Source organism: Physcomitrium patens, chromosome 8, assembly GCF_059467195.1.
Source record: "Physcomitrium patens ecotype Gransden chromosome 8, ASM5946719v1, whole genome shotgun sequence".
In the NCBI taxonomy this organism is placed as follows: domain Eukaryota; kingdom Viridiplantae; phylum Streptophyta; class Bryopsida; order Funariales; family Funariaceae; genus Physcomitrium; species Physcomitrium patens.
In genome coordinates, this window is record NC_143417.1 from 10,497,436 (window position 1) to 10,569,524 (window position 72,089).

Consider the following 72,089-nt stretch of genomic DNA (forward strand, 5'->3'; position numbering starts at 1 on the left):
GAGTTAAAAAAATGGATACTAGATTGCAAAGGTATGAGGTACAATGTCCCACAAGATTATAGGGTTGTAATACAAGATCACATGTTATACAATTTATTGTAAGTAAGGCAAGTTATACATCAATAAATTACTAAGTAAGAGCTTATCAATATAGAAAATGCATAGTTGTTGGAGCTTGTCAAGAATCATAGCAAAAATGACAAGAGGTGAAGCAACATTACAAATTGAATATTTATACATGATATAATAGAAATAGATGACAAGTGCAGCTTGTGTTTGGAGATTTTTAATTTTTAATTTTATTTTATCATCTACTAAGCTAAGTACCACTTGCAATTTGAGGTAAGAATGATACAAGGTTGTGCTTACTTTGATTTTTATTAAAACTTGCTTTGTACATGTAAATTATTATATAAACATTGAGCAAATTAAATTACATGGTCTAAGAATTTGTACGATGATAGGACAAGTATGATAATGAGCTTTTGTAGGATTATAGACATCCCTAGTTAAGAAGCCATCAATTACAAGATCATTCAGTTATAAGACTATCATGACAGATTCTATAGTCATAGAATTAATATGGCCATAGATCCATTGTGTAATTATAGGATATTAAAAAATAAATTAAAAATAAAAATATTATCTAAAATTCTAAAGTATCAAGTTTGAAAGTTCACTCTAAGTATATATGAAGTCCAAATTTGATTATTTTTTAATCAATTTTATATAAAAGAAGCCTAACGAGTTCATTAACATATTTAATTTTTGAAGTAAAGATCATTTAGAACATTAAATTGGCATTTAATAAATAATTATTACTTTTTAAGTGAATTTTTTATTCTTTTTTCTTCTCCATATTTTATTTTATTATAATTATTTTTTATTATCACATATTCTATAATTTGTGACCACCAATTGCAAGCAGGTGATAATTGCTTTGATTTACTTTTAATTTTTGCTTATATATTTTTGAAAATAAAGATCTAATGTAGATTTTTGGATTTTATTTTGAATACCATTTTTTACTTATAGATATTATTCTTGGAGGTTTTTTTATAGTTATTCCATTTTATATTTGTATTATTTTGTATTGATATGTATATTGTAGAAATAATGTTAGATTATTGGCTAGCAAGTTTTTTTGTTTATAGATATATTAGACCTATAGTAATCCGAAGATCATTGTCAATGAATTACAAAGTTTGGTACTATTTGCAAACATAAGTTTTTCTTTTAGTCTTTAGATAGTTGTAAATACTTAAGTAATTCCTTTTATAGTATATATTACGAATCAATATTATTGATCTCCTTCACCAGACTACTTGGATAGTGACCACACTAAAGATTTTGGGCTAAAGTGGATACTAATGAGGCTTTTTAGTCTATTTCAACATTAGATACTACTTAGAAGCTTTAGATCTTAAGAGTAGACATATTTTACAAGATGGAAGATGATCTTTACAATATAATAAAGGATAGATTATTAAAAAGAATTGAGGGTATTTCTTTGCTAGATTGAAGATTCAAATTTCAAAAATACATGATGGAGAAGCATAAAAAGTATTTTTCTTTCAATGATTGACATATCTTCAAACTCTTATAACAACACTAGAAGCACATAAAATTCCAAACCTATAGAAAATGGAATAAAGAGCATTTACTTGAGTTATAGAAAGTCGAGCATTATTAGAAGGTATGTATAAAACTTATTTCAATTCTTAAAGAGGATGTTATCTCAAGCTTAATGCCTATAGTTAAGGAAGAAGATCCAATCCAAGGAGAAGTTGATACATCTTTGGAAGATACCAAAGAAAAAAAAAGTAACTATTTCCTTAGCCAACACTCTACCTATTTTGTCTTGCATAACTTAAGTAATGAAGGTAGTTGTAGCTTCAATCGAAGAACCACTAATATTTGAGCATCTTCAAATATTTATTAAGTATTTAAAATTAAATATAGAAATTTTAGATGTAGTCAAATGTAATGTATTTAAGAATTTTATCATGAAAAAGAAAATATTCCATATATCATATATATTTTTTTGATAAGTGACTCTTAGATTTAACTATATCATAAATTATTCTCAATTATGATAACAAGGCAATATTCCCACAAGCATTGGTAAAGTTGAGAAATGCATATGCCATCATTACATAGAGCTTACATTATACTCTATAACAAAGCCTTTATTTCAACTTCAACATAAGATGAAGATATTAGTATTAAAAACATAATATATACTTTGGCTTATAAAGTATTGAATATACCTATATTTTTTAGTGTTGACTTGTTGGCTTCAAAATTTAAATCAATGAGGATCTTTTAGTTGATTGATAATGTGTTGAAAAGAAAAATACATATGCCATCATTACATAGGGCTTATATGATCATAAAGCCTTCAATAGATAAAAATTTAGCTAAGTTTCAAGCAAAGATTGCAACTTAAGTTATTGTTATATTTGATGAAAGTCACTTGATAACAATAAATATAACTCCTTCAAGTGAGGTATCATTGGCTACAAAAATAATATTTTAAATTAATATTGTAATTAGACTTATTCAAAAATATCAAAATTTATACTTAGAAGTTATACAATTAATTAATAACAATAATGTGTTTGTTTTTAGTTATAATAGTGGCAATATCTCTTGTGTTATATCTATCAAAGACGAGGATTCAAGTGAGATATGTAAATAAGTGAGAAATGAATCAAAAAATGATGATAAAATATAAATAAGAAAATAAATATATTTAATAAGAAATTAAAATGGCTATTACCAAAGACTAAGAAGTTAGATACTCTTAAAACTAGATTAGAAGCAAGAAAAGAGTTGATAAGAGTAAAGAAGGCTTCACTCTTACTTCTATATATACTATCTACTTACAAATTATGTGGCAATGTTGTATAGGACTTTCAATATATGTCCAATTTGCAAGACACATGTCTAACTTATAAAAAAAGTTTTCTATATGTATACCATGTAAATAGCATATTTTATATGCTATTAACACATGTAAGATGTAACTAATTTTTTGGCCAATTTTTTAACCTACAAATCACTTATAGACAGATATAAAGGTGAAAATATATCTATGAAGCTTTTAAGAGGCTAGTCTATAAGATATTATCAAACTAATATATTTTTATTTACTTCTATCTATTCATATTATCTAGATAACTATTAAAGTAAATATGTATATGAAAACACCTTTGCACATTATGCTGGATTTTGAAACTCAACCAATTATGATTGATGAGTTGTTTATTCAAGAATTATGTCTTATTCCTATAGACTTAGAATTTGTCTTTTTACTATTATCACTTCAATAGCAAGTATAGAATAAGCTATCAACTATACTAAATAATCTTTGTAATTAATATTTTATATTAGATCTCAACCTCTTTATTCATACTTGTTTTTAAAGTGTGTAGTGATTAGTACCACCAACTATGATATTTTAGTATATCAAGGTCTTTTATCTATTTGATTTTGGCCTAAATAATTGGATTAAAGAAGCATAGATTTGATCAAAATGGTGTACTAATGATGAAAAGAAAGAATTCATATTAGTCACATTTGTAATAATTACTATGATTATGTTGGTAGAAATCATATTTTATTTGTAATACATTGGCATCTAACTTATCTTACAAAGTGGTTCTATTAATAGAAATATTAATATTAATATTTTATTTTTTAAGACCAAATAATTTATCATCTTTAGAAATTTATACACAATAATATAAAGATCTATTTCTTCCTTAAAAAATATGTATAGAACGTTTCTATCAATGTAAAGAGATTGTATCTTCATTAAATATATTGAAGATATTAAATTCTTTTTTTTACCTATCATTGTTCAATCTATTCATTGGCATCCATCAAATGATGATATTATCTTTATAGAGCTCTTTGTACGTATTGGTACAAGTTTGATAGTAATATTAGAGGCTAAGATTTTTGTTAGATGATACATTTGTGTGGATATTAAAATTGCACCTAATCAATCAACTTGGTATTATTTCTAAAGAGTATTGATCATGTATCCTAAATAATTATAAGCTATTGCCATTCTTGGTTGTTTTAGCCAAATTCTTTATAATATCACCCTCATAAATTATGAAAATTTAAGAAGATTAAGAAACATTAACTTATTGATTGCTAAATGGCTTTGTTAAGATCATTCACATGTTGGAGCAGGTCAAAGATTAGATGATCTTTGATCCAGTTTATTTATAAATTTGATGCAATTTACACAATAATAGTTTATGCATCAAATCATACTACTTAGGTACATTTTTAAAAATTTACCACTATTAGATGACATTCAAATACAAGTATTAAAGTCTTATCAATATATTAACTAAATCTTTAATCCTCCAACCTTTATAGATGCTGTGGCTTTGAATTCCTATGTCTATTGACCTTGTTTGATTTTGATCAATTTGGCATTATTTCATGTGCTTAAAAATTTATTTTTTAAAGTTAAACAATTTTTTAGTTGCCATGTTGATAATATCTTGGATGAAAATCAAATTTCTTTGATTATTAATAAGGCTAATGAACCTCCTCTTGCCTTAGTTCATAAGATGGAGGCATCTTATGGCACATTTTCTATACTTGTAATTTCTTTAGCATCATTTGTATTTTGAGCATATAGATTTGGCATGGTTTGGAATGTCAATTCATAAACCTATGAAGAACCTAATGCCAATAAAAAGAAGTATGGCATGGACTTTAACTAGCACTATAATTACTTATGATTTCATTAATAAACAATGTCATTTTTTCTTGTGTTAGGCTATGGACCTCAATACTTTACAATAGATTTTTGGCATATGTCTTATTATTTGAAAATATTTTTATGACTATATTAGTACTTTGAGGTCAAAGAATAATATTCAAGAAGCAATAGATCTCAAACTTACTAAGATTGAAAAATTTGAGTTATTTTTTTGCTTATAAAGACATGAAATTGATGAACTACAAGCTTAATGTATCTTTGCAATTTTAGCCAAAGACTTAGAAAAACACATGATCAAGAGATTCTTTCATGAGATTTTTTTTTATAAGACACTCTACGTTCTATTAATATTTTTAATTTACACAAATATTTTGGTAATAAAGTCTCTTATTTGGTTAAAAATAAAGATATTAAGGACATAGGAGTTATTTTTTTTTATAGATTAGCATTTAAAGATCATGTTGGTATGTAATAGTGCTTTATTAATGAAGAAAGAGATGACAAAGTTTTTTGATTAGCCATTAGAAGTAGAGCCACATCTTACTAATGCCAAATCATAAACAATATGGGTTTTTATCTATTTGTATTGCAATTATTTTGTCTTTAGCCTTGAAGATCTTAAAGGTTATAAAGGCAAATCTATTCACATTCAATTGTAAGATAATCATCCAATATTTTAACAACTTTGTAAGCTTAGTGCGTGAAAAAAACATTGATGTTTAAGCTTGTTGCCAAAGGTTATTGACTAGAAGCTTGATTGAGCTTTCTAATCTTGAGTATACTTTCTAATTGTGAGTATACTTGTGCCATAGTCATACTTTCAAAAAAGGATGTTTGTGGCAATTGGACAAAAAATTAGATGTATAGAAATTATTATATAATTAATTGTAAGACTAAGGCTAATCAATATCTAATGCCAATCCCAGAAAAAATATTTGATGTAATAAAATTCTCTTTAGTATTTAGCACTATGGATTTAAGATCTAATTATTACCAATTACTATTACTTATTGAAGATTGGATAAAGACAACATTTTGGAGAACTAATCAAAATGACAAAGATCAATTCTATTACTAAAAGTTCTTTGTATTTGGTTTTAAGAATATAGTACTTAAGTTACAATGGATAATAGACTAAGCTTTATTTGACTTGTCATTTTTTAGATACAAAATTGATGATGTTATTATTTTTAATAGCATTTAAAAGATCATATGAGATATTTTAAAATAATATTTGAATAACTATGGCAAAAAAAATTATGCTTGGATAATAAAAAGTATAAATTATTTCATAAATAATTACGAGAATTAGGTTAGATGATTATTCTAAGAAGTCTTCATGTATAATAAGCAAAAGTAGATGCCTTGCAAAAAATTCCAATACTAAATGATGTTTTATAATTTTGGGCTTTTTTAGAATTAGCAAATTAATATCAATGATTTTTTTTAAAACTTTAGCATTATTTCTAAGCCTTTAATTATTTTTTTATATAAAAATCAACCATAGACTTGAGATTATGAACAATAATATGCATTCGATACATTGAAGCAAAAATTAGATTCAATTCTACTGCTTCTATATCTAGATGTAAATAGACCTTTCCAACTATATATGGATTAGAATGTAATAGGATTGAAAGTAATTTTGATACAAAAGAATGATATAGGATGAAAATATGCTATTATATTTGCTTCTAAAAGTAATAATAATATAAAGTTAAATTATTCATCTTATGAAAGAAAAGCTTTAGTATTAGTTTGGAACATTACTCAATTTTGACCTTACTTATATGGTCAACACTTTATATTGGTAATTAACTATCAATCTTTGAAGTAGCTTATAGAGCCAAATAAGCTTACTAGCAAACTTATAAGATGGACTTTGTTGCTTCAAGAATACAACTTTGAGGTCATGATAAGTTGAAGATGTTGCCTATCATAGATTTGTATTGTTATAGGTCTTTGGACTTTTTAGACTATTTATTATTATCTTAGATGGAATTAAATATGTGTTGGTGATGATAGATTATTTTAGCAAGTGGATTGATCTTATGGCTTTATTGCAAAATTCTTCAAATTGCAACTATGGCTTTTTTTGATCTAATATTGATATATTTTGAGATACCTTCTAAAATCTTAATAGATAAAAGAAAAAAAATTGAGATATTTAAAGCTTTGATAGATCATTGTATTATGTTTAGAAATCATCTTGAAGCAGATGGCTTAATTGAGTGGATTTTTTAGATTATTAAATGTGATTTATAAAAGTATAGATTACTTTAAAGCAACCATTGTGATTGGAACTTGATGTTTTTATGGAAAGCAATGGATTATTGCTTCAATATATAAACATCTTTGACATCTTATAATGCTTATTAGTTGTTGTATGAATGAAAGTCAATTCTATCCAACTCAGTATGTATCAAGGACATGAATCTTAAATAAAAAAAATCTTGAATACACTCTTGTGTTACTGAAAAGAATTAAAAAATCACTCAAAGATGTTATAATATCAAACTAAAATAGCTATTGCCAAAAACAAAGAGATTAGAAAGTTTTGAAATAAGACTAAAGACTAAAAAAGTATTGACAAGAATAAAGAAGGCTTCACTTTTTTTTCTATATATACTCTTAATTAGGAGTTATATAGAGATGTCCTATAAGACCTCGAAAATGTGTTGACTTTGCAAGACATATATTTTAACTTGCAAGGCAAGTTTTTTATATGTGTACCACATAGTTAGCTTGTTCCACAAGCTATCAATACATGATTAACTTATTGACCAAGTTTCCAATCTAACAATCAATTATAAACACATATAAAATCAAAGCATCATCTATGAAGCTTCTAAAAAGGTTCTTTAGAAGGTATTATGAAATTAATCTATTTTTATTTATTTTTATTTACTTCTACCTAATTATATAGGTATTTACTAGATTATCTATGTATATCCATGACATTACCTCCTCTTCTAAGGATGAGTTCTATGAAGAACAATCATCATGTGTTGATGAAATCTTAGATATGACAAATTATATTTACTTCATATTCTAATCTTTGTTCTCTTTAAATATGGTTGATAAATCTTTTTAGCCATTAATAGTATTTCATACTAGGATAAGAAGATCACCCTGTTATTTGATTGTCATTGAGGCCTTTGTAACTTTCTTCAAATAAAATATTTGAAATATTGTCAAGAATTGTTCCTACTTCTAATAAAATCACAAAACATTAAGAATTTCTTCTTAGGTCATGTTACCAAATATATTATATCTTGCCATCTACTTGAGGAAAGACATATCATTCTTGAAGATCTTCATTTCAATTATATCATCTTGAAGGTTGTGACAATTACAATATCTCATTTGATAAGTTAGTAAATAAAAGCTCTTGAGTTGAATTTGTTGGTTGTTGGTTCTCCATCTCTTTAGCATCATAAATATACAAAAGCTGTAAAAAATGATAGAAGGTAGAATGTTATCTTTTTTTTATTGTATTTCTTTTATTGAAAAGATTTGATATTCTTCATTTTAGTTTTGATAGATGTTGTCAATGAAAAGTTTCAACTCTCTTTTTTACATTTGCAAGATTCTTTGTTGGCTCCCATGTACATTCACTAATATTATATTTGTGCCAATAAACAAGATATTCTAACCCATTTTGGCATCACCTTAAATGTAAGACTTCTTTTATTTTGAACTCTTGATTATTATCTACTTTTATAGAAAGAAGTGACATTTGTCTTCTTCCCAAGATATTCACTATCTTATATGGCTCAAAAAGAGATATATAAAATATGGGGTGGATCTTCATAAAATCTAGTAGATGTAATCAATAAGCAATAGAATTGACTTATTTATTAATAAAAAAAGGTTCAAGTCTATAGTAATCCAACTTCTTACAAAAACAAATAGTCTTTATATTGTGACAAAGTAACCATACCTTGTCACTTACATTGAATTGTAATTGTTCCTTGTAATAGACATTTGCATAATCTTTTGTCATTTTTGAGCTTCTTTTAACTATGTCTTCATTATTGCATATATTTTTAATAAATAATTTATCAAATCTTTTACCATAAGATTATTAATTTTTGAAAAGTCAAAAGTATCAAGTTGGAAAAGAAAGGTATTTTTTGAGTGGATGATTGTATCAAATTATTGTATGCAAACTATGTCAATGGTAAGAGAGTTGTTCAATCATCTTCATAATACATGATGGTATATCTCAAGTATTGTTGTCATACTGTAATTACTTATAATATGTAAAAATTAGTTAGAACATATAATATATTCATAAGTTTTGGTGAATGATAGAATGGTTAATAGATTAATTTAAAGAGAGTGGATTTATAAAAAAAACTTTATTTTGAATTTTATCTATTTTGATTTTAGTATTTAAAAAGATTATAGGACCTAAATATTTAATATGAAACCTTGAGAGGAGATTAGAGCCTAAAGAAGAAATTCTTAACTAGTAGGAGGCTTATTGGGAGGGAAGAAAGAAAGGCATGGTTAGATAAAGGCAAGGAATGGGGATCTTCATTCCTATTGGTCGAAGGCAATATCCAATGGGCTTCAAGGAAGCTGCCCAAGGCCTTATTAGGCATTAGGGTTTTTTTTTGAAGTCATTTGAGCTTTGGAGGCTAGGATCAGCAAGTTTAGGTTTTTAAGTACAAATTGGATGCAAATTTTATGTGATTTGTAGTTTTTATGAAGGAGTTATTGGCGCTCAAAGTTAAGGTATCAATTTCATACCTACTGTCACTCTTTGGGGCATAACATACGTTTATGGAGAGAAAAAAAAAGTTTGGTGATTGGGATTGAAGAGAACACTTTTTTAACTATACTTTTCATATATTTTTTAATGAATTTGGAGTTTGGATGAAGAAGTTATAGAGGATTGAAGTCAGCACATCCAAATCAAAGGCAGTAAGTAAGTGATTTTATTCATAGTAATGGTTTGAGCCATAACTTAAGTTTCTAGATGAATTTTTAGCTAAAACTTTTTATAGAAGATAAATTATTGTGTTAAAAAGCTATACATATAAATTTTGTGGCATTAGAGTGCTTTATTTTTTGATATATGAAGAAAATTGCATGTGAATGTATAAAAACTAGGATTTGAAGCTATTATTAGGATTTTGGTGATATCTTAAGATCCGCATTGAACTTGTAGTTGAAAATTATTGTGGTAGTTTTTAGAATTATATCAATAATTCATGTAAAATTTGAGTGTGTTTGAGCAGTCCAATTGGAAGATATGACTTGTTGAGGTTTAAAAATAATACCCCATAAGGATATATAAAGATTTAGAGTTTTTTTTTATCATATTTTGGATGTTTTTGGAAACTTAAGGCTTATGTATTTGATGTGATTGCTCCAAAAAGGCAAATTTTATATATAAACTTAGGACTTCTCTTATTTTGAAGCTTCATTGAATAATTAGTGACAGCTAGGAGCCCAGAGCTTTCTTGACACAAACTCTTTCTACCCCAATACTCCTCCAAAACTTGATTCACTTGTTCCATTTGTCCATCAGTTTGAGGATGAAAAACCAAAGAGATCTTTATATCTATCTTTAAAATCTTAAAAAGAGTTCTAAAAAATCTTGATATAAATTGAGTCCTTCTATCTAATATAATATTTTTATATAATCCATGATAGCAATAGATGTTATTAAGAAAAACTTAGATGTTTCTTTACTTATGATAGATTTTTTATATGATAAAATATATACCATCTTACTAAAATGATCTACTATCTCATTGTAAAATCATATAAACTTAAGACTAGAAGGTCCATCATAAAATCAATAGAAACAGAAGACTATGATTGTTCTTGAATAGATAATAGTTGTAGAACTCCATAAGATCAATGGTCAGGAGCTTTCGATCTTGAAAAAATATCACATGATTGTACAAAGTCTTTGACTGCCTTCTATATTTGAGGCTACTAGAAATCTTTTGATATAAGCTCCAAAGTCTTCTTGTATCAAAAATGTCTCACTGCTACAAAGTCATGACAAGTTTGAAGAACGTGTAATCATCTCTCATCTTTTGGAATATATAATTTTTCATTCAAATAGAATAGGTTATTCTTGAACTTGAACTTAGAAGTATCATGATACTTAAGAGAATTATTCTTAATATCATGGACAAGAACATTAGAGGATATACTTGATTGAATTTGCTTGACAAAGGTTGAATCAACAATCAATGTTGATTTTATTACTCAAAGATGAAAATGCTCCAACTTCAAGAAAATTATTCTTTGTTGATCAAAAGATGCATCTTCTTTTTTTTGATATGAAATAAAAATATTTAAGAGAGACGTCTGACAAACCTTGTCTTTTTTTGAGTTGATAAGTAATCTTAATAAAGACATGTTCCAACAAGCTTAGCAACGATTCAAAATATGTATTGACATGAAAAACTCAAGATTTTTGTGATTTGTATATACTATGACTAGACTCAAGGCACTTTTTAAATAATGATGTCGTTTTTGAAATGAATCCATAATTTCAAGGAGCTCTTTATTATAGATCTCATGATTAATTTTGGTTGCTGAAATGTTTTTGGAATAAAAAGCTATTAGATGGAATTTGTCATCTGCTCTTATTTATAATAATACTGTACTTAAAGCAAAGTTTGATGTATTTTTTTCTATGAAAAATGCCTTAAAAAAGTTAATATGATATAAAATTGGTGCAAAAATAAATTTCTTTTTTAAAGCATCAAATGATATTTTGGCTTCTTTACTCCACTCAAGTTTATTTTTACAAGTCAATTGTGTAAGTGGAATTGCAACTTCAAAAAATTCTTAAAAAAGGTACAATAAAAATTGGCGAAGGTCAAAAAGTATTGTACATCTCTTACTGTTCTTCGAATCTTTTAATCCATGATAGTAAGGACCTTCTTCAAATCTATCATTAGCCCTTTGTTGAAAATGATATATCCTAGGAAGTCAACTTCAATAGTATAGAATATACTTTTTTTCTAACTTGGCATATAATCTTGCATCTCTAAGTTTTTGTAACACATGACAAACATAAACTTCATATTTTTTTCTATTCTTAGAATAGATTAAGATATTATTCAAATAAGAGATAATAAAATCATTAAAAAACTCATCAAAGACATCATTCATTAAATGTTAAAAAGTAGCTAGTATATTTGTGAGTCCAAAAGGCATGATATTATATTCAAAATATCCATACTTGGTTCAAAATATAATTTTTCATTCATCTCTTTCTTTAATGCATACTAGATTATATGCTCTTTGTAGATCTATTTTTGTATGAATCTTTGTTTGATTCAATTGATCAAAAAGTCTTTAAATTAAAAATAGAGGATACTTATTTTTGATGGTGATTTTCTTGAATCCTTAATAGTCTACACACATCTACAAAGATCCATCTTTTTTCTTCACAAATAAGATAGGAGATTTAGAATGATGTATGAAATTTTTAATCAAATTTTCATCAATGTACTCTTTAAGTACATCCAACTTGTAATAGGCTATAGATTGGTCCAAATAGTGGTTGAATTCCTTCATGAAGATTGATAGAACAATCATAAAGACGATTCTTTAGAAGAATATTTATATTTTTTTTTCAAAAACGTTGTAGAAATCTTGATATTGACTAGAAATACTACTTGATGTCTTTTTACCATGAAAAATGGGCGTGGCATATAAAGCAAAAGACAAATCTTTTTTTTTATATATACATAAAAGTTCTTATACCTATCAATAAGGATTTGGATATACTAGAATTATGTATTTTTACTTGATTAATAGGATTTTGGATTAGGCTATAAAAAAAAATTAAGGTTATAAGAAATCCAATCTATTTAAGAATTATACTTTTTTAACCAAAATAATCTTATGATAATTAGAGTGAAAAAAGATCTTATTATATTAAATATTACTATATAATTATGATTTTTAATTGCTACATCTAAATAAACAATTTTATGCATGGCATCTCTAAAAAATAGTGAACAACCATCTATGACTTCTACATGTAAGGATTTAGTTTTTTTAACTAATAATATCTCTTGTTTTTTGACAAAATCTTTGTCTATAAAACATGCTAAGGCTCTTTAATTTAACAAAGTTAAGACTTTGTGATTTATTGGTCTTAAATAAATATTTATTATAAAATAAGATGAGAGATCTAAAGAAAGAATAGGACCTTTATTATGAGTTAGACAAGATTCTAGTTGCACATTGTCATGTTGTGGTTTGGCTACTATGTGAAAATATTGCGTTTATACTTTTGATACATAATTTACTAAGTAACATAATAAGAGCTATATTAGTGGATTTTAATTGATTATAGAATATAATTAGATTACTAATTTAAAATGAAGTTATTTAAAAAAACTACTATTAGAATTTATACAACTTTTATTTTCTTTTGATAGTGGCTTTTAAAATTAATTTTGATTGATAGTAAATTTTACATATTTAAAATCACCTTAGTTAGACATTAGTGATTTTAAAATCTTATTTTTTTCTTTTATTTTATGTTTAGGACATATATTATATAAATCTTTTTTTTTTCTTTTATTTGATGTTTAGGGCATATATTATATAAATCTTATTTAAAAAAATAATTGGCAAGAAATCTTGGTAGCAAAAAGAGAAGTTAGGGCATCCATTAGGTATGGATGATGAAAATCTCTATTCCTATTGGCCAAAAATTATACCCAATGGACTTCAATGAGGTTGTCTAAGGCCTTATTAGGAATTAGGATTACTCTTTTGAGGCCATTCAAACTTTAGAGGCTAAGATCGGCAAGTTTAGATTTTTGGCTATGATTTTGGTATAAATTTTGTGTAATTTGGAGTTAATTTGAAAGAGATATGGCTACTCAAAGTTAAGGTAATGATTTTATATTTAGGCAATATTGATTTTTCTTTATAAGTCTAAATCATAATCAATAAGCTTTAGTAAGTTGTAGCTCATAATTTAACTACCTACTTAGAGAAAAATTTTGCACACAAATACTAATATAAGTCTTCTATGTAATCAAAAAGAATTCACTCTAATCCAACTTATAGATTGTGAAAAAAATGCCCAAAAACCACACGAATGTTACTTAGTTGCCAACTTAAAAGTTGATGTAAATGTGTCAATAGTGATTTCTTCTTCTTTAATTGTTAAATTCAATTCAAAATTGGTATGTAGCTTAATCTTTAAGTCTTTTAGTACCATGTCAAATTTTACTTTGATCCAACTAGTAAATCTTTAGATATCAAAGAAATCCTATTCAACTTCAAACTACCAATTTTTGATACCTTCTTGTATCAAAACCCAGATATCTCCTGATTATATTTTTAGATTATTACAAAATTTGACCTACACTTAGTACACCCAATTAACTAAGTACTTTCAAATTTTAAACTATAGATGTGATTCCAATTTCACAAACTAGCTAAGAGTGCTAGTCCTAATTGTAATGCATAAATTCCAAGTTACCAATACAAACCTTGATTTTGAACAACAATTTCAAAGTCAAATCGAATCCTACAATAACAAGCCTTACGCTTTTAAAATAAGCTCCAAGCTAGCTCTCCAACCTTAATTGCTGATCTTTGAATGTCTTCTTATTTTACCCTAGTTCGTCATTTTAGTGGCTAGAGGTCTAATTTCAACTCTATCTTACAAATGGTCAACACCCACATATCAATCTAATCTATCATAGGAATTTTTTAGTCCAATTCTATCCTCAGCTTAATCCTAGTATCAACTATGCTAATTATTTACCTCTTCTAATTTGATTTTATTAATTTATGGTCATTCTAAGGGAGTAAAAGAGTCTCTAAAGTCTAGAGGGTAAAATTACTAACTAACCTTTAACCTACTAACTATTAAGACAAGAAAATAAACTAAGAAGCTTTTATAAAAGCCATGTTTAAATATCTTGAATTATTATTGAATCAAGATAATTAAATATCAATTAGAAATTTATTTTTGATTATATTTTCAACATATAGTTGTATTACAATACGACAATACATAAAAAAAATAATAAAGGATTGGCAACTAGAGTTGAAGAGAGCACTTTTTGGACTATATTTTTTACATACTGCTTGATGAATTCTAAGTTGGAATAAAAGAGATATTGGAAGTTGAAGTCAATGCTTGCAATCAAAGGGCATTAAGTGACATAATTTACTAATAGTTGTATTTTGAGCTATATCTTGAGCAATTTGATAAGATTTTGGCTAAATTTTTTCAAGAATGTGTATAATCATGTTAGTAAATTTTGTGGCATTTGAATTTTGGTTTTTTGGGATATGAAGAAAATAGTTCTCAGGTGTTTATAAATTAGGATTTAGAGTACCTGCTAGGATTTTTAAGATGTCAAAAGATCGATAGCAAATTTATAGTTTATTATTTTTGTAGTAAATCTTAAGGATAATAGTAATATTATATAAAAATTTGAGAGAAACTAAATAATTAAATCAAGAAATATGAATTTCTAAAATTCATGAAAAAAAAATCCTTTGTAAGATAAAATATATTATGAAGGATTTTTCTACAATTTGGACATTTTATATAAAATAAAGAAGTTTTGGAAGCCAATACTTTTTATGTAAGTTAAAAGTGGAATAAATCACTTATTGAAGCTTAGCCAATAAATTAAAACTAAACTCTCTATAGGTAGATACCTCATGTATTCTTAGATTACAAATCATGCCACACAACAATGGTCTCTATTTTAATTGGAAAAACTCGTTTTTTGACACATCATCTTTTTTAGTAACCATGCTTTTCATTTTGTAGTTGTATTGTTTATTAAAACAATGTTAAGAAATGTATTTAGCTTCTCCACAATATAAGCATGAGCCTTCTTAACATTGTCAAGTCTTTTCTTACTCCGTAAAAAATTTAAAAGGTATTATATCAATTTGCATTGATTCCGGCCTTAATGAATGTGTTTCTAAAAACTTGGGAGGTGTCATCATTATTTGATTTATTCTTCTCTAGCCAAGTCTTTATTCTTAATATCTTTTAAATAATCGATTGTTGCATATAATGGCTTGAGTATTACATTATCCTAAAGATTTTATCTTTTGTATTGTCAATAATAAATTTTTAAGGTTATCTTTCAATCCATATTAAAATTGATTGATAACGGCTTTGTCACTTTTCTTCACATTTCAAGCGAGATTTTGGAATTTAATAATATACATGGTAGTTGACCATGATCCTTACTGCAAAGATAAGTGCTTGATCTTTGCTACTCTTTCTTAATCATTTTCTCCAAATGTAGATGTAAACACTTCTAGAAATGAATTCAAATTATAAAAGATTTACAAATCTTTTTCCATTAAAGGTGCAAATTAAGATAGAATACTTTTAGATAGAAGTGTGCTTATGAATCTGACATGAGTAAATCCATTGAGATATTGGAAGGAATACAACCTTAGATAGAGCTTGACTTGTTGTAGAAATCTTTGAAATTTTGATCTTATTCCATTAAACTTCTTAAGCATATTAATCTATATCCCCCTCATACTTATAGAAACAAAACTTCCTAAATTTGTTTGTGAGGTCAATTTACTTGCTTCCTTCAATTATACAATTTCTTGTTGTAAATTCTAAACTTCTTTCATAGGTGTAGACATAATATCTCTATAATTCATATTAGAAATATGTGAGATTTCTACTCTTAAAGTATTGACAAGCTCATAAAGATCTGCAATAGTTACAAATCTATTCTTACTTTTGTTGAAAGTAGCATCCATAATCTTTCTTTGTATAGACAACTCAAATAAATTCAAAAAAATAAATTAGAAGAATATAATCTATAATCGCTAATATCAAATGATAGTTTTTATAAAGAATGATAATTCACTCTCTTTAAAGAAAAGTTTGGTGTTAAAAAATAAGATTTTTTATTTAAAAATAGATAGTCTGTAATCTTCAAAAAAAATAAATAATAGAAGTGTGATAATCCTTGAAAATAAATTTGCAACTATTGCAATTCTTCATAAGCTTATCAACACTTTAAGAGTAGAAATCTCATGTATTTCTAACATGAATCATGGAAGTACTATGTCTACACCTTTTTAGTCCTTAGTCTTATTTGAAGACTTTATAGTCTTTTTGTTTTTGGCAATAGCCATTGTAGTTTAATATTATATCATCTTTAAGTAACTTTCTACTTTCTTTCAGTGACACAAGAGTGTATTGAGGATTTTCTTTCTTCAAGATTCATGTCCTTAACAATATTGTAAATTAGCAAATATCGAATTGTGTCAATATCGAATTCGAATTAGTATGTGGTGAGAAGAAAGTAGCTACTATCATGTTTTTGTGTGATCAATGCCAACGTGGGTGACATATGACATGTTTAATACCACCTCTTTTGACTCTCCGTTTAAGTGATTAGATTAATTGTTATTGTAAGAAGACTTTTAGCCATGCCTCATTTATTGATAAGGATTGAAGATTTTTTCTATAATGTTTGTCACACACTTCAATGGTTTAGTTGCTACAATACTAATTTGGAGGAGTATATTTTGGCAACAATATCATTGTGGTGTTCATCTTCAATGATGTGTGTTTTATAGCCCTAGTTGACTAGAGAGGCTCTTAATCAACTAAGGGAGGGCACTTAAGAGTATGTTGGGTGTGTATTTGTATATGATTTAGATTACATACTTTGTACTTGGTTTGTAAAACTTAATGTGTTGTATGTAACAATCTTTGTTTATACAATAATTAGCTTCATTAAAGACTTGTAGCCTTGAATGAACTTGCAGTTGCTAGTGCCATAATTCTTAATTGGAATCCATGAAAGATAATGGCAAACACTATTGATGCCAACTATAATCAAAGAAATCAACTGTTTAGGCTCAAAGCCCTACTATATAAAATAAACCTATATAATATCTTATTCCTAAGTAATATTTTGAAGAAAAACTTAAGTAAATGAATTTTTAAAATATTTTATTAAAATATAATAATACGATTATACAATATTTTATACAATATTTTAAATTTTTTCTTAAAATTTTTTTCCGATCTATATTTATTTTCTTGTACAAAGAAAATGATCAATGATGAATCTTTAATTATAAAATATACATATTTGAGAAAAAATCAATGAATAAAATTTTCTAAGTTGCAAAAATTCTTCGTGGATACAAAAGTATCATGTACATGTATGAGTGCCGTTGTTTATGGCAACAAAAAAATGTTTTTTGAAGCATGAGTGATAGTTGAAAATTGGGATTGAGAAGCATCCTCTGAACAAACATCAGCACCCATGTGAATATGGACCACTGCGGGCCTAATGTGTAACGGGTTCTGAGTTCCCAACCTGCCCGCCCTCCAACCTGCCCGCCCCACTGGTTCCCTCCCATCCCCCCCCCCTCCGTTCCCAATAAATCCTGTAACGGCTACGATTCAATCTAGAAATGTGACGGCCGAGATGTCTCGAGCCGGTCGATTGAATAAATAGGTTATTGCGACACGACTCCAGGAGGACCCACCAATCTTGGCTGGCTGGCTGGCAGGCTGGGTTTGGCCCCGTGTTGTTGTTGTTGTTGTTTTTTTTTTTTTTTTTTTTTTTTTTTTTCCCCTCCCAAGTTCCGTCCACCAGCCATTCAGACTGTGTGCTTGTGTGTATGTGTGTTTGTGTGTGTATTGTCTGTCTGTGTGCGAGTGAGTGAGTGAGTGTGAGTGAGGGAGTCTCTCTTTCATTCCATTCCATTCTATTCCACTTCATTTCATCTCCCATTCCATGCTTCCATTCCCTTTTCCCTTTTCCCTTCACTTGCTCTCTTTGCAGCCTGGCTCCATGGATCTTCTTCTTCACTGCCCCATTTGGTTTCTCTCCCCTTCTACTTCCCTTCTTCGTCACTAGCCAGCCAGCCAGTTGGTCTGCACCTTTGTTTGTTCTATTCCCACCCCGACTGGGAGGCCTTTCACTCTCTCTGTGTAATCCGCTGTATGCTGAGATGGTCAAAGCCCAAGTGTCCTGCATTCCATTCCTGTCTTCCTCCTGGAGGGCTTGGTCAACAGCCAATTCTTCTTCTTCTTCTTCTTCTTTGCCCTTGGCCTGCCATGTCAAATCCTGCACTTAGCTGCGTGCACGAGGGATAGGTCGATGGTCGGCTGTGTGTCGTGGTCCATGATTTGATGATTAGCAAGCAGTGATTAGTGTCGAGAGGCTTAGGAGGGGAGAGGGAGGGGATTGAGGATTTTTTTCCCTTTCTGTTTTGGTTTTTGCCTTTATTTTTTTTTTGTGGAGTGATTGTATAGGCGTTGGCTTGCAGTCCAACCTGGTGATGGCAGCATGAATGTGGAAGAAGTGAAGAGCAGAAGAGGTATGGGATGATGAGGGGTTGGTGATTACCATTGTCTTGGTTCGCGAGGTTTGGTACATGGTGCAGATTTGATGTTGGGTTCTTGGTTTTTTGTGTGTTAGATTATGGAGGTGTCATATCGTGGCGTGGGTGTGTATGTGCTTTGCTTCTTGTCAGTGGTGGGGTAATTTTGTGGGTTTGTCGGGAATGGGGTGATGGAGTTGTGGGATAGCTTGAGGTGGTTGGGGAGTAAGCTTGTGGGAAATTGTGCATTGATCCAGTTCAGGGCGGAGCTTTCTTTGTGCAATTTCCATAGGGCATGCTGATGAAAGCACATCTGGGGTTCTTAGGGTTTGTTTGTTTTTGGAGAGTTGCACTCTTGTGGTGAAACATCTCTGGAATTGATAGATTTCTGCTGAGTTGTAGACAAATTGTCCCTTTGTGGCTGTCACTGGTAATTGCCAAAAAGGCTATGCAAAACAGTCACAAGGCAGGATTCTCCAATCCACTCTGCTGTGGTTGTTTTACTCTTTTCTGGGCATCTCTTTCTGCATCCCCCACCTGCCGGCCAGGATGTGAAAGCACTGATTGTCTTGCCAGGGTTTGAAAACACTGATTATCTTGCATCACTGATTATTCTTGTAGTGTTCCATTAGCTGCTTCTTCCATTGAATTGAGAAATATGGAGTCTGAAGACGAAATGCTGGACGCCTGGGCTGGAACATCAGATGGCGAGTTTCAAAATAAAGAGGAGGAGGAGGAATTAGACGCTTTAGCCAGTGACGACGAAAATGACGGATCAGATTATGGTTTTGATTATTCTAATATTGATGATATTCAGCCTAGTTCCCGGCTTCCCCAGGTATTCGTCGAATTCTATTCTACTTCTGGGTTTTACATTGGCAGGTTTTGGAATGAAGTTTTTGCAGTGAAGAGGGCTATTGTCATGACAATGGAAGATGAAGTACTCAGAATTGTTCTGCTTCTGATCTCTTAGTCAACCTTAGCGGACGCACATGCGTTCATCGAGTTATGGATTCGATGAATGATCAACCAAAGGCGCTTCGTTGTGGTTCCTTCTTGTTCTGAATGTCTGTGGGAGAAATGAAGGGTATTCAAACCCATCAGATTCATACCAGAGCAAATGTGGAGAATTCAGAATAGATCTGAAATTTATCGTTTTGACGTTTTATTGCAGACTAATTTCACCGTGCTTAGTGAGAAAGATATACGACATCGCCAAGCTGAGGCTATAGCAACTATCACCAACTTTTTGTCCATATCACCTGTGGATGCCGGGGTGCTGCTTCGGTATTTCAAGTGGTAATGCTTGTTCTTTTTTCTCGTTTTTGATACGTGGTAGATTGAGACATTGATACTAAAGTTGAATCAATGACCTAATTTGGTTGTCTGTACAGTCGGAAACCACCTTGAGTTGCTCTCTTGGTTCTCCTATGTGCAACATCGGCAACACGTTAGATGTAAATCTGAACACGATTTGTGTATGTATTGCACTGGGTGTGGTAGTAGATCTCCTTATTTTGCAATCGTTAAAAAGTGACGAAGTCGTGTTGCAATGTGACACTTGTTATGAGCAGGAGTATTAGTAAAGTCAACGATGAGTGGTTCGCCGACGAGGAACGCGTTCGCGCCAACGTTGGTTTGCTGGAAAAGCCGGCGACTAGCAAAAGGAAAATTGATAAAGAGGTATTACTGGATAGTTACCGTGTAGTTCGTCTGCCATCCTCTGCATTTTTCTAAAATCTCTTCCACCCCTTCTCTGCCTGCTTCATTGAAATGTTAATTAATTATGGGTGCACAATTGAATCGGTTCAGTAATTGATCTGGTTTAAATGTGCGTACCTTTGACAAGATATTTTGTATAGTGGCATTTTTTGTTCCCCATAGGTACTTGTTTTCAATAAATAGAATAGACCCAATGCGAAACTCAGTCTCTTTGTGATTTTCCCTAATGTTTAGAAAATGCCTGGTTGGGATTTGATGTATTTGGCAGATGACGTGTGGGATATGTTTTGAGGGTCATCCTTTTGAGAAGATGACGGCACCTAGATGCGGTCACTATTTTTGTGAGACCTGCTGGACAGGTCAGGTATTGTCGCGCCATTATATAGTAGCATTTAGGCATAGAACATCTGTGCAAAAATGGTGGATAGTCTAGTTGTTCTTTTGCAGGGTAGGTTCTCGTGTGTGCTGCTAGAGTTACGGTCTATACTTACTGTGAATTTAGCAGTGAGAAAGAGAAGTTTCTTGTTTAGTATCCCACGTTATTTGTGTTCATGAGTTCGTTACTCATATAGTGTTAGCTTGCAATATCGTTTGTACATAGTTGTGCTGTTTTTTAGTTTTTTTCTGCCAACCTTGAACTTTTATTGAAGGAATCGGAGGGGTTTGATGGTTTTGGTTGCTGTGGAGCGCTTTAATCTGATATAGGATGGTGATTTCTCATCGGATTGTGTTCAGGTTACATACACACTGCAATTAATGACGGACCAGGATGTTTGACTTTGCGGTGTGCGGATCCATCTTGTGGCGCAGCCGTTGGTGAAGACATGGTGTTGGGTTTAGTTTCTAACGAGGATCAACAAAAGTACACGCGGTATCTTTTAAGGTCTTACGTTGAGGACAATCGAAAGGTAAATTTTCTGCCTCATTTTATATCTCATCTTCTACGTGCATGAGTCTGTAGTACTTGGATTTGTGTATTTCGACAAAGAGGTTATGCAATGGTGATACCGTGTAGTTTTGAAACATGTTTGTTTGATGTAATCTTTTCCCAGATGATCATTTGCGTGATATAACGACTTAAACACCTTTACGTCATGTCCTTTAAGCCTTGTTTCTTATATGCAGAAAAGTTCCGCCGCTGCAGTATATTTGTGTTGCAAGTTTTTGCTTAATTCACACTAGATGAGTTTTTGAACGGAAGCCTCATATGGAAGTGTGTCGTTTAGCAGGTGAAGTGGTGCCCAGCACCTGGATGTGAATATGCAGTGGAATATCAACCTGGGGTTGGTTCTTATGACCTCGTTTGCAAGTGTGGGCTTAATTTCTGCTGGAATGTACGTGTTTGATTCTTCTTCTTCCTCTTCGTCTTCGTCTTCGTCTTTCTTTTTCTTTCTTCGCATCTGCTTTTAATTTATTAAATGCAGCACACGAATTCCACACGTTTACATATAACTCATTGTGATTTTTCTTGTTCCAGTGTCGGGAGGAAGCACATCGGCCTGTGGATTGTGAAACCGTCAACAAGTGGATATTGAAGAATTGCGCAGAATCAGAGAACATGAATTGGTGTGTATTGAACATATTTATGCTTTCCGACCTGTGGTTTATTATATTTTTCAGGAATTCCTTAGTTTGCGCGTATATTGCAATTACGTCTCCCTGACTTTAGATACAAATTTCTTTCTCAGTTGCCTAGAGCTTTGAGTCGATGGACCAAACCAACTCTTAAGTCATAGATTTAGGACAATGTGATGAAGTTCCTTGCCTTTATATTTAACGCATTAGTGTTATCTCCTTTTTCTTTGAGCAGGATTCTTGCAAACAGCAAACCTTGCCCCAAGTGTAAGAGGCCAATTGAGAAAAACCAAGGCTGCATGCATATCACTTGCACTCCACCTTGCAAACATGAGTTTTGCTGGTAAACAATTTAATGTAATTTTAAAAAAATAGTTTTTTATTTTCCCTTATTGAAGTTAAGCTTGTTAACGAATGAAATTCGGTCTTGCTCATTAAGCTCATCAGTGCAGCTGCGGCAGTCCATGCTATTGTATTTTAACGCTTTGAGTGTCTGGTTTGGAAATAGTGTCACTTACAAGAGTTCACTGATACTATAACAGGCTTTGTCTTGGAGCATGGACTGATCACGGGGAAAGGACCGGAGGTTTCTATGCATGCAACCGTTACGAAACTGCGAAACAAGAAGGCGTGGTAGGTGGACATGCCCTTATGCTATACCTGGACGACATTTCTTTGGGTCCTTTTGGACTATTTTGGGAGAACGTTAATGAATCAGTTTCATGTAAGAACTGAAACATTAAGATAATAAGAAAGTATCAGAATCTAGACAGTAATTTGTCGTTTTGTGTAGGAACCTGGGATTTGAGCAACTTTGAATTTGTCTATCCAAGTTCTCTCATAGGTCAACGAAAACGTAGGTTGGGATTGACTTAACAAGTTAGAGGCTGGCACTTGAAATTCAAGCGACGAGATTTATCTTTTGGGTCTGTTTTCCTAGTTACAATCCAGAGAGTGACGTTTACTTAGTTTGAGTTTGCAGTATGATGAAGCAGAGCGGAGAAGGGAAATGGCTAAGAACTCGCTTGAACGCTATACACATTACTATGAACGTTGGGCTACAAACGAATCTGTAAGTGGTGCAGAATCTGCACATTTTCCCATCTGAATTAGGTTTTCCTCAGTTCGCCATGGGATTGCACCTATTGTTTAGGATCTTAACTCTCTCTCAATTTAAAGACGTGATCTGCGTTTGTGTTTTCTTGACTTTTGAAATCTCCTTTGTTTTTCAGTCTAGGGCGAAGGCGCTTGCGGACCTTCAACAAATGCAGCCTGTGCAGATTGAAAAGTTAAGTGACAAACAATGTCAACCTGTGTCGCAGCTGAAGTTTGTGACAGATGCTTGGCTGCAGGTACTACAGTTTCTCCTCGTACTTGGATATGATCGACGCAGCTTTTGTGAAGAATCATATGATAGCAATGTTACCTGGTAGGTTTCCATTGAGTCATTAGAAATGTTGATGCCTTGTGCAGATTGTAGAGTGCCGACGCGTATTGAAATGGACATATGCTTATGGGTATTACTTACCTGAGAACGAGCATACGAAGAGGCAGTTCTTTGAATATTCTCAAGGTGAGGCAGAAGCTGGTTTAGAGCGCCTCCATCAGTGTGCCGAGAAGGACTTGCAGACATTCCTTGAAGGAGACAATCCCACCAGCTCATTCAATGATTTCCGCACCAAACTCGCCGGCTTGACCAGGTGCTTACATTTGTTATCGATGATTGGTCCTTTACAAGCCAAAAGTTTTCAACAGACTAGAATAGTTCATTCAGGTTTCTACGCCTAAATCTATATCCTTAACAGGAGACATAATTGGCTTATTGTCATTTAATTTAATTTAATTTAATTTTTCCAGTGTGACGAGGACATACTTCGAGAACCTGGTTCGCGCGTTAGAGAATAATCTTTCGGATGTTGACAATCTGAAAGGGGCGGCCAAGTCCAGCAGCAGCTCTAAAGCTTCCGGTAGCTCTAAATCGCGAGGCGGAAGGGCCAAAGGTGGAAGCTCCAGAAGCGGGGGATCCAGCCGAAGTTGGGAGGAGGCGACCCACTGGTCTTGTGAGCATTGCACATATGCTAATACCACAGCCACTTCCTCCACTGTGTGTATCATCTGCCAGTATCCCCGTTCTTAATATTATCAACTTTCTAATAGCTTTAGCATCCCTCTAGTTAATCTCCTTGACTAGACCTCGCAGCTCTCTGTCGACACTTCTGATCTCCTGGCTGACTCTACCCTGCCATAATCTGGAGTACGAGGATAGTTGTTCTCTGTAGCTAGTCGGATAATTTGATCTATGGGAATCCGCCTCAGTTAGTTTAAGTCCTTCATTAGTCTGGGTGTATTCAACACCGGGATCTACTGCTCGGATTTTTTTGTTATATAATACATTAGGAAAACTAGGTGATAAGGAAAGGGAGGGTGTCGAGAAAGTCTAGACCTACGTCTCAGCGGTGCAGAATGTGCCAAATCCCTTCCTGCTGTATAAGATATGTGTGGACGGACATTGGTTATCTTGCACCTATTTGCACTGTCGTTGTGGTAAAGGGATAAGCTGGCCAGTTGTTTCTTTCATCAGACAGTGGCGCAAGATTTCTGCATGTGATGCGTTGTGCTTGGGAATTGGGCGTCTTGACAGATCATTGAAGAATGGCCGAGTCACTTTGTATATCTGGAGATTGGCACGTTGTTCTGTTTCTTGAAGCCGGCCATACTTGGAACTTTGTACAGCTTGCTCTATTTTTGACTAAAATTCTTGAATGAAATTATATTTAGCTTGTTTGCTACTGAATGAATCGGGTTGTCCATTTATTGCTCTAATTTCTCTCAAAGTATTGATTGGTTTTAGTACTATTTTCATTTACAATATGTCATGGCAATTCTTTCCAAGATAATTGTGCTCTTTTGATCAATGTTCACTAGGCGTCCTAGCGGGGCACATACGTACACGTCCCCAAAACAATTCACCGTCTTCACTGAGGTCTCGAAAATCGTTGGCTCGTATCAGCTGACCAATTCGACAAAAACATTCTGGAAAAGGGTGAGCTAAGAATAATTCCGATTTCGCAGTATGTGCGAGATGCACAATAGCTTCAGGTCTAAGGGCATCTACCAGAACTTCCCGCATAGCACGAGTCCAAGAATTCCACTCTTGAGAATGATCGTGTGGATACTGGTCCAGAAGGGCCGAAAGGACTGACCTGCAACGTAGTTGATAGCCCAGATTGCAGTACAATGAGTTTCATATTTCATATGGTTTCAAAAGCTGAACCCTCGTAGATGCCCTAAAAGGGTATGTGATTCTCCAAAAGGTTAAGCTACACTCACTACTGATACCGCATTTGAAAACATAACAACAAAAAGCGTCAAGATTATGTTAGTAGATGCACAACTTGCTATCAGTAAAGCAAGTGCAGCAGAGAGAAGTACCTGTTGGGACGAAAGGTTTTCAAAGATGCTGACTGATAGAGACGGTGGCCCATGATCAAGCTGGCCATGTTTGGAAGCCCCTGTCGGTCCTTATCAAATGCAGGGAAGTAGGTATTGGCATCTAGGGATACAATATAGTCGAGAGCTGCATGTAGAAGCTGAATGTCATTCGTTTCTCCTTCCACAGGGGTCGATGCGAAATACTTTTCTGTACCATATTCACACTCGCCAACCGACCTCCACCAACCTTTCTGAGAAGGATAGGAGTACCCAGATGGCCGATTCTTTCCCCAAACGAACAATTTCTTCCAGGCATTGGAGTAAACAGAGCCCGGTTCCGAAGTATCGGGGGTTCTTTGTTGATCAACTGCATATAATGCAAAGCGTTCTTGGTCTGTAGTCAGCGTGAAACGATCATCCAAACTGGGATACATACTTCTCAGAGGTAGCACAACCCGCTGACCGCCTGTTATTTCGGTACCTGCCATATAAAGTTGAGTATCATTGCGAAAACCAAAGGCTTCTAACAGAAGCCCCACCTGCAGCCACAGCCAAGTCAATGTTTGAAGTCAATAACCGCAGAATGATTGAAGTCTTCCCCAATTATATGGCAACCCTCGACATACACGGTCCATCTATAACATAAAACGCACCTCCGACGGCATGAGAGGACAAAGCCCCCGGTGACGCTGCTTGTGAGAATCGATTCGGAGCTCACCATCGATTTCCGCGGAAATCAACATTTTTTTCCTCTGATACTGTATGCTTTCTGTCTGTAGATCCTGAGACATCACCCGTCCAAAAATGAGTCCCAATTTTGCCAGTGTGTCAAATATATATATATATATATATATATATATATATTACACATTTTATTTTTTCATTATGGTTAACCTTGTAGTATCACTCCCAGGATTACGATCCAATTTGAAGCACTACACTTTTGAAGGTAAATGGAAGCTCACAGATTAGATTCAAGTCTGCCATCCTATATCTGCCTAATGCAATTCAGATATACTACAAATAGAAATTCTTTTACTGGTCAAAAACTTGAATAAATTAAAGAGGTCATCAATGTAAAGAACTACTGATCACAAATGAGTTCAATCGTGAAGCATCCTGATAACTGATTGCAACGTGTAATCAAGAAAAATAGCAGGGCACACTTGAAAGAGCTCAGCACAGCCGTGGTATGCGAGAACATCCCTTTCCAAACCGAAGTGGACCACCACATAAGGACGCCCATGTGCCTCCAATCTGTCCATACAAATGTTGAAGTCATACGAAGTAGTCTGTAATCAAGGCATATACCACCTCAAAATTCACAGAGCCACACATGTCGGCATGATCATCAGAGCAAATGTAAATCACCAGTGTACCTTCTTACTAACTGAGCGCCCAAACCACGGATTTCTTCACGGAAACGAAGAGCATGAAATGCCACTCTGCAGCGTAATCGTTGATATTCAACGAGTTCTGTTGGAAGGATCTCCTGTTCAAATCAGAAAGATTCCACGCATGAAAATATACTCGAGGACCACTCTTGATTATTAAGAAGCGTTGAGTCTTGCAATTTGCTGAAATTTGCAATCCCCAGCAGTGCAAGGCACCAGCGCAGAAAATACAGCAATGCTGGGACTAACTGAGCACACCTGCAAACCACCTCCCTTTGCAAATACAAGTCCACAAGCTCCATGTGCTGACAAAGCTGGTAAAACCTCATCCAGATAAAATTGAACAGAAGAAAATCTGGTTGGCGTCTTCACAGGCAGCTTCTGCAAACTGGCTCTTGTACGAAACGAATTCGGTAAAAGCTTCACTACTCGCACATCATCCTTTACTGCAGTGATGAAATGTTGTTCATCGTAAAGGTAGCCGAAGCTTTTCACCTTCGAGCTGGCGACCTCGAGACACCCACCCAAAACCGCACCTATGAATAGTGGGAACACTGATGATATCAGCGTCAAACAAGGATCTAAATCAAAGATAAACTTCAACTCAACGGAATTATGTCATTTAAATCCTGCATAAACCCTGAGCAATCAACTTACTTGCCACCTTTGACAGCTGGGATGCTTTGAATCTTGGGTAAGACAATTGTTGCATTCAGGAGTCTGGCTATCAGCACAAAATCACATACCTGCGCAAAGATCCATACGTCAGCCACAGTAGTAGTTCCACAAAGGTGAAAAAGAAAGCTAATCGCAATTATAAAAAACCGGGGATTTGAGAAAAGTTAGTGAGTGACTCACAGCAGAATGTATTTCGTGTAATTCACCTATGATTGTGGCAAAAAGAAAGCCACTTCCAGGAAAAATTGGTGCTGCAAGTACACCCCTGTCGTATTAGAAGGACTTTCCTCGAGCTGGCCACAGAGGGCACTAATCCTACACACCAAAGTCATACACGTTTTTGACTTAACACTATCCAGCAGGAAATTCATTCGATACAAGAAATTCTCAGCTGGACTGGTGTAAGTTCTTGAATCAACGTCGCGAAAGGTGATATAACTCGGAATGAAGCCAGAAAAACACCTGGTGGCGCGCAACACGCACTGATAATGATCCACCATTTCGGACAATCTCGGACAATTCTTGTAAAATTCCAGACACACAAACCGGACCTCGAACCTAAAAAGCTGCTTGCAAGTTATTATTCCTACATACAAAGCTTTAACTACCATGATAAGCAACTCCAGGAGCTGCAGACGGAAGCAGCTGGCGCAAAGATTGCTCATGGCTCCAAACTTTGCCATGATGAAAATTCAAACCCTGAACATCACACAAGAATCCGTAAAAAAATCTTTCTCGCCCACAGCCTCACAAACTCCGTAACAAATCATGACTCTTCTTAAAATCAACCATCACCTGCCCATGAGCTGCAACGAGGTCTACGCCCTCCGCGTCAGACTCATAATTTTCCCACCTCCCAGGTGACTCACTTCTCACATGCTGATGACTCGCCACGGCAATGCTGCTGTGGTATTTGCTGAAAATTTGCATGAAGCAAGAGAACATGGAGACGATGGATAGCAGGACGAGAGTCAGCAAACACAGCAGGCGAGGGATCGGGGGCCTGCGTGGAATTTTAAAACTTTCGGCCATTGACACTATTTCTTGAGACTCTCTCTTTCCGGGACCCACTTAATATCAGGGGCGTCACTCAAGTAGGAAAATACGGGAAAACGTCCAGGATGAAATACATGGCACAGTAGTGCACAGACAAGGATTGAGGCGTCTAACAACCCCAATATGTATGATTTGGATTTGGGCAGCATGATGCACCTATGTTGCTGAGTTCTGAACAACTTTTGCCCATGTGGCACAGTGCATTTGCACTGGGACCTACTTTTTGGACAAAGATTTCACCGGAGAATTAATTTCAACCTGTGCAGCCAAGATTTTGTATCTTTCGGAGGACTGGGTCGTGGCCAGCTATCAACCCTCGTTATTCGTAACACCTAAAGGGTTTACCCCGCTGTATTCAACTCGTGTGACGCCCCCGTACATTTCGAAAGCCGCAACATGCCGCACCGGGACGCCGAGACCACCCTAGGCTGGTCCTGATGGGAGAAGACAATCCATACCGAGGAGCACGTGGTTGTACCCTAACAGCCCCATCCCAATCCTGCCGCTAGGAACACGTCGATTTCCTGAAGAAGTAGATGAATTCTTATTCTCTTGTTGTAGCGATCTCGGTAAAGAAACGACAAATGACCTTTGCCGCGTGAGACTCGAACAGAGCTGGACATCAGCCTGGTTAATCGTTAGGAAAACACAATGAATGCGATCTTTCGTATTCGTCAGTGTTCTTCGTAAAGACTGGTCGCTTGCTCAGTGTCCCCGACCTACTGCCTCTCCTCTGTCCTCGCTGTGCCCCTTTTGTCTCGCTAGGTTTCATACCCTCGCCCAAGCCACGGAGTGTCGCTGGATCTACTTGTTGTAGTTGACTGCGTTTTTCTTACTCATCGGATTTCTTGTTTTGTGTTGGGTTTTAGAGATCGGCTCACGAGGAGGTAGATGTGGTGATTTCAGATCGAGGGTTCGGGGAGGAGAGAAGTAGGGGAGCAGGGGTTTGATTGATCGGAGATTGAAAGATGTGGCGCTTGAAGCAGTTCATGCCCAACAAGGAAGCCGGGGGGACATTGGAAGGAAAGCATGTGGACGTTGGGGATTTGAAGTTGCAAGTTAGAAGCGTTATTGCGCAGGGCGGATTCTCGAGTGTGTACTTAGCGAAAGAATCGTCCACCGGGAAGACGTACGCATTGAAGCACATCATTTGCAATGACGTGGAGTCGGTGGAACTGGTGAAGAAGGAGGTCGCGGTGATGAAGGCTCTGCGGGGCCACCCGAACGTGGTAACGTTGCATGGACAGGTGGTGTATGATTGTGGGCGGACGAAGGAATGCTTCCTTGTGATGGAGTATTGCCACAAGATGTTGGCGCATGTGTTGGAGAATCGGGGAGCGGGCTATTACGACGAGAAGCAAATTCTTGTTATCTTCCTCGACATCTGCAATGCTGTCTACGCCATGCATAGTCAATCCCCTCCAATTGCCCACAGGTTTGAGATCGCCCCTTCTGTTGTTCGATTGCGTGCTCGTGATTGAGAAATGTTCCTAGTAGAGTGTCTTTGCAAGGTTGTAATTGTTTTTGGTTTTCGATTGTAGCCTCTCCTTGATCCAGCTTGTTCATCATTCTAATAACCGAAAACATCCTTCTTGCTACTCTTCTACATCTTATTGGGCTCTAGGCAAAAAAGCTTTTCTGATGCGTTCCTGCATTCCATTACATTTTTCGAATCTGCTTGGAATCCTGGGATAGTTTCCTCTACGTGGGACCATTTGAATCTCCAATTTTATAAGGAGCCGCTTCTTAACAAGAAGTCTCAATTTCATATTTTAAAAATCTAATTGTTTACAATCTTCATCCGCTCCCTTTCAGAAAAGTTGCCAGCAACAATGATAAGCGTTTTGCGCAGGGACTTAAAAGTGGAGAACGTGCTCCTAGGGTCAGACGGCGCGTGGAAGGTGTGTGACTTTGGAAGCAATTCTACCAATCATAAGCACTTCGATTCTCCAGAAGAAATGGGATTGGAAGAAGATTGCATTAGGAAGTTTACAACACCTTCTTATCGGGCACCAGAGGTTAGTGTGCAAATGATATTTTTCTCTTGGTAATGATCTTCGGATCTTAACTCAAGATCAATGAATGTTACACACTTCAGAGCCTAACTGGCTATTGGTTGTCAGATGTGGGACCTTTATCAGAAGGAGTTAATCAGCGAGAAGGTCGACGTTTGGGTAAGAGTTTTGCGAAAGTTTGGATTTCAGTAGGCTACAGTGATTTCATCATTTACTCTAGTGAGGCTGTGAGTTGTATGGACTAATTGTTGGTACTTGAGTGATTCAGGCACTCGGTTGTCTCTTATACAGGATTGCTTATCTTAAATCCGCATTCGATGGTGAGTCGAAATTACAAATTCTGAATTGCAACTACCGTATACCGGAGTCGCCAAGATACTCTTCTGCAATCACGGGGTTGATCAAAGACATGCTTAATGTGTCTCCGGAGGCCAGGCCGAGTGTCATGCAGGCAAGGGCTTTGCTGGACTGGGCCTATTCTTCTACATGACTAGGTTAGTTTTTGTGGCAGCAAGATATGGGGGCTTCGCTTCTGAAGATTCTGAACGTAGGACTAGACTTGTTGAAGAATGAATTTTTGCTTGCGACCTGATCGCTGGTTTGGGGGACAGGTCTGGCAGCGCGTAAATGAAGCTCTTCCCCCTGATTGTCGTAGAAGTCACCCAGACAAGGCTCCAGTGCATAACAAGCCACTGACTGCTTCACAGAAGCACCATCATACTGGTAGCTCATTAACTGATCCCATTGACCATGCTGGACCTTGCAATTTCTATCTTTGTGACAAAGTCATTTTCCTGGATGTATCTGTAATTTGTAAAACCTTCAGTCTAATGATATCTTTTACTCATAGAGAGTCACATCGATCAAGTCAGAGCAGGGTGCATGTCTTCGTAGTCCTTTGTGAACACTGGAATTGATACAATCATACTATGGTTTCGATTTCCAAATTTTTACTTCTCAATTGGTGCTTGTACTTCTTATAGGCGGTTCCATGGAGGGAGCAAAGGCTTCTAGCTCGACTTCATCTGTGGCCTCTCGCACTCCACCTAAAGAAGCAGAGAAACATTCAGTGGAACCCGTAGGTACGAGCAATAACTCTGCCAAGGGTGCCTTCTGGTCCACTCAATATGCCGAAGCTGCAATACCAGCTGATTCAAACTCAAGACAAGAGAAGGGTACCAATAGTAAGTCCTCGCTTCCACTCAAGTCTACCAGTCCACCAGTGCCCTCTAGGTATTTGAACACTAGTCCTCCGAAGGTTGCCAATTCACCCCCAGTGAGGACTGGCGGGGTTGGAATGGCACGGCAAACTCAAGGGTTAGCACAGAATACTAGGTACAGGGACTTCGGTAATGGTGAGGTTGAGCAGGGCTCTGGTTGGCAGAGCGAAGAGGAATCAGGAAGAAGCTCCTCAACGTCAAGACAGAAACATGGAGTATCAGAGGAAAGAGCTTCAACAGATGACTCGTCTTTTGCAGCGTTCGAAGTAGAGTATACTCAGTCAGCTCTGCATTCAAGATCGCAAGAGCAGTTGAAAGATGAAGTTGACAGGTTAAATGCAGCTCTGAAGCAGGCCCTTGAGGAAAAATCAGTTATAGCATCAAAATTTGAGAAGTTGACAGTAATCTGTCGTTCTCAAAGACAAGAAATTCAAGACTTGAAATCTCAGCTTGGCTCGGGTGCAGGAAAAAACACCTCCCCTACGCAGCAGCATAGCTCTTCTTCGCGTGCTAAGAAATTGCAAGCTTTTGAACAGGTTAGTGGCTTTTCTCAATTATTTGTTCATCAAATAATTTCTCTCAATCTTAGTGGTGACATTTGTACGTTTTAGATACTCAATATATCATGTAGATATCATTATAATCAAGTAATCTGCAACGCTGTTCAAACCGAAGTCTGGGTACCTGCAATTTTAACTAGAATAAGTAATGTATTTGACGCGTCCAACAGGATTATATGAATTCGAAAATAGAAACTTATCTAGTTCAATCCAGCAATCTTTTGACTTCAAGTTGGAGTGTAAATACGCCTTTTACTGGTTTTAGTTCTCTGAATACACTCCATTTCTTCCGCTGCGTATTTCTAAAATTGATTATGTTCGTCGAGAATGGCGTATTTTTGTAGAAGATACCACACTCTCGCAGTTTCATTGTTGATAGTTCTTGATACATGTCTTATTTCTGACTTGTATACCTGGAGTTACGCACAGGGAGTGGAGACACAGGGTGGAACAATTTGGGACCTTCAGGAAGGACTCTCCACGAATTCAGCAAACCAGCAGTCTTCATGGGCAGCTTTTGAGGATCCACCTAAGCAAGTGAATTCTACTAGACCACCTCAAGGCAATCCAAGAGCAAGCACGGATTCTTTGTTTAATTCTTCTGGGAAAATTCCAGATAGAAGTATGCGACAACATGACATGCGGGCAAGCACGAACTCTTTGTTTGGTTCGTCTGAAAAGACACCAGAAAGGAGTGTGCGACAACAGGACGTTAGGGCCAGTAATCCTGGTGGAGAAAGATGGAGTATGGCACAGGAACGAAGTCCTTCAGTAGGTACTGCTTTCAATGGAGCTAAGGTGGAGCCACCAACAAATCGAATGAACCAGCCAGCAGGGTGGGCAGGATTTTAACTGGAAGTTGTTGGGTTTTACTGCACAATCGATTGCTCATCAAGCATGCTTTACTTCTTCTACAACAGTCGTTGAGTTTGGTTTGAGGGTAGTTATAGATGGCTTGGGTTTGTTCTACCTACCCTTCGCTACTGAAAGTACTCAAGGAAAATGCACTGGCTACTGGATAACCAATTTTTGGGAGGTAGAATTTTCTGCTCAATCCTTGTTATAGGTCAATATTTTTAGTCATATTCAAGATTACATTTTAGACGTAACTTTCATCTCATATTCTCATCTGATTAGTTCACAAGACCCAGACTTCTAGAGCCTCGATTCTGAATGTGCAATTTAATTGTGAATTAGTTCATGATTATTTTGAGGAATTAGAGTCAAAGAATTTGCAGATTGTATGATCTTTTCAGTTAGTATCAAGTAGGAACATTCTTCCTCGTTAACTCTGCAATTCCTTAGTTCTCCTCTTTTTATTGTATGATCTGATGTAATTTGTTGTGGATCACTGAATTCTGCAGGTGACTCAAATAGTGTCCCAGTTCAGTACTTATTGATGGAAGGGTTATCTTATGATGTAACTTTGCATGGGTATAGATTTTAAGCATCCAAATTACTAGTCAGCTTTTTACGTCCCAAACTTTCGTTCATCTAGTCCAAGCATCTTGAAGTGAAACGTATTTCCTATTCCTGATTTGAGCGTGGGATCTGAGTCATTTGAATGTGTGTCTAGATCTTGACACTTGGTGACGTGAATTTTAAAAGACAATCTTGTGCATGATATTGTACAGCTCCCTGGCAACCACCGTAGCCATATCGCTACACTGGTTAACTTAAGATACAGGTGTATAAGGTTTATGCTATCTTGGCAGGTTTACTCGGTGTAAAATCCAAGGTCATCAACTGGATTGCCAACTTCAATAGAATGACCTGTTTTTCACCTTTTGAGTTGTCTATGCGAGATGCGCTCTCGCACTTGCTAAATAATGTTATGTTCCTTCCGGCATCTACAGCTAAGTATTCTATGTCAAAATACTTCTGTGTGAGTGCAAAATGAAATCGGTGCAGATAGAGAGCTTTTCTTCTGAAACTCCAAAAAATCAGAAACCCATACATTGTCTCATGCGTTTTGTCGCAGAAACGTTGTTAAGATGTACAAAGAGTCAGTTTCCTTCCTGAAGACGAGCAAGAGTAATTTTTCCGGAGTTGTTCACATCAAGCTGATCGAATTGGTGACATATGTCTGCAATTTCATGTGACTGGATGTGCCCCATCTCCTTAAGCTTGTATACAACATACTCTGCTTTGCTGTAAAAACACACAAAAGACTAGTGTAAATGTTCAGTACAGTTCCAGAATTACCAGAATTCATTACTGAAAATATCAGTATCAAAGATTTAAAACTTTGGATTTTAATGCTTTTAATAGACAGTTCCCAGAGCAGCAGGAAACGAAAGTCCCGTTGGTGACCACTGAACTTGGGTAAATTGAGTTTACTTTATTGTCGACTTTCAGTGAGCCTTGCATAACTGGGTCAATTCGAACTCAAAAAGATTCCACGCATGAACTGTTTATTGTCCAAAGGCGAACTTTGAAGAATAAATTTAGGTGCTTGAAAAGGCCTCTACGTTCAGGCTAAAACAGTAATAAATCAGCTAACTGGACTACTCCGGCGGATGCAATGAACAAGAGCGAACGCACATTTTGAGCCATTCAAATATTCAACTGAACAAATGAACTGATAACTGCTGATTCTCGTACCAATTCATCCATTACTACTGGTTTGTTACCAAAGAATTTTATGATGAAATTCTCAAAAAGCATACAAAAAGACAAGGGATACTGTATATGTACTTCTGTTGAAAATTCGCACTTGAACAATGAGAGGATTTAAGAGCAAAAAGCCAGAAATTTTACTCAAGAAGTGCGAATTCAAGAATAACACAACAAAAAATCATTCGGCAACCCAAGATTTCACACCTGATAGACCCATCGTGATCAAGATCGGCTTGCACCAAATCTCCCACAGTGAGCTCCCTTTGCAGCACCCACTTAGCAATCGCCCGGTGGCGCTTATCGATTCTCGCCTCCGCAAGATAAAGAAAGCACCGCGCCACTGCCAAGGTACTAAAGAGAAGCCAGACGCCGGCAAATAGACGGCCATAATAAGTCTTAAATGTATGGTCGCCATATCCGACAGTTGTGACAGACATGATCGTGCAGTAGAAAGCATCCAGCAATCCCAACTCCTCGAACTGCATCATCATCACAGTGCCGATGACAATACACAGCAAGGGGACACCGAGAGCTATGGCAACTTTCAACCGGATGCGCATCCGGTTACCGTGTTTTTCGTTCAAAAAATACTTCTTGGCAGTGCGGTAGTGGCTTCCCTCTACAGCGCTTAAAAGAAGATGCTCTTGCTTGTCCAACACATAAGTCACCATCCCGCTCAGTAATGTGTCGATGAAACCAAATCCAATCAACACAAAAACACATGAAAAGAGCTTCGCAAACGGGGTTACAGGGACAATGTCGCCATAGCCGATCGTGCACATGGTGACAACGCAGAAGTAAAGGGCGTCCACCACTGAGAACGACTCAATGCCGGAGAATTCATCGTTTTTCCATGCGTATATTGTAACCCCCAAAGCGAGATATATTATGAGGCCAATTCCAGCTTGTTTTACAATTGCAGAGCCCTTAGTGAACTCTGGACGCTTCAGAGCGGCGGCTTTCCGCTCTCGGTTCATGCTCGACATAGCCGGCGCTGTCTGGCACCTGTGAATTCTAGACGCTGCATCCTCACATGCTGCTAAATCGATAGAGGTGCCTCGTACGAGATCCACATTAACCACATGGTTCCCCCATGTACCGTGGCTCTTGCGAAAATTCTTCTTCGCATTTTCAAGAGGAGACACTCCTGGATCGTCACTTTCTTCGCTGTCCGTGAGCAAGGCCTGGCGAAGTTCATCGCTGCTGCCATCCCCTTCATCTGGAAACAAAAATCCTAAACTAAAGGAATTTTTCAAACTTCTACCTATGTGCGCATCCTCAAAACTATTCTTCCATGAATTATTTTTTGGTGAAATAGACTTACAAGAATGCATTGAACTATGACACCCTCTCGGCATACTACTCGACCTCACTAACACCCCATCCTCCGGAATTTGGTCAAATATGTTGCTCTCCGTACATGTCACTCGCAGTTTCCGCCCCATCGGCAGCCCCATTACCACCGAATCATCCACGTCACCCTCCCTCCCTCCCCCCCCTTCCCCTTCATCTCCCCGAAAAAATTCGCCAAGCCCACAAACCGAATTTAACCAAAAAAACCTAACAGTAATACAAATTCCCCGTGCGACGTGCCCTCACCTCTCGAAAACCAACATTCCAATCTCCACTTCAAAAAACCCTCCAAAAATTGCAGAATTCAGTTACTCAACCATGACAACCCGAACCCCTCAGAAGCATCACGGCACTGCAGGTCCTACATCACCATTACTCTAGCAAATGCAACTTCATGGCAGCTAATTCACAAGTGAAAAAAAAAAAAATGTATATATTCTGCAGCAATCTCTGCACTCCAAATCACTAGAACTACGGTTTGTGGCATCTATCTACAATCCCAGCACCGGCAAGAAACGATGGAATGCTCGACGCTGCAGTTCAGAACGACGCGGTGCCCGCCTCTCGTCACTGTTCCAGAGGGGTGAGCACGATGGACCGTACGCACAGGTGTTTCCGATTCTCACTCTCCCAACAACTGATGCTTCCGGTTCTACTTTTTAGTACTACTGGTTAGAGTTGCTGTTGTTGCAACTCTCTGATGACGTCAATCTTCTGTTTAGAGTTGCCACATGAAGTTTATATTGATTGTGGGGGGGTCCTCATTTTTAATTCACTGAGATTGAGTTTACTTTCAATAGAAGCTTGATGCCTGTGTTCCCAACTCACATCACTCAACACTTACGTAAAACAGCATCATGAGAAGATTCGTCATACATCTATGATTTTTAACCACAATACCTACTACACGTATCGTCAATTCGTCGTCATGCTTTCTCTGAATTGCTTTCAGCGCCGCAGAACCTCGTGGGTAGCGGCACCATCAGGTTTGACTCGGAAACCACAGCTTCCATCTGTTCCAGTACTAACAGTGCGCTGGAGGTCAATGCTGATTTCGCTGCCTGCAATGGCACCGCCAGCTTTGCTAAATTTATGGAGAAAATCTCCGTCGCTGCTCCCCCAACCCCCCCCCCCCCCCCCCCCCAGAACCTCGTGCTATCATCCGCGCAACCTTATCTGCTTAGATCCACGCCTGTGCTCGTATCTCAACTCGAGCTTTATCTTGCCCTTGTATCTTCACGTCCTTTCCTTCAGCTTTCAATCTGTAACAATAAACAAGTTGTATTCACTGTGCACAATGTGCCTTAATATATAATAATATAATATTCAATAATATAGGATGAATTTTTGACTATGAATGTAAGGTGTTAGTGTTCTGTACATCATGATTAAGTAGATGATAAACATCCATGACCTCAGATGAACTATGTCAACCCCTTCTCAAATGGGGTTGTGACTTTTATGCAGTTTATTATTTCTTCTTCATATTGCTAATAGTGTTGAGAGGACACAACACCAATAGTGTTGAGAAGGGCCAAGTATGATAGTGAGTATGTGACAATGAGTATGAACGCAATAGGAGTAGTTTTCAAGTTGTTTGGCATGTGATAGTAGTATGTACGTCAGTGCTTTTGATTTCGTATTTGTATGTTGATGTTTTAATAATTTTTGGGCATGTTGATGAAAGTGAATGTGGTTTGTGGTGAAAAGTGACTTGTTTTGGTTAGTCACATAGGCAATACTTGGATTGTTTTACAAATTTTTTTGCCATGTCTTTAGTCTTATTGATGATGCATTGGATTACATATTCAAACATAGGGTCTTAAGAAGCATCATTAAATTAGATCCAAGTAGATTATTTTTTTCTTTTTATCTCTTTATTTTTCTTTAGAGATGTATTCATGTGCTAAGAATTATTTTTATTCTCTAAATAATGCACATTGATAAAGATAGTAGAATTGTTGTTATAGAATTGATTGCTATTACGATTTGTATTGCAAGATGTTATGGACATATATATTTATTTTAATATTTACTTATATGATTAAGTAGAAGTAGATAAAAGTAGATTTATTTTATGATAGTTTTTTAAAAAGCTTCTTAGAAGCTTTATAGACGCTGATTTGACTTTATATATATTTATAGTTGATTGGTAGGTTAGAAACTTGGTCAACAAGTAAACCATGTATTGGTAGCTTACAAAACAAGCTAATTATGTGGCGCACATATAGAATACTTGTCTTGCAAGTTAAAATATGTGTCTTGCAAAGTCAACATGTTTTGGAGGTCATATAAGACATTGCCATGTAGCTCCTAGTTAAGAATATATATGGAGGTAAGAATAAACCCTTCTTCACTCTTATCAATGACTTTCTAGTCCTTAATCTTATTTCAAGACTTTCTAGTCTTCTTGTCTTTTATAATAGTCATTCTAGTTTAATATTATATTATCTTCAAGTCATTTTTTAGTTTTTTTGAGTGACAGAAGAATACATTGAGTTTTTTTTTTTTTTTTTTTTTTTTTTTTTTTTTTTTTCAAGATTCATGTCCTTGGAAATTTGACAAGTATCCTAACTCATTATTCTTATCTTATTTTAGAAGTGACTAAATTATCCTACTTCTATTATTGTATTTTGAAGATTGTAGATTATCTACTTTTAAACAAACTATTTAATTTTCTAACAATAATTTTTTCCTTAAATAAAGGAAATTATCCCTCTTTGTAGAAATTTTCATTTGATATTAGAGGTTACAAATTACCCTCCTCTAATTTAGCTTATGGATTTGTCGAGTTATTTGAAATAGAAGAAAAAATTATGGATGTTACAATTGGTAAAAGTGAGAATGGATTTGCAACTATTGTAGATTTTTACAAACTTATCAATATTCTTAAGATAGAAATTTCATACATCACCAATGCCAACCAAAGAAACAATATTCCTATGCCTATGAAAGTAGTTCAAAGTCTATATTAAGAAGTTGTGTAGTTGAAAGAAGTAAGTAGATCAACCTTACAACTAAATATAGGAAGCTATACTTGTATTTGTACAATGGGGATAAGAATTAGTATGCGCGAGAAGTTTGATGGAACAAGATCAAAATTTTGAGGATTTTTGCAACAAATCTAGTTCTATCTAAGATTACATCCCTTCCAATATCTTGATGGATTTACTCAAGTTGGATTCATAGATGCACTTTTATTTGGAAGAGCTCTTATTTGATTTGCATCAATAATAGAAAAAGTTTCACAACTCCTTTATGATTTGAATTCATTCTTAAAAGTATTTATAGCTATATTTGAAGATAATGATCAAGAAAGAGTAGCAAAGACCAAGGTCTTATCTTTATGACAAGGATCATGGTCAACTATCATATATGCTACTAAATTCCAATACTTCACTTGTAACATGGACTAGAATGATAAAATTCTTATCAACAATTTTAATATGGATTGAACGACAACATCAAAGATTTGTTATTAACAATGTCAAAAGTAAAATCTTTAAAATAATTTATTGATCAAATCATTACATGTAATAATTAATTATTTAAAAGGTGTCAAGAATAAAGATTTGGCCAAAATGAAACAAGTCAAGTAATGACAGCAGCTTTTAGGTTTTTAAAAACTTATTCATGAAGACCAAAATTAATGCAAATTGATATGATACATTTTAAACCTCTTATTGAGTAAAAAAATGCCTTATTGTCATTAAGAGGATTTGTACCTATATTGTGGAGAATCCAAGCACCTTGTTTAATATTTTCCAAAGAAGCAAGATAATCATAGAATGAGAAGCATGGTTGCCAAAGAAGATGATGTCTCAAAAAACAAATCTCTCCAGCTATAATAGAGATTGTGCGGCTGAAATCTTATGCAATTCCTAATAAAGATTATATTCTTTCCTCATATTTCTTATCTTGTTTTATAATAAAAAAAATTTTAGGATTGAAAAATCACAAATTCTTAGCCTTATTGGATTTAAGAGCCTCAACTTATTTTATAAACAAAGACTTTGTTAAAAAATAAGATATATTTTTATTTAAAAAAATCAAACTTATACATGTAAAAATAATAGATCATTTTTCATTATCTTCTAGAGATTTTATACATAAAATTATTCTTGTAGAAATAGTAATTAATATTTATAATAATTTAATAATATTTAATATGATTAAATCTCCTTTTACTCCAATTATTTTAAGATTATTGTGATTAAACAGGTATAATCTTTAGATAGATGGAATTTCTCGCAGTCTTGATTTTTTCCATAATTTAGTCCAACGTTTTGCTATGCAAGTAAAAATCTATAAAATTGTTACATCTTAAAATTATTGATAGATGTGAGAACTTTCATGCATGTTGCAAACGAAGAGTCAACTTTTGTTATATACACCACATCTATTTTTGATAGAAAAAAATTTCAAGTCGCATTCTAAGCTAATACTAAAATTATTAAGATGTCTTTGAAAATAAGAATGTAGATATTCTTCTAGAAAATTGTCATGATTGTTCCATTGTTTTTTAAAAAGGAGCTCAAGTATCATTTGAGCCAATCTATAGCCTATTATAAAATAAGTTGATTGCACTTAAGGAATATATTGATGAGAATTTGGCTAAGAACTTCATATGCTATTCTAAATCTCTAGTCAGGGCTCCTATCTTATTTGTGAAGAAAAAAGATGGATCTCTACGGATGTATATGGACTATTAAAGATTCAACAAGATCACTATCAAGAATAGGTACCCTCTATTCTTAATTTTAAGACTTCTTCATCAATTGACTTAAGAAAAAATCTATGCAAAAATAGATCTATAAAGAGTATATAATCTGGTTTGTATTAAAGAAGGAGATAAATAAAAACTGTGTTTTAAACTAGGTATGGATATTTTGAATATAATAACATGCTTTTTGAACTCACAAATGTACTAGCTACTTTTTAACATCTAATGAATGATATCTTTTGTAAGTTTCTTGATGATTTTATTATTTTTTACTTAGACCATATCTTGATTTACTCTAAGAATATAGAAGAGTATGAATTTCATATTCATTGTATATTACAAAAACCAAAAGATGCAAGATTATATGCCAAGATAGAAAAGTATATATTTCACACTACTCAAGTTGACTTTCTAGGATACATCATTTCAAACAATGGTTTTATGATGGATGCTAAGAAGATTCAAACTATCATAGATTGGAAGATCTCAAAAATAATAAAAAATATGTAATTTTTTTTAAGCTTTGTCAATTATTACCAGATCTTCATCAAGAATTTTTTTCAAGTTGTATTCCATCTTATACACTTGACATGTAAAGACAAATTTGAGTGGAGCAAAGAAGTTGAAGCATCTTTTGAAGCCTTGAAGACAACATTATTTCTATACTAATCTTGTATTATGTTGACTTTTAAAAGACATTCTTCATAAAAATAGATACATCAATTTTTGCTATGGATGTTGTTTTATCATGAATGGGAGCAGATGACAAGTTGCACTCCATAGCTTTTCATTTGAGAAAATTTTTAGCAGTCGAGATTAGCTATGAGATCCATGATTAAGAATTTCTTGCAATCATGGATTTATTTTAAAAATGGCACCATTATATAGAAGACATTTCTAATCTAGTCACTTAGTATACAAATCACAAGAATCTTGAGTACTTCATGTCAACATGTATTTTGAATCATTGCCAAGTTCATTAAAGGATGTCTTTATGAAGATTTGATTTCAAGATTACTGATTGATCCAAAAAACAACAAGATTTGTCACACTCTCTTTTAGATATTCTTATCTTACACCAAAAGAAAGAGAAGTAATTTTTGATTAATAAAGAACAATCTTCTTAAAATCAAAGTATTTTCATCTTGAAGTAATAAAAATAACATTAATTGTTAATTCAACCTTTATCAAGAAAATTTAATCAAGTATGTCCTTTGATCCTCTTATTCATGATTTCAAAAAAAAATCTTCTAAGTTTCATGATAATTTTAAATTTAAGATGAAGAATAATCTATTATATTTTAAGAAAAAATTATATATTCTAAAAGACAAAGTACAATTATATATTTTTTAAGCTTATCATGACTTTCCAACAATTGGACATTTTAGATACAATAAGACTTTGGAATTAATATCAAGAGATTTTTGGTGGTCTCAAATGTGGAAGGAAATTAAAAACTTTGTATGATCATATGATATTTATTTAAGATCCAAAACTCTTCATCATTTACCTCATGAAATTTTTCAGCCATTATTTATTATAAAATAATTATAGTCTTTTATTTTTATGGATTTTTATCATAGCACTTTTAGTATCAAATTTTTATGATTTTATATTTTTTATAGTAGATTATTTTATCAAGATGATACATTTTATACCATGTACAAAATCTATCACAGGTGAAAAAAATGATTAAGTTTTTTTATACAACATATATTGCTATCATGGATTACCCAAAGATATTATATTAGATAGGAAGACTCAATTTGTATCAAGATTTTAGAGAAATATTTTCAAGCTTCTAAAGATAGATATAAAGCTTCCTTTGGCTTTTCATCCTCAAATTGATGGAGAAACAGAATGGATGAATCAAGTTTTAAAGTAGTATTTGAAGTATACTATCAATTATTATCAAGATGATTGTGCAACTCTTTTTCCATAAGAAGAGTTTGGATATAATAATTCAATACATTCTTCTATTCAACAAACACTTTTTTTTTTTTTAATTATGGTTATTATCTACGACTTGATACTTTTGACTTTTCAAAAATTGATAATCTTACGATAGAAGATTAGAAAATTATTTGTTAAAGCTAAATGCAATAATAAAGGTGTAATTAAACAAAGCTCAAGAACAACAAAAGTTCAATGTAGATACTTATTACAAAGAACAACTATAATTTATTGTAGGTGACAAAGTAGGACTATTTTGTTACAATATCAAGATTACTTGTCTTTGTGTTAAGTTAGATTATCATAAGCTTGGGCCTTTTTTTTTATTAGTGAACAAGTCAATCTTGTTGCTTATCGATTACATCTACCAAAGTCTATGAAGATCCATCATGTATTCCACATGTTTTTTTTTTTGAGCCATATAAGACAATGAATATCTTGAGAAGCCAAATGCCACTTTTTCCTATAGAAGTGAATAATAATCAAGAGTTTGAGGTAGAAAAAGTCTTAGATTTAAGGAAGTACCAAAATAGATTAGAATATCTTATTTATTGGTACAGATATGATATTATTAAATATACATGGAAGCTAGCAAAGAATCTTCCAAATATAACAAAGAAGGTTGAGACTTTTCATTGACAACATCTATTAATATTAAGATAAAGAATAATAAATCTTTACTATAAAAGAAATAAGATTCAAAGAAGATAACATTCTACTTTCTACTCTTGTTTGTAACTTTTGTATATTTGTGATGCTAAGGAGATGGAAAACCAACAATTAATAGATTCAATTCAAGAGCTATTACTTGTTGACTTATCACATGAGACATTTCAATTGTCACAACTTTCAAGATATATGTAATTGAAATAAAGATCTTTAAGAATAATATGTTCTTCCTTAAATAGATAGAAAGATATAATATATTTGCTATCACAACTTTGGAAGAGACTCTTTATATTTGGTGATTTTATTAGAGGTAGGAATGATTCATGATGGTGTTTCAAATATTTTATTTAAAGTGAGTTATGAAGGCTTCAATAACAATAAAATAATAGGATGGTCTTCTTATCTTAGTATGGAATACTATCAATGGCTGAGAGAACCTATCAACCATCTTCAAAGAGAACAAAGATCAAAATATGTAGCAAATATAATTTGTCCCATTTTGGATTTTTTCAATATATGCTAACTATTCTTCATGGAACTCATTCCTAGAAGGGAAGGATAATATCATAGACATACATATTTATTCTAATATTTACTTATATGATTGAGTAGAAATACATAAAAATAAATTTATTTTATAATATTTTCTAAAAAAACTTCTTAGAAGCTTTATAGATATTACTTTGACTTTACATATATTTATAGTTAATTGGTAGATTAGAAAATTAGTCAATAAGTTAATCACAAGTTGATAGCTTACAATACAAGCTAAGTATGTGGTGCACATTTAAAATACTTGTCTTGCAAGTTAAGATATGTGTCTTGCAAAGTCAACACATTTTGAGAGTCCTATAGGATATTGCGATGTAGCTCCTAGTTAAGAATATATATAGAAACAAGAGTGAAGCCTTCTTCATTCTTGTCAATATTTTTTTAGTCCTTAGTCTTGTTTCAAGACTTTCGAGTCTTCTTATCTTTGGTAATAGCTATTCAAGTTTAATACTATATCATCTTTAAGTGATTTTTTAGTCTTTTTGAGTGACATAAGAGTATATTGAGGTTTTATTTTTTTGAGATTCATGTCTTTGATATTAGAATATTATTACCTATTGAAATAAAGATGCATGTTTTATCTCTACACTGTTTTTTCAGCATTATTGTTGGCACTAAACTGCGTCTTATATGCCTTCTACTTTATCTTTTGTCTTATTAATGATAATTGGTGATGTTGGTATTTATTATATTTGAGATAAAAATTTCTATTACAAATAAATATTTAATTACAATCGGAGATTTTTAAGAAAGGATTTTACATTAAAGGTGTTTGTAAGAAATTGGTAGGAATTTATTATAATATACAGAAGATGCCATAATCTAAAGTATGTTTCATATAGCACAATATGTATTTGACAATATCCAATTGTAATTCTTATAGATTTATCTTGAAACTATTGACTTAATTAATAACATAAAAAATATGTGATTGGATTATAATAAGAAAGATTAGTTTACCCACTAACTAAAAATAATAGATTGAATCAATGTAAAAAGAGTTTATATCAATGACTAGTTTAATTCTTCTAGTAGAAATATTTTAGATTTCTTACAATTAAAAATTTTAAATTACTTAATGATAGAAAATGTATATTCTTTTTGATGCAAGATGATATTGAGTAAGATTTATTTAAAGGATATGCAAAATCATTATTTAATTTTTTTTAGGTCAATTAAATCAAAGGTGTTATACAAGAAGGATTTTAATAAATAGATTAACTTATTACTATTACTTGTAATAAATAAGTCATTAATAAAGAACATCAAGATAAGTATTTTACATGTTTGTAATCTTGATTTTAGTTTATAGACCCATCTAGATATAATAGGATATTTCTTTGAAAACAAAGGTTAAAAAATTCAAGTTTTTTTTAATTCAATAAAGTACATTTCATCAATTATAGCTTGATTCTATTATGCATCACTTATAGCTTATTTAAATAAGATATTATTTCTTTATTGTATAGGATTATATAGTGATTTCTACTCTTGATTTTCTAAGTCTATGGCAAACATATAAACATTAAAGTTATCTATACTATAAGACATGATAGTTATCTAATTTGATGCAATGAATCATAGTACCTTTGTTAGATTGTTGTTTTGAATAAAGTTGATTGTCTTGACTATCCCATCTAAAGATACTTGGACATCTTAGTGCCATTTATAATACTCATAATTTCTTTAAAAATTATTTGGTTTTTATGCTCTTTAAGACTATTCTATTGAAGTAAGTAGTTCATAGTCATTTATCAATTAATTCTCTTAAGTTTTTAGTAGTACTTGAAGGCATTTGATGTATATTCTCTGCCTCTATCAATATGCAAGCATTTAATCTTGCTATTTTGTTCTACTAAAGTTCTAAAAACTTTGAAGATTTGAAGGATTTGAAATTTATCATATGAAAAATAAAGCTAAATTTTTAATAAGAAAAAAAAATGCAAAATAAGTAAAATGAATGTAACTAAGCAATTACATTCTCCAAAACTTAGTCACAATTTGTTGATTCGGTTATTATCTTATGAAAAATAAAATTATAAAGTAACATATATGTTTTAGATAGATAAATTTTATATAAAATATAATTTTTTCATAAATCAAGGATATGATCCTCTTTAAGACTCACATATAATGTATATAGGTATTTAAAATAGACCTTGAAGACTTAGTCTTATTTTGTACTTATATCAAAGGTGCCACAATCTATATAGAACTTGTGCACATTTTTTCCTACAAGTATTATAATAATTGATGGTCTTCCTATTGTTTACTATTAATATTATTTTTTTATATTTTTTACTTTATCATAGTGTTTAAAAATACTTAATTATCTTAAAAACCTTATATTGCCTTCAAATCTTCCTCTATTCCTTCATAATAGCTTTGAAGGTGATAAAACTAAATTTTATCAAAATCTTGAAATTTTCTCTTATAATTCCTAAATAATACTAAATCAATTAAGATAATAGCTTTCAAGACTTATTAAGATTCTATTTTTATAATTTTCTTTTAATAAGATCTTTGTAAATTATAAATACTTTTAAATTCTAATAAATACTTAAATAATAAAAAAGACTTTTTAATATTAATATTTCTATAATTAAATGATTTTAAATTATATTTTTAATCAATCTTCCAATTAAAATTTATTGATGGGACTCATAAGAAATGAGTTGATTTTTTTTTTTTTTTTTTAATCTTGTACAGCTTATTTTTAATTTATATTATATCAAGATAGATTTTATTAAATTCATTATGTTTATAAATATAGCATTATTTTGAATTAAAAAATATTAAGTAATCTATATTTTATAAATTTTTCAACTGAAATAAGGTTAGTTTTAACACTTAGAATGCAAAAAAAAAAAAAAAAAAAAAAAAACTTGTTTATTCTCTTTAATAGAATTTGAGAAAGTTAGAATATCTTTATCTTTTATTTTCATAATTTATCCATCAATCGTTGAAATGTTAGAATTTTTTGTATCTATCATATTTTTCAATTGATATTTTTTACTTATTATATAAGAATTTATTCTAAAATCTAAGAATCAATCTCCTTTGAAGTTAAAAACATCTATACTAGTATTCATAATTTTGTCTTTATTATCTTCTTTATTACCATTAATCTTGGTGGAATTAATGTACCTTTATTTTTCTTCAAATTTGATAAGTTGAATTTGTATATTTCTAATTTTTTCTTCCATCTCAATTACTTCACAATCTTAGGCATAGTAACCAAACTTATAACATTTGTGACACTAGATTTTTAGCATGTTAATTTGAGGATGACTTCATCTACTTTAGTAGTTTAATTTCCTCTAAGAACATCTTCTATCCAAGCTTCCATTACAACATTAGGTAGTTTGACCTATAAAATTTGACTTATAATAGTTTTTGGACCTAACATACTATACTTCTTTTACTTCTTTTGAATTATTTTTTATGGCCTTGATTTTTTTTTTTCTTGTAGTAGTAATCTATCAAGTTTAAAAATCATAGATTGATGTTTTTTCTCCCTCCAAATTGGTTTGAAGATTGACAAAGACTTTCAAAGATTCAACAAAGTGAGATCTATTAAATCTTTATCAATTATAGCTATTGCAAATCTTGCTAATTGATTTACTAAATTGTTAATCTCTTGAAGGTGGATCTCAATATTTTTTTTTTTTTTGCTAATTATAATAAAAAAAAATTATCTTTTAAAGATAGCCATTTAGAGATATTCTTAATATCAAATATGTTTGAGATTGAGCCTTATAATTAACTCATTCTATCTAATTTTCAAGGACAAGAACTTGATGAAAGTAAATAAATAAATTAGATTTTTCTTAAAAAAAGATGACGAAATAAAAATAAGAAACTATAAATATTAAAAAAAAAACTAGAATGGCTATTGTTAAATGAAAAAAAAAAAATTAAAGATCTTTAAAACTAGACTAGAAGTAAGAAAAGAGTTAACAAAAATATCTAACTAAGAGCTATAAGGTGAGATTCTATAGAACTTCTAATATGTATCCAATTTATAAGACACATGTCTCAGCTTGCAAAACAAGTTTTTTATATGTGCATTAAATGATTAGCTTATACTATAAGCTACTAATACGTACAATATATGATTAATTTATTGACTAAGTATTTAATCTACTATCATGGTGTCACAGACATACTCATGTAAGCCAGTAATTACATATATAAATAGGTAGAAGTAAGTAAAAGTAGATAAAAGAAAGATATTTCTATAGTATTTAGTATGGAAGCTTCATAGACGCTGCTTTGACTTTATAGGTGTCTTTAATTGACTTTTTGGATTAGAAACAAGGTCAACAAGTTAGCCATGTGCCACACATGTTGTTAGCTTGAGACCAAGTTAACAATGTGGTCCACACGTAGAAAAACTTGCCTTATAAGTCTAGACATATGTCCTACAAAGTCAACACATATTAGAGGTCCTATAGAACATCGCCATGTAGCCCCTAGTTAGATAGTATATATAGAGATAAGAGTGAAGCCTTATTCACTCTTGTCAACTCCTTTCTTGTTTCCAGTCTAGTTTCAAGAGTCTTCATATTTTCTAGTCTTTGACAATAGTCATTCCAATTTCTCTTTCAATATACATACTTATTTATTTATATTTTGATACCTTTCTTTGAGTGAAGGCTCACTTATCTGAATTGCTTTTTCATCAAGTTCTTGTCCTTGATAGATTGACAAGAATACACTTACAATATCAAAGCTTTGTCTTATCTTGATTAAGAGTGGATTACTTCTTTTTCTTTATAAGACACAAGCATATTAGAAGTTGTGGATTATCTTCTTCTAAACTGATATTGTCCTTAGTATTTTTTTTGTTCTCAAGTCCTCTCTTCTATTTGTCTTGAGTGATATTAGACATCTTCTCTTTTTTAAGTGTTATCATGGCAGAACTTGTTGAAATGAAGAGTGCAATGGCACAAATGCAAGAGCAATTGAGGGAGTTAATGCTTGCAATACATCAACTCAATTTACCACCACAAGGAGCAACAAGATTGGCAAGAAGTGAAGATATAGAAATGATTGGAGCTGCTTCAACATCTGCACCAAATCATGTCCCTTTTCCTATGGTGGAATGCCCTTCCAGTGTTAGAGAACCAAGAATTATCCTACTCGAGAAGTTTGATGGCACCAAATCCAAGTTTCAAGGATTTATCAATCAAGTGTAACTTGTGATTGAACTTCAACTCCAAAGCTATCTAACTCTAGGATCGCAACTTAGATTCATTGGTACGCTTCTTTCAGATTCAGCACTATCGTAGTTTTTAACTTTTTTTGAATGACGAGATCCAATATTGGATAATCTAGAGGTTTTTCTCATAGAGTTTTGATCCATGTATGGAAAACATGATGCAATCCATGTTGCAACCAATAAGATCTGTATTTTATGATAAAGTAATCGATCGGTAACGTTGTATGCTTCACAATTTTGACAACTTGCAACTGATATCAAGTGGGATGATGTTGTACTTATTAGTCAATTTCTCTACGGATTACAATATGAGGTAAAAAAATTAATGCTCAACTTACATGATCCTCAAACATTGAGTGAAGCAATTGACTTTGTTGTGAAATGTGACAATTGCCATTTTGAATTCCGATTTGAGAACCATACAAGTGGACCTCAACGTAACTATAATTCAATAGCAACACCAATATCTCTTCAATACATACATTTCGAAGTAGAGGATATGAAAATTGATGCAGTACGTTTCAAACCTCTTACTGAACAAAAAAAGACTCATCATCGTTAAGAAGGATTATGAATATATTGTGGAGAACCAAAACACACTGCTCAACATTGTCCAAAGAAACAACGCAACCACAAAATGAGGAGTATGGCTGTCAAAGAAGGCAATATGTCGGAAAACGAGTTTCTTCAGCTACAATAGGGACCGTGCGGCTAGAACCTTGCTTAACATCTAATAAAGGTCATATTCTCTCCTCAGAACCCTCTCCTTGTTTTACATTAAATGTTATTTTAGGACCTAAACATTACAAAGCCTGAGCCTTGTTAGATTCAAGAACCTCAACATATTTTTTAGATGAAGAATTTACTAAAAGATATAACATAACTTTAGTAAAGAAAATTAAACATGTTCATATAGAAGTCATAGATGGTCGTCTATTATCTTCAGGAGATATTACCCATAAAATCCTTCTTATAGAAGTAATAATCAATGGTCATAATAGCTTTATAGTATTAATATCATTAGATCTTCCTTTAATCCAGTCATTTTAGGTTTATCGTGGTTAGAAAAATACAACCCTCAAATAGATTGGATTTCTCAAACTCTTACTTTCTCTAAAAGTACAACTACCAATGTAATTAATCAAGTAGAGAGTCATAAGTTGAGTTCAATTAAATCCGTATTTATAGGTGCAAAAGCTTTCTTGCATGCTGCTATGAAAGAATCACCATATATTATTTATGCCACACTTGTTTCTAACGATGCAAAGACTTCACGTGGCATTCTAAGCCAATATCAAGAATTTCAAGATGTATTTGAAAAAAAAAATGCAGATATATTCTTGGAACATTGTCCCTAAGATTGCTCAATTGACCTTCAAGAAGGAACACAACCGCCATTCGGACCAATCTACAGTTTATCACAAAATGAGTTGACTAAACTCAAGGAATATATTGAAGAAAATCTAACTAAGAATTTCATACGCTATTCTAAATCTCCGACAGGAGCTCCAATTCTATTTGTGAAGAAAAAAGATGGATCATTGTGGATGTGTGTTGATTATCGAGGACTCAACAAGATTACCATCAAGACAAGTATCCACTACTTTTAATATCTAGACTTCTTGATCAGTTGAATCAAGCTAAGATCTATAAAAAAATAGATCTCCGGGGAGTATACAATCTAGTACACATCAAAAAAGGAGATGAATGGAAGACTGCATTTCGAACTAGATATGGATATTTTGAATACAACGTTATGCCTTTTGGACTTACAAATACACCAACAGCTTTTCAACATCTAATAAATGATGTTTTTCGAGAGTTTTTGGACGATTTTGTGGTCTGTTATCTAGACGACAACTTGATCTATTCTAAGAATCCGGAAGAACATGAACTTCATATTTGTCATGTGTTACAAAAATTAAGAGATGTGGGACTCTATGCCAAGATAGAAAAGTGTATATTCTACACTATTCAAGTCGATTTCTTAGGTTACATCATTTCAAATGATGGACTTATGATGGATCCTAAGAAAGTTCAAACTATTATAGATTGGAAGATCCCAAAAACAGTAAGAGATGTCCAATGCTTTTTGAGATTTTTCAACTACTATCGGATCTTCATCAAAGACTTCTCTCAAGTTGCAGCTCCACTTATACATTTGACTTGTAAAGACAAACTCCAATAGAATCAAGAAGCGGTAGTTGCTTTTGAATCTTTGAAGACAGTGTTTGTTTTTGCACCAATCTTGTATCGTGTTGATTTTTCCAAAGCGTTCTTTATGGAAACATATGCATCAAACTTTGCTTTAGGTGTAGTTTTGTCACAAATGGGAACAAAAGACAAACTTCATCCAGTAGCCTTTCATTCAAGAAAATTCTCAGCAGCAGAAATCAATTATGAAATCCATGACAAAGAACTTCTTGCAATTATGGATTCTTTTCAAGAATGGTATCATTATCTAGAAGGTGCTTCTACTTCGGTCATTGTATATATGAATCATAAGAACCTTGAGTATTTCATGTCAGCACGTATATTAAATCGTCGTCAAGCTCGTTGGAACATGTCTTTATTTAGATTCGAGTTTATCATCACTTATCATTCAGGAAAACAACAAGGTTTGTCTGATGCCTTGTCTAGACGTTCTTATCTTGCACCAAAAGAAGGAGATGCAGCTTTTGAACAATAAAGAATGGTTCTCTTGAAGCCGGAGCAATTTCATCTTCGAGCAATAAAATCAACATTGACTGTTGATTTAACTTTTCTCAAACAAGTCCAATTAAGTATGTCTTCAGACCCTCTTGTTCAAGATATCAAGAATAATTCTTTTAGATCTCATGATCCATCTAAATTCAAGTTCAAGAACAACCTATTATATTTCGAAGGATGCCTATATGTTCCAGAAAGAGAAGCACGTTTACGTGTTCTTCTAGCTCGTCACGACTTCTTAGCAGCAGGACACTTTGGATACAATAAGACTTTGGAGCTGATATCTAGGGATTTTTGGTCGCCTCAAATGTAGAAGGCAGTCAAAGATTTTGTACAATCATGTGATGTTTGTTCAAGATCAAAAACTCCTCGTCATCAATCTTTTCGACTTCTTTAGCCATTACCTATTCCAGAACAACCATGGTCTTCTGTTTCTATGGACTTCATCATAGATCTTCCAATCTCAGGTTCTTATGACTCTATATTTGTGATAGTAGATCGTTTTATCAAGATGGCACATTTTGTACCATGTACAAAATCTATCACAGGTGAAGAAAGAGCTAAGTTCTTTCTTGACAATATCTATCGCTATCATGGATTACTCAAGGATATTATATCAGATAGGTGAACTCAATTTGTATCAAGATTTTGGCGGACTCTTTTCAAGATTCTAAAAGTGGATATAAAACTATCTTCGACATTTCATCCTCAAAGTGATGGACAAACGGAGCGTGTTAATCAAATTTTGGAGCCATATTTAAGATATATCATTAACTACCAACAAGATAATTGGACAACTCTTTTGCCATTGGCAAAATTTGCTTACAATAACACGGTACATTCTTCTACAAAATAAACACCTTTCTTTACTAATTATGGTTATCATCCACGACTTCATACTTTTGACTTTTCAAAAGTTGATAATCCTACTACGAAAGATTTAGCGATTCATTTGTCAGAGCTACATGCAATGATGAAGGCGTAGTTAAAAGAAACTCAAGAACAACAAAAGGTCAATGCGGATGTCTATCATAAGGAACAACCACCATTCCACTTGGGTGATAAGGTATGGCTACTTCATCGTAATATCAAAACCAATCGTGCTTGTGATAAGTTGGACTATTGAAAGCTTGGATCATTTTTTATTTCTCCACAAATCAATCTAGTTGCATATCGTTTACATCTACCAGAGTTTATGAAAATCCATCCAATATTTCACGTATTTCTTCTTGAATCATAGAAGACACTGGACATACCAAGAAGATGACAAGCTCCACCTCCTCCTATAGAAGTAGACAATAATAAAGAATTTGAAGTAGAAGAAGTCCTAGATTCAAGGCAGCGCCAAAATAAATTGGAATATCTTGTCCATTGGTGCGGATATGATATTAGTGAATGCACATGGGAGCCAGTTAAGAATCTTGCAAATACATCAAAGGTGGTGGAGGCTTTTCATCGACGAAATCCATCAAAAACAAGATGAAAATCTTCTTTATAAAAGAAACAACATCTAAGCAAGATAACATTCTACTTTCAATCCTTGTTTGTAGCTTCTTTGTAGTTGTGACGCTTAAGAGATGGAGAACCAACAACTAGTGGATTTGACTCAAGAGCCTTTATTTGTTGACCTGCCAGATGAGACATTACGATTGTCACAACCTTCAAGACGACATAATCAAGATGAAGATCTTTAAGAACGACATGTTCTTCCTCGAATAGATGGCGAGATACAACATATTTGGTATCATGACTTGGGAAGGGACTCCCGATGTTTGGTGATTTTACTAGAGGTAGGAACAATTCTTGATGGTGTTCCAAATGTTCTATTCGAAGGAAGTTATGAAGGCCTCAACAATGATCAAATAACTGGGTGGTCTTTTTGCCTTGGTATGGGACACTACCGATGGTTGAGAGGCCCTATTAATCATCTTTGAAGAAAACAAAGATCAAAAAATGTGGTGAATATAATTCGTCGCATCATAGATTTCCTCAACATATGATGACCACTCCTCGTGGAACTAGTCCCTAGAAGGGAGGATAATATCATGGACATACTCATGTAAGCCAGTAATTACATATATAAATAGGTAGAAATAAGTAAAAGTAGATAAAAGAAAGATAATTCTATAGTATTTGGTATGGAAGCTTCATAGACGCTGCTTTGACTTTATAGGTGTCTTTAATTGAATTTTTGGATTAGAAACGTGGTCAACAAGTTGGCCATGTGCCACACATGTTGTTAGCTTGGGACCAAGTTAACAATATGGCCCACATGTAGAAAAACTTGCCTTGTAAGTGAAGGCATGTGTCCTACAAAGTCAACACATATTGGAGGTCCTATAGAATGTCACCATGTAGCCTTTAGTTAGATAGTATATATAGAGATAAGAGTGAAGCCTTCTTCACTCTTGTCAACTCTTTTTTTGTTTCCAGTCTAGTTTCAAGAGTCTTCATGTTTTCTAGTCTTTGGCAATAGCCATTCAAGTTTTTCTTTCAGTATACATACTTGTTTATTTATATTTTGTTACCTTTCTTTGAGTGAAGGTTCACTTGTCTAAATTACTTTTTCATCGAGTTCTTTTCCTTGACACATAGACATATATCTATTATAATTATTATCTAGATAATATAAATAAGTAGAATTAAATAAAGATAGGTTAATTTTATAATACCTTTTAAAAAAGCTTCCTAGACATTGTTTTGACTTTATATATATTTGTAATTGATTGGTAGGTTAGAAACTTAGTCAACAAGCTATCTATGTGTCACATATGTTAATAGCTTGTAGAACAAGCTAATTATGTAGCGCCCATATAAAAAACTTGCCTTACAAGTCAAAATATGTGTCATACAAAGTCAATATGTTTTTGGAAGTTCTATAGAACGTCGCCACATAGATCCTAAGTAGGTAGTATATATAGACGTAAGAGTAAAGCCTTTTTCACTCTTATCAATTCTTTTCCTTTTTCTAGTCTAATTTCAAGAATTTCTAGTTTCTTTCTCATTTGGCAATAGCCATTCCAATTTTTTTTTAATATACATAATTTTTTAATTTTAATTTTATTTTTATCACTTTTCTTTTGACACAAATTTTTTAAATTTATACAACTTTTTTCTATTCATATCCTTCATAAATTGACAAGAATGCTCTTACAATATTAGGACTTTGTCTTTTGTAGATTAAGAGTAGATTATCCTTTTTTTTTTTATGAAACATAAGCATATTAGAAGTTGTGGATTATCTTCTTTTAAACTAATACTGTTCTTAGCATTTTTTTTGTTTTCAAGTCCTTTCTTTTGCATGACTTGAGCGATATTAGACATTTTTTTTCTAAGTGTAATCATGGTAGAGCTTCTTAAGATGAAGAATACAATGACACAAATGTAAGAAAAATTAAGAGAGTTGATGCTTGCAATACATGAACTCAATTTAATGCCTCAAGAGGTAATAAAAATAGCAAGAAGTGAAGATAGAAACATGATTGGAGCTGCTTCAACATCTATACTAAATCACATCCATTCTCTTATAATAGAATATCTTTCCAATATTTAAAAATCTAGAGTTGCCTTATTTGAGAAGTTTCATGGCACAAGATCTAAGTTTTGAGGATTTAACAACCAAGTATAACTTGTCATTGATCTTCAACCTCAAAGTTATTCAATTCTAGAATTATAAGTTAAATTCATTAATACACTCCTTTCAAATTCGAAATTATTATGATTTTAATCTTTTTTTGAATGATAAGATCTAATTTTGGATAATTTAGAGGCTTTTTTTGTAAATTTTTGATCTATGTATGGAGAACATGATACAATTTATATTTCAATTAATAAGATCTCTATCTTATGATATTATATGTTTTATATCTTGCAATATCATACACAATTTTGACAACTAGTAATTGATGTTAAGTTGGATGATGTTGCCTTTATCAACTAATTTTTCTACGGATTATAATATAAAATAAAGAAATTGATGCTTAACTTACCTAATCCACAAACATTGAATCAAACAATTGATTTTGTTGTGAATTGTAACAATTATCTTTCTAAGTTTTAATGTGAGAATTGCGTAAGAAAACCTCCACGTTATTACAATTCAATGACAACACCAATAACTTCTCAATTTAAATATTTGAAAGTAAAAGATATGTAAATTAATGCAATATATTTTAAACCTCTTACTAAACAAGAAAAGACTCATTATTGTTAAGAAGGACTATATTCATATTGTGGAGAAGTTAAGTTCATTACTCAACATTATTTAAAGAAATAATGCAACTATAAAATGAGGAGTACAACTATTAAAAATGAAAAAATGAATTTCTTAAATAAATTTATTTAGTTACAATAGAGACCGTACAGTTAGAATCTTATACAAATAAAGATCCTATCCTTTCTTTAGAATCTTCTCTTTATTTTATAATAGATATGTATTTAAGACCTAATAATGATAAAGCCTCTATCTTAATAGATTCAAGAGCCTCAGCTTCTTTTTTAGATGAAGAATTTATTAAAAGCCATAAAATATCGTTAGTACAAAAAACTAAACTTGTACATATAGAAGTCATAGATAGTTGTCTATTATCTTCAAAGAATATTACTCATAAAATACTCTCTATAGATGTACCAATAAATGGTAATAATAGTTGAGTAATTTTTAATATAATTATATCTCCCTCTAATCTAATCATTTTAGATTTATTGTGGCTAGAAAAGTATAATCTTCTAATAGATTGGATTTCTAGTAGATTTAATTTTTTTTCACAGTATTATTAAGAGTTTTGTCAAAATTCATGAGTTTAGTGTAGTCAAATCCATACTTGTAGGTACAAAAGCTTTTTTGTATGCTACAAAAGAAGGATCGCCTTTTGTTATTTATGCCACACTCATTTTAAATGATAAAAAGTTTTTAAATGGCATTCCAAGTCAATATCAAGATTTTTAAGATATTTTTGAAAAAAAAGTGCAGATATTCTCTCAAAGCCTTGTTCATATGATTTTTCAATTGACCTTAAAGAAAGAAGTCAATGACCATTTGGTCCAATCTACAGTTTATCACAAAATGAAGTGATTCAACTAAAAAAATATATTAACAAGAATTTGGCCAAGAATTTCATATGCCATTCAAAATCTCTTGCTAAAGCTCCTATCTTATTTGTAAAGAAAAAAGATGGATCACTACAAATGTGCATAGATTATCAAGGACTCAATAAGATTACTATCAAAAATAGATTTCCTTTATCTTTCATATCTAGACTGCTTCATCAACTAAATCAAGCTAAGATCAATATAAAAATAGATCTAAGAAGAGTATATAACTTGGTCCACATTAAAAAAAGAAATGAATAGAAGAATGCTTTTTGAACAAGGTATGGATACTTTAAATATAATTTCATGCCTTTTGGACTCACAAATGCACCAGTAGTATTTCAACATCTTAAGAATAATATTTTTCATGAATTTCTAGATGATTTTTTTTTATTTAGATAATATTTTAATCTATTCTAAAAATATAAAAAATATAAAATTCATATTTTTCGTGTGTTACAAAAATTTAGAGATATGGGATTATATGCCAAGTTGAAAAAGTATATATTCTACACTACTCAAATTAACTTCTTAGGATATATCATTTCTAATAAAGAATTTATGATGGATCTAAAGAAGGTTCAAATTATTATAGATTGAAAGAGTCCAAGAATAGTAAAAATTATACAATATTTTTTGGTCTTTGCTAATTCTTATTGAATCTTCATCAAGAATTTTTTTCAAGTTGCGACACTTCTTACATGTTATACATGCAAAGACAAACTTTAATGGAGTAAAAAAGCTGAAGCATCTTTTGAAGTCTTAAAGTTGACATTTATTTCTACACTAATTTTGTATTGTGTCAACTTTTCAAAGGCATTTTTTATGGATATAGATGCATCAGATTTTACTATAGGTATTATTTTGTCACAAATAGGAGAAGATGACAAGCTCTATCTAGTAGCTTTTCATTCTAAGGAATTCTCAATAGCTGAGATTAATTATGAGATCCATAACAAAGAACTTCTTGTAATTGTGGATTCTTTTCAAGAATAATATCATTATCTAGAAGGTTCTTCCAGCCTAGTGACCTTATATATAGATCATAAGAACCTCAAGTATTTCATATCACCTCATATTTTGAATTGTCACTAAACTAATTGGAGTATGTTGTTGTCAAGATTTTAGTTCAATATCACTTATCGGCTAATAAAACAACAAAATTTGTCTGATGCACTTTTTAGATGTTCTTATCTAACATCAAAAGAAAAAAATACAACTTTTAATTAACAAAGGACAATTATATTGAAGCCAAAATAATTTCATCTTTAAGTAGTGAAATCAACATTTATTGTTGATTCAACTTTTGTCAAGCAAATTTAATCAACTATGTCACTTTTTGACATAGACATATATGTAAACCAATAATTATATTTGATCATATAGGTAATTATTGGTTTGCACTTATAGTATTAAAGTTTTATCTTCTGTCAATTAAGAGTGGATTATTCTTTTTTCTTAATAAAACGTAAGCATATTAGAAATTATGAATTATCTTCTTCTAAACTAATATTCTTCTTAGTATCTTTTTTCTTCTTAAGTCCCTTCTTTTCCTAGTCTTAAGCAATATTAGACATTTATTTTCTAAGTATTATCATAGCAAAGCTTGTTGAAATGAAGAGTTCAATGGCACAAATGTAAGAACAATTGACAGAGTTAATTCTTGTAATGTATCAACTTAGTTTATTACTACAAGTACCAAGAAGAATAACAAAGATAAAGATATGGATATGATTGGAATTGTTTCAATATTTGCATTCAATCATGTTCTTTTTCTTATAATAGAATATCCTTTCGATACTAGAGAACCAAGAGTTGTCTTACTTAAGAAGTTTGATGGCACAAAATCTAAGTTTCAAAGATTTATCAATCAAGTATAACTTGTAATTGAACTTCAATTCCAAAGCTATCCAACTCTAACATCACAAGTTAGATTCATTGTTATACTTCTTTCAAATTCAGCATTATGGTGGTTTTCATCTTTTTTTGAATGACAAGATTTAATATTAGATAATTTAGAGGTTTTTATAGCAGAGTTTGAATCCATGTATTGAGAATATGTTGCAATGCATGTTCCAACCAACAAGATCTATATTTTGCAACAAGACAATCAATCCATAATATTATATGCTTTACAATTTTGATAACTTCCAACTAATATTAAGAAAGATGATGCTCCACTTATTAGCCAATTTTTCTATGGATTATAATATGAGGTATATAAATTAATGCTCAACTTACTTGATCCTCAAACATTAAGTCAAGAAATTAACTTTGTTGTGAAGTGTGACAATTGGCTTTTCAATTTTCAATCTAAGAGCTGGACAAGTAAGTCTTAATGTTATTATAATTCAATGGCAATACCAATGCCTCCTCAATACATACATTTAAAAGTAGAGGATATACAAATTGATGTGATATGTTTTAAATCTCTTATTGAGCAAAAAAAGACTCATTGCCATTAGAAAGGTTTGTGCTTATATAATACAGAACCTAAGCACACTGCTCAACATTGTTCAAAAAAGTGACGTAATTATTAAATAAAAAGTATGAATGTCAAAGAAAATAATATATCAAAAAAAGAATTCATCCAGCTATAATAGGGACTATGCGGTGTCATATTGTGGTTTGGCTACTATGTGAAAATATTGTGTTTATATGTTGGATATATAATATATTAAGTAACATGGTAAGAGCCAAGTTAGTAGATTTTAATTGGTTATAGAATATAATTAGATTACTACTTTAAAAAGAGATTATTTAAAAGAACTATTATTAGAATTTATATAAATTTATTTTCTTTTGATAGTAACTTTTGAAGTTAGTTTTATTGGTAGTAACTTTTATACATTTAAAGTCACCTTTGTTAGACATTGGTGATCTTTGAAGTTTTATTTTGTTTCTTTTATTTGATATTTAGCACATATATTATATAAACCTTATAAGAAAAAGGATTGGAGAAGATTCTTGGTAGCTAAAAAGAGAAGTTAAAGCATCTATATAAATAAATGAAGATGGATGATAAAAATCTCCATTCCTATTGGCTAAAAATCATGCCCAATGGGCTTCAAGGAGGCTATCAAAGGCCTTATTAGAGATTAGGATTGTTCTTTCGGTGCTATTTGAGCTTTAAGTGCTAATATCAACTAATTTAGATTTTTGGCTATGATTTTGGTGAAAATTTTGTATGATTTGGAGTTTATATGAAAGAAATGTAGGCGCTTAAAGTTAAGGTGTTGATTTTGTACCTACTGTCACTCTTTTGGATATAACGTGTGAGTACATAAAGCAATAAATGATCGGCTATTGGAGTTGGAGAGAGCATTTTTTCAACTATATTTTTGGCATAATTTTTGATAGATTCTTAGTTTGAATGAAGGAGATATTAGAAGTTGAAGTTAGTAGTTTCAAATCTAAGGGTAGTAAGTGACCCGAATTACTAGTGGTTGAATTTTGAATTATATCTTGAGCAATTTGACAAGATTTTGGCTGAAAATTTTTTAGATTGTATGTAATTATGTTAATAAACTTTATACATATAATTTGTAGTATTTAAATTTTGGATTTTTGAAATATGAGAAAAATAGATTTTGTCTATTTATAGATTAGGATTTAGAGCACCTAATTGAATTTCTAAGATGCCAAAAGGTTAGTAATAGATTTATGGTTCATTTTTTTTTGTAATAAAGCTTAAGGATAGAATTTATGTTATATAGAAATTTGAAAAAAATTGAATGATTGAATCAAGAGATATGAATTTCCAAAATTCAAGATAAAAATATCCTTTGCGAGAAGAAAATATTTTGAAGGATTTTGTTATAATTTGAGCTTTTGTGCAAAATAAAGAGATTTTTGGAAGTTAAGACATTCTGTATAAGCCAAAGTTGAATTCTCTATAGCTAAGTACCTAGCGTATTTTTAGATTGCAAATCAGGCCATATGACAACGACTAGAACCTTATACAATACCTAATGAAGGTCATATTTTCTCTTCAAATCCCTCTCTTTTTTTATATTAAATATTATTTTAGAACCTAAACATTAGAGAGCCTTTACCTTATTAGATTCAGGAGCCTCAGCTTGTTTTTTAGATGAAGAATTTATTAAAAGACTTAGCATATCTTTAGTAAGGAAAACTAAACCTATTCATGTAGAAGTTATAGATAGTTGTTGGTTGTCCTCTAGAGATGTTATTTACAAAACCTTTTCTATAGAAGTAATAATCAATGGTCATAATAGCCTTGTAATATTTAATATCATTAGATCTCTTTCTAATCCAATTATTTTAAGTTTATTATAGTTAGAAAAATATAATCCTTGAGTAGATTGGATTTCTTGTACTTTCAATTTTCTAAAATTATAATTAAGAGTGTAATTAATTGAGTAAAAAATCACAATTCTAATATAATTAAACACGTGTTTATAGATATAATAGCTTTCTTGCATGTTACAAAAGAAAGATCACATTGTGTCATTTCTATCACATCTATTTCTAATGGTATAAAGACTTCAAGTGGCATTCTAATCAATATCAAGAATTTTAAGATTTATTTGAAAAAATAAATATAGATACTTTTTTAGAATATTATTCCTATGACTACTCAATTGACCTTTAAGAAGGAGCACAACTATCATTTCGACCAATGTATAATTTATCACAAAATAATTTGGTTGAATTTAAAGAATATATTCAAGAAAATATAGCTAAAAATTTCATATACCATTCCAAATTTCCAATAGAAGCCTCAATTCTATTTGTAAAGGAAAAAAATTGATCATTGTTGATGTGTGTTGATTATCAAGGATTCAACAAGATCACCATCAAAAATAGATATCTACTATCTTTAATATGTGGACTTCTTGATCAATTGAATCAAGCTAAGATCTATACAAAAATAGATCATCGAAGAGCATACAATTTGGTATGCATCATAGAAAGAGATGAATGGAAGATTACATTTCAAACGAAGTACAAATATTTTGAATATAATGTCATGCCTTTTGGACTTATAAATACACCAATAGCTTTTCAACATCTTATGAATGATATTTTTTGAGAATTTTTGGATAATTTTGTTGTTTGTTATCTAGACATCTTGATATATTCTAAGAACACATAAGAACATGAACTTCATATTTGTCGTATCTTACAAAAATTAAAAGATGTAGGATTCTATGCCTAGATAGAAAAGTATGTATTCTAAACTAGTCAAGTTGGCTTCTTAAGTTATATTATTTCAAATAATGGACTTATGATGGATCCTAAGAAAATTCAAATTATTATGAATTAGAAGATCACAAAAATAGTCTAAAATTTCTAATGTTTTTTGAGATTTTCCAACTACTATTAGATCTTCATCAAAGACTTCTTTCAAATTGTAGTTCTACTTACATGTTTGACTAATAAAAACAAACTTCAATGGAATCAATTAGCAAGAACAGCATTTGAAGCCTTAAAGACAGCCTTTGTTTCTACATCAATCATATATTGAGTTGACTTATCCAAGGCATTCTTTATGGAAATAGATGCATAAGATTTTGTTTTGCATGTTCTATAATCACAAATAGAAATAGATGGTAAACTTCACCTAGTAGCTTTTCATTCCAAGAAAATTTAAGCTATAGAGATTAACTATGAGATCCACAAGAAAGAACTTCTTATAATTATGGATTCTTTTTAAGAATGGCATCATTATCTAAAAGACACTTCTAATCTAATAACTATACATACAAATTACAAGAATCGTGACTATTTCATCTCAGCTCATGTTTTGAATTGTTGCCAAGCTCAATAAAGCATGTACTTGTCAAGATTTGAGTTCAATATCTTTTATTGGTTAAAAAAAAAATAAGGTTTGTCCGATGCCTTTTCAAGACGTTCATATTTAATACCTAAAGAAGAAAATATAACTTTTGATTAACAAAGAAGAATTCTATTGGGCCAAAATAATTTCATCTTCGAGCAATGAAATCAAAATTTATTATTGATCCAATTTTTTTCAAACAAAATCAATCAAGTATGTCCTTTGATCTTTTTATTCATGATATCAAGAAAACTTCTTCTAAGTCTTGTAAAACTTCTAAATTTGAGTTCAGGAATAAAATTCTTTATTTTGAAAGACACCTATATGTGCAAGAAAGAAAACCACATTTACGTATTTTTTAAACATGTTGTCATAGCAAGAGACTACTTTGGATAAATGTAGGGTCCCTCTTTGCATTCAAGTTGGATCTAATATGCACAAAACCTTCTTAAATTTTCAATTGAATATTTACAAAACTATCTTTGTAATAAACCAACAAACTTGAAGCTTAAAAATTCATAACCTAAGATCTAGCTATTCAAATAAGCTTAAAATTTAGGAATATGGAATTCACACTTTTAATCATTATCACACAAATTCTTGACCACAAATTTTTTACCAATCATTTGATATCACCAAATCCTTAAAAAGTACTTTTGAAAGTCAAAGCCAAATAAGAAACTTGAAAATTCATATCTCAAGATACAGCTGTTCAAATAAGTTAAAAATTTGGAAATACAAAACTTATATATTTGATTATTATTACACAAATTTTTAGCTACAAATTTATTACCGATTGTTTGATATTACCAAAACTATAGCAAGTACCTTTGAAAGTCAAAACCCTAGATATCCAAGAATAAATTTCACCATTTTTCCAAGTCAAAGTCTCAATTGATATGAGATTTTAAACATAGGATTTTTTTATTATAAGTGACATGTAGACAAAAAATGAGCTTCAAATTTGTCTTGAAGCTCAAGTTCTAGCTTAAAACCAAAACCCTCTATTTTTCTAATTTCTTCAAAATCCTAGTTTTAGTTTGCTAGTTTTAATCAGCCATATTTCACTCATTCTAGACTCAATTCTATTGATCCTTCAATGTGAAATATTTAGCTTGAAGTCTAATTTCTAATCCAATTCCCCAATTTCTTGCTAGTATCTTAAAAATCCTATTATATATAGAAAAGTGATAGTAAATATCAAATTAGTAGTCTAAGTTTAAATAAGTATAACTCTCTCATCCAAGTTCCAATTCATGTATTTTTTCTACCTAAACTCATACTAAGAAGCTTCTCTCTATGAATACTCCTTCTCAACTTGCAAAAAAAAACCTCTTCCTTGCTTCAAAGCTCGCCAAAGAAATCGCAGCCAAAGTCTTTAAAGTCTAAGTCAAAAACTAATAGTTTAAAGTTAAAAAAATACCAAATCTAATCTTCCAAGTTAGCACTATTAATGGCAACTAACTAATACTATCCAAACTCCTATTTATCTTTAATAAAAACCTAAATACAATCTCAAAGTCAAAGTTCTTATATCTACAAATATAACTCTAAATCTACTAAAATCAAAGGTTAGAAAGAAAGTAAAAAGAATAAAAGAAGTTTCTAAGACTAAATCAAAGATAAAGTTAAGATTAAAGATAAAATAAAATTTAGCCAAAATTTTAAAAAAGAAAAAAGAAGAAAGTAGTAAAATTTCTCCAAAATTATAGAAAAATTTGATTAATAAGAAAAAAAAAGAACTTAATAAAAGTCAAAAGAAAAATAAATCAAGCAAGGTTTCTATACATAAATTTATTTATATCAAAACAACATCATGACTTTCTAATGGTAGGATATTTTAGATACAATAAGACTTTGGAGCTAATTTCTAAAGATTTTTAGTAGTCACAAATGTGGAAGGCTATAAAAGACTTTGTTCAATCATATGACATTTGTTCAAGGTTAAAAACTCCTTGTCATCGACCTTATGGACTTCTTCAGCTATTACCTATTCCAGAACAACCATAGTCTTCTATTTCTATAGATTTTACTATAAATCTTCTAGTCTCAAATTTGTGTGATTCTATACTTGTGATAGTAGATTTTTTATTCAAATAGTACATTTTCTACCATGCACAAAATCTATTACAAGTAAAGAAATTGCCATACTTTTCTTTGATAATATCTATTAATATCATGGATTCTCAAAAGATATTATATCTAATAGGGAGACTTAATTTGTATCAAGATTTTAGAGAACTCTTTTTGAGATTCTAAAGGTGGACATAAAGCTCTCTTTAGCCTTTCATACTCAAACTGATAGACAAGTAGAGTACGTAAACCAAGTTTTAGAGTAATACTTAAGGTATACCATCAATTATCAACAAGATGATTTGAGAATCCTCTTGCCATTGGCAGAGTTTGCTTATAATAATACAATGTATTTTTCTATGCAACAAATATATTTCTTTACCAATTATGATTACCATCCATAACTTGATATTTTTGACTTTTCAAAAGTTGATAAGGTTTGGCAAATCATTTTTCTAAGCTACATGCAACAATGAAAATATAATTAAAGGAAGTTTAAGAATAATAAAAAATCAATGCAGATGCCTATCAAAAAAAAACAACCACAATTTAACATAGGTGAGAAGATATAGTTATTTCATTGTAATATCAAGACTACTTCTTCTTGTGATAAATTGAACTATTGCAAGCTTTGACCTTTTTCTATTTATGAAGAAACCAATCTAGTTGTTTATCGATTATATTTATTGGAGTCAATGAAGATCCATAATGTCTTCTACGTATCTCTTCTTGAACCATATAAGACTATGAATATACCAAGAAGTAAACAAGTCTCACCTCCTCTTATAGAAGTCGACAATAATAAAGAGTTTGAAGTAGAAGAAGTTATAGACTCAAAGCAATGCTAAAATAAATTAAAATATCTTATCTATTGGTATAAATATGATATTAATAAATATACATAAGAGCTAATAAAGAATCTTACAAATGCACCAAAGATGGTGGAAGCTTTTTGTTGACGACATCCATTAAATCGAAGATGAAGAATAGTAAGTCTTTGCTATAAAAGAAATAAGATCTAGAGAAGATTGCATTCTATCTTCTATCCTTGTTTGTGGTTTCTGTGTAATTCTAATACTGTGGAAATGGAGAACTAACAACTAGTGGATTCGACTCAAGAACCTTTGTTTGCTAATTTATTGAATGAGATATTGTGATTTTCAAAACCTTGAAGATGATGCAATCGAGATAAAGATCCTCAAGAATGACATGTACTTTCTCGAATAAATAGCAAGATATAATGTGTTTGATATCACAACCTTGGAAAGGACTTCTATTGTTTGATGATTTTACTAGAAGTAGGAATGATTCTTAATAGTATTTCAAATATTTTATTTGAAGAAAGTTATGAAGGCATCAACAACGATCAAATAATTGGATAGTCTTTCCGCATTGGTATGGGACACTATTGATGGTTGAAAAGTCCTATCAACCATCTTTAAAAAAAACAAAGATCAGAGTATGTAGCAAATATAATTTGCTGCATCTCAAATTTCTTCAATATATGATGATCGCTCCTCGTGGAACTTGTTTCTAGAAAAGGAGATAATTTCACAGACATATACATATAAATCAATAATTACCTATATGATTAGATAAAAGTAAATTAAATTAAATTAATTCCATGATATTTTTATAAAAGCTTCTTAGAAGCTTTGTAGACGTTGCTTTGATTTTATAGGTATCTATGATTGATTTTTTAGGTTAGAAATGTAGTCAACAAGTTAGCCATGTGCCATACATGTTGATAGCTTGAAAAATAAGCTAACTATGTGGCCTATACATAAAAAACTTGCCTTGCAAGCTAAAGCATGTGTCATCCAAAGCCTACATATATTAGAAGTTTTATAAAAAATTGTCATGTAGCTGCTAATTAGATAGTATATATAGAGGCAAGAGTGAAGCCTTCTTCACTCTTGTCAATTTCTTTCTTATTTCTAGTGTAGATTTAAGAGTCTCTAATTTCCTTGTCTTTTGGCAATAGCCATTCTAATTTTTTTTAATATACATATTACTTTATTGCTATTTTTTTACTTTTCTTTTAATACATATTTCCTAGATTTATGCATCTTCTTCCAATTCATATCCTTGATATTTTCTAGCAGTATGATATTTTAAATACAATAAGATTTTGAAGCTAATATCTATAGATTTTTGTGGCCACAAATATAGAAGGTTATAAAAGACTTAATTCAATTATGTGACTTTTGTTAGAGGTCAAAAACTACTCATCATCAGCCTTATAAATTTCTTCAACTATTACCTATTCCAGAACAATCGTGGTCTTCTGTTTCTATGGATTTTATTATGAATCTTCCAATCTCAAGTTCGTGTAATTTTATATTTGTAATAGTAGATTATTTTACCAAAATAGCACATTTTATATTATACACAAAATCTATCACATGTGAAGAAATTACCAAGCTTTTCTTTGATAATATCTATCAATATTATGGATTCCTAAAAGATATTATATCAGATAGAGAGACTCAATTTGTATCAAGATTTTGGAGAAACCTTTTTAAGATTCTAAAGATGGATATAAAAAAAAATTTGGCCTTTTTCTTTCAAATTGATAAACAGACAAAGCGTATAAATTATGTTTTGGAACAATACTAAAAGTGTATTATTAATTATCAACAAGACAATTGAATAACCCTCTTACTATTGGAAAAATTTGCTTATAATAATACAATACATTTTTCTATGCAATAAATACCTTTCTTTGTCAATTATGCTTATCATCCACAACTTGATACTTTTGATTTTTTTAAAATTGATAATCTTGCGACAAAAGATTTTACAAATTATTTGTCAGAGCTACATGCAACAATAATAATGCAATTAAAAGAAGCTCAAGAACTACAAAAGATCAAGGCGGATGCCTATTGAAAGAAACAAACACAATTCAACATAAGTAACAAGGTATGGATACTTTGTCATAATATCAAGACTATTTGTCCTTGTGATAAGTTGAACTACCACATGCTTGCACCTTTTCTTATTTGTGGACAAATCAATCTAGTATCTTATTAATTACATCTATTGGAGTCAATAAAAATCCATCTTGTATTCCACATGTCTCTTCTTTAACCATAGAAGACTGTGAATATATCAAGAAGAAGACAAGTCCCACTTCTTCTTGTAGAAGTGGACAATAATAAAGAGTTTGAAGTAGAAGAAGTTTTATACTCAAGGCAGCATCAAAATAAGTTAGAATAACTTATCTATTGGTGCAGATATGACATTAGTGAACCCACATGGAAACCAACAAAGAATCTTATAAATGTAATAAAGACGGTGGAAGTTTTTCATCAATGACATGTATTAAAATAAAGATGAAGAATAGTACGTCTTTGTTATAATAAAAACAAGCTCCAGAGAACAGTATATTCTATTTTCTATCTTTATTTGTAGTTTCTATGTAATTATAGGCATTAAAGAGATATAGAACCAACAGTCCATAGATTCAACTTAAAAGCCATCATTTGTTGATTTATTGGACAAAAAATTGTAATTATTGCAACCTTCATGATGATATAATAGAAATTAAGACTTGCAAGAACGACATATTCTTCTTAGAATAGATGGCAAGATACAATGAGTTTAATATCACGACCTGAGAAAAGACTCTTAATGTTTGGTGATTTTATTGGAAGTAGACATGACTCCTAATGGTGTTATAAATTTTTTATTTGAAAGAAGTTATGAAGGTTTCAATAATAATTAAATCACAAGGTGGTCTTCTTACCCTGAAATGGGACATTACCAATAGCTAAGAGGACCTATCAACTACCTTCAACGAGAACAAAGATAAGAATATATAGCAAATACAATTTGAAGCATCTTAGACTTCCTCAACATACAATCACTGCTCCTCATGAAACTTGTCCCTAGAAGGGGGGGAGGGAGATAATGTTATAGATATATATCTACTATAATTATTACTTAGGTAATATAAATAGGTAGAATTAGATAAAAGTAGATTAATTTCATAATACCTTTTAGAAAAGCTTCATAAAAGATTCTTAGATGTTGATTTGACTTTACATATGTTTGTAGTTGATTGATAGGTTAGAAACTTGGTTAATAAGCTACACATGTGCCACATGTGTTGGTAGCTTATGGAATAAGTTAACTATATGGCATCCATATAAGAAACTTGCTTTGCAAGTGAAGATACATGTCATGCAAAGTCAATACGTTTTTGGAGGTCCTATAGAACATTTTGCCATATAGATCTTAGGTATATATATATATATATATATATATATATATATATATATAGAGAGAGAGAGAGAGAGAGAGAGAGAGAGAGAGAGAGAAGCCTTCTTCACTCTTGTCAACTTTTTTTCTTGTTTTTAATCTAGTTTCAAGAGTCTCTAGTTTCTTTGTCTTTTGGCAATAGCTATTCTAATTTCTTTTTAATATACATGCATCTTTATTTTTATTTTTATCACTTTTTTTTTTATACGGATTTCTCAAGTTTATGCATCTTCTTTCAGTTCATGTCTTCAATACCTACCAATCACCTATCAATACATATAAAGATGAAAATGCACCTGTACAGCTTCTAAGAAGCTTCACTATAAGATATTATCAAATTGATTTATTTTTATCTACTTCTATTTATTCTTATTATCTAATTAATTATTATAGTAAACATGTAAATTTGTGACACTAATACTACATATGCTTTGATACCATGCAACAATAAACAAGTTATATTTACCATGCACAAGATGCTTTAATATAAAATTGTATTGGATGAATCTTTGACTATGAATGTAAAGCCTAAGTCACCCTTGACTTCTTTGTACTATGAATCTTTCAATTTATACTTTGCTTCTTGTACTACTGGTATTGCATTTCCCTACATGATTGCACATGCTCCTCATCCTTCTTCCACAAACAAAACCCATGGCTATGAGTCATCAAACACATGGAAAAAGTCTGTTGAAAAGACCTAACTGTAAAAATATCCTATGGAGAAGGTGAACTACAGTGTGACACTCTTTGTGCTGCTCACACTCTCAAAGCTCTTCTCTGTGTGTAGGTAGCAGCAGGATACGAATGTGGGTGTTGGGAGACTCTCCCTGTGCACTGATCACAGTGCTTATCAGCCGCTTTTTATCAGGAGCAAATGTTCAGTCTTGTGATCCAGCAAATATGAATTGTTGTAATGGTAGGATTGCAAACTTACTGGATGCTATTCTGTCCAAGGGTGCTGAGTGAGTCTGCAGCTTGGTAAAACAACAAAAATTTAAATGTGATATTGTTTTGATCTTGGTTTTGAGAATTGTTCATACTATGATCATCTGAAGGGTTCAAAAAGTCCAAAAATCACATATTTAAATAGAACTAGCACTTATAAAAATTTCACAAGTTACTATGGCCATACTGTCTTAATTCATCATTGTACAAATCAGGAGGGTGCTGTGGGTAAATCTAAGTTGCAACATGAGAACTCTTCGTCTGTTCTAATTGATTCCAGCACAGAAATCCACAATAAACTGTCCTAAAATATTTAATGGAAGAGGCATAATTTATCCATGTTCATGGTCATTTGGAGTGCAAACTAGTGGGATACGAAGATGGTGCAACAACTCTAGAGTCTTTGCATTCATCACTGCAGCGAGATGAGTCTACTTGAACTTTGAAAAGGATTTGTGCGAAGTACATGTGGAAGCATGTCAATGCGATGAATCTGAACTCTAAGATGCAAGAATATGAAAAAAATACATCTATGGTTTACTTCAGATAGTGATATTAATGGCGTTACGCGAGAATCTTTTGGTATACAAGCGGCCAATTAATGTGTATACTACCTCAGTGAGCATTCAGCAAGTGGAGAGCACGCAGGCTCACCACGATAAATCTACCAAGATTGCAGTCCTCTCGCTTCCGAAGGCAATTTTAAACGCTAATTTTACAGGATAATTGATTTCAGGTTAGCTGCAAATGTGATAAAAGTATGGGAAGCAATTTGACGATGACATCACCCTCATCAAATCCCAGTATGAAAAATGTTGAGCTTCGAGAATTCCTTGCAACATAGAGCTCGATTACCTTATTCGTAGCCACTCTTCGAAGGCTTTCCATCTTCCCCCACATCTGCAGCATTGTGCACCCTCTTGTAGGTGTAGAATTTAGCAACCACTAGGTAGAATATGATGTTGAGGATGCTCAGAATGGCCAACATCCAGAAGAAATAGTCCAGATGTCCCCGGTTGAGGTTGTTGGGGATCCACCCAGGCTTTCCACCCTTGGTCGTAACCTCCGTGACTATGGTGACGAGCACACTGCTCAAGTAATTCCCTAGCGCCACTGTGGTGAGCGACAGAGCGCTCATCAAGCTCCGCATGGCATCTGGAGCTTGGTCGTAGAAAAACTCCAGCTGACCCACGAAGGTGAAAACCTCGGCGGCCCCGATGAGGAAGTATTGAGGGATCTGGACGAAAATGGTGAGGCTTTCCACGGGCAATGCCTCGTCCTGTGGGTTTCCAGCCACTCCGTCACGCCTTGCGAGTTTTAGACGCTCTATCTCCACAATAGCAGCCAC

The 72,089-nt window shown here is 32.3% G+C and overlaps 5 protein-coding genes across 14 annotated transcripts in view; 2 read left to right on the forward strand and 3 right to left on the reverse strand.

Moving 5' to 3' along the window:
• The first annotated feature begins 18,398 nt into the window (after nucleotides 1–18,398).
• LOC112285813 (putative E3 ubiquitin-protein ligase ARI7) lies at nucleotides 18,399–24,982 on the forward strand. 6 transcript variants are annotated; one of them, XM_090252520.1, is made up of 14 exons: nucleotides 18,399–19,102; nucleotides 19,727–19,943; nucleotides 20,280–20,404; nucleotides 20,680–20,788; nucleotides 21,096–21,186; nucleotides 21,563–21,735; nucleotides 22,057–22,161; nucleotides 22,305–22,393; nucleotides 22,638–22,745; nucleotides 22,945–23,035; nucleotides 23,385–23,474; nucleotides 23,635–23,754; nucleotides 23,876–24,102; nucleotides 24,260–24,982. In XM_090252520.1, the coding sequence occupies exons 2-14, from the start codon at nucleotides 19,764–19,766 to the stop codon at nucleotides 24,537–24,539; spliced, it is 1,788 nt and encodes a 595-aa protein (XP_090108646.1). In that variant the 5' UTR covers nucleotides 18,399–19,102; nucleotides 19,727–19,763; the 3' UTR covers nucleotides 24,540–24,982. The 6 variants fall into 6 exon arrangements, with proteins under 6 accessions (XP_090108646.1, XP_024382784.1, XP_024382783.1 ...); XM_024527016.3 differs by having other exon boundaries at nucleotides 18,415–19,102; nucleotides 22,054–22,161; XM_024527015.3 differs by having other exon boundaries at nucleotides 18,436–19,102; nucleotides 19,738–19,943.
• A 210-nt stretch (nucleotides 24,983–25,192) lies between these two features.
• Nucleotides 25,193–29,076, reverse strand: LOC112285811 (O-fucosyltransferase 27). Its single transcript, XM_024527013.3, has 10 exons — nucleotides 28,702–29,076; nucleotides 28,515–28,605; nucleotides 28,087–28,157; nucleotides 27,886–27,974; nucleotides 27,487–27,730; nucleotides 27,214–27,326; nucleotides 27,001–27,091; nucleotides 26,488–26,616; nucleotides 25,835–26,373; nucleotides 25,193–25,605 (listed from the first exon to the last, which is right to left on the reverse strand). Exons 1-10 carry the CDS (start codon nucleotides 28,936–28,938, stop codon nucleotides 25,314–25,316), a joined length of 1,896 nt encoding a protein of 631 aa, XP_024382781.1. The 5' UTR covers nucleotides 28,939–29,076; the 3' UTR covers nucleotides 25,193–25,313.
• Nucleotides 29,077–29,613: 537 nt separating this feature from the next.
• Nucleotides 29,614–34,054, forward strand: LOC112285810 (uncharacterized). 2 transcript variants are annotated; one of them, XM_090252519.1, is made up of 8 exons: nucleotides 29,614–29,727; nucleotides 29,869–30,397; nucleotides 30,815–30,980; nucleotides 31,086–31,136; nucleotides 31,246–31,428; nucleotides 31,589–31,700; nucleotides 31,961–32,733; nucleotides 33,187–34,054. In XM_090252519.1, exons 2-8 carry the CDS (start codon nucleotides 29,931–29,933, stop codon nucleotides 33,607–33,609), a joined length of 2,175 nt encoding a protein of 724 aa, XP_090108645.1. In that variant the 5' UTR covers nucleotides 29,614–29,727; nucleotides 29,869–29,930; the 3' UTR covers nucleotides 33,610–34,054. The 2 variants fall into 2 exon arrangements, with proteins under 2 accessions (XP_090108645.1, XP_024382780.1); XM_024527012.3 differs by having other exon boundaries at nucleotides 29,636–30,397.
• A 268-nt stretch (nucleotides 34,055–34,322) lies between these two features.
• Nucleotides 34,323–37,173, reverse strand: LOC112285814 (two-pore potassium channel 5). Its single transcript, XM_024527019.3, has 2 exons — nucleotides 35,581–37,173; nucleotides 34,323–34,908 (listed from the first exon to the last, which is right to left on the reverse strand). The coding sequence occupies exons 1-2, from the start codon at nucleotides 36,831–36,833 to the stop codon at nucleotides 34,764–34,766; spliced, it is 1,398 nt and encodes a 465-aa protein (XP_024382787.1). The 5' UTR covers nucleotides 36,834–37,173; the 3' UTR covers nucleotides 34,323–34,763.
• A 34,084-nt stretch (nucleotides 37,174–71,257) lies between these two features.
• Nucleotides 71,258–72,089, reverse strand: part of LOC112285678 (protein NRT1/ PTR FAMILY 8.1) — a 3,623-nt gene continuing 2,791 nt past the window's right edge. For all 4 annotated transcript variants that reach the window (XM_024526662.3, XM_024526660.3, XM_024526663.3 and 1 more), the window contains one exon: nucleotides 71,258–72,089. This exon is cut by the window's right edge and continues 784 nt beyond it. In XM_024526662.3, the coding sequence (XP_024382430.1) occupies nucleotides 71,598–72,089 (492 nt within the window). In that variant the 3' untranslated portion in view covers nucleotides 71,258–71,597.

What these genes read in the sequence shown, in the direction of transcription:
- LOC112285813 (XM_024527014.3), top strand. Translation starts at nt 19,072, where the DNA reads ATGAATGTGGAAGAAGTGAAGAGCAGAAGAG. An exon ending in AGAAGTGAAGAGCAGAAGAG is followed by an intron (nt 19,103 to 19,737) that starts GTATGGGATGAT and finishes GTGTTCCATTAG; the next exon opens with CTGCTTCTTCCATTGAATTG. An exon ending in AAACTCGCCGGCTTGACCAG is followed by an intron (nt 24,103 to 24,259) that starts GTGCTTACATTT and finishes TAATTTTTCCAG; the next exon opens with TGTGACGAGGACATACTTCG.
- LOC112285811 (XM_024527013.3), bottom strand. Translation starts at nt 28,938, where the DNA reads ATGGCCGAAAGTTTTAAAATTCCACGCAGGCCCCCGATCCCTCGCCTG. An exon ending in CAAAGGGAGGTGGTTTGCAG is followed by an intron (nt 27,327 to 27,486) that starts GTGTGCTCAGTT and finishes TGATTTGAACAG; the next exon opens with GAGATCCTTCCAACAGAACT. An exon ending in GGCGCTCAGTTAGTAAGAAG is followed by an intron (nt 27,092 to 27,213) that starts GTACACTGGTGA and finishes TTGTATGGACAG; the next exon opens with ATTGGAGGCACATGGGCGTC.
- LOC112285810 (XM_090252519.1), top strand. Translation starts at nt 29,931, where the DNA reads ATGTGGCGCTTGAAGCAGTTCATGCCCAACAAGGAAGCCGGGGGGACA. An exon ending in CTTCTTATCGGGCACCAGAG is followed by an intron (nt 30,981 to 31,085) that starts GTTAGTGTGCAA and finishes ATTGGTTGTCAG; the next exon opens with ATGTGGGACCTTTATCAGAA. An exon ending in GCGAGAAGGTCGACGTTTGG is followed by an intron (nt 31,137 to 31,245) that starts GTAAGAGTTTTG and finishes TGAGTGATTCAG; the next exon opens with GCACTCGGTTGTCTCTTATA.
- LOC112285814 (XM_024527019.3), bottom strand. Translation starts at nt 36,833, where the DNA reads ATGGGGCTGCCGATGGGGCGGAAACTGCGAGTGACATGTACGGAGAGC. An exon ending in GATCACGATGGGTCTATCAG is followed by an intron (nt 34,909 to 35,580) that starts GTGTGAAATCTT and finishes GTGTTTTTACAG; the next exon opens with CAAAGCAGAGTATGTTGTAT.